This window comes from Malania oleifera, chromosome 9 (genome assembly GCF_029873635.1).
Source record: "Malania oleifera isolate guangnan ecotype guangnan chromosome 9, ASM2987363v1, whole genome shotgun sequence".
Taxonomy (NCBI): Eukaryota; Viridiplantae; Streptophyta; class Magnoliopsida; order Santalales; family Ximeniaceae; genus Malania; species Malania oleifera.
Window position 1 is genome coordinate 21,381,649 of NC_080425.1, and position 72,089 is coordinate 21,453,737.

At 36.6% G+C, this 72,089-nt stretch overlaps 1 protein-coding gene across 1 annotated transcript; it reads left to right on the plus strand.

The window, feature by feature from the left end:
• Window positions 1-23,769: 23,769 nt before the first annotated feature.
• LOC131163383 (uncharacterized) lies at window positions 23,770-24,978 on the plus strand. Its single transcript, XM_058119978.1, has one exon. The coding sequence runs from the start codon at window positions 23,770-23,772 to the stop codon at window positions 24,976-24,978; it is 1,209 nt and encodes a 402-aa protein (XP_057975961.1).
• The last annotated feature ends 47,111 nt before the right edge of the window (window positions 24,979-72,089 follow it).

Consider the following 72,089-nt stretch of genomic DNA (forward strand, 5'->3'; position numbering starts at 1 on the left):
TTATTATTATTATTATTATATTTTGTATTATTAGTGTATATATATATATATATATATATATTTTTAGTATTCTAATATATATGGTATTATTTTGTTTTAGTATCTTTAATATCTTCATATATATAGTATATGGTATTTTATTGCTTATTATATGTATTGTGGTAGTTTAATATCTTAGTTTTTTATCCTATTATCATGTATTGAAATCTCCTAGAGAATTTTAGAAAATATTTTAAATTATTTATGAAAAATCTATAAATTTTGAAAATAAATCTGGGAGCTATTTTTATAAAGTATTTTCTTGATTTTTATAATCCCTATGATTTTATTGCGGGGGTATGAGCCTTTGGACATCACGTACCTTTAAGCTCTGAGGGAATATATATGTGTATATTATCTTTATTTATTTATTTATTTATTTTTCACATATATTTATAAATTCATAAAAAGGAGTAATTTAAAGAATTATTAGATTAACTTAGGGATAATTTCAGATTAATTAGGTACCGTTCGTAAGAACGGGCGCGTAGGGGGTGCTCGTACCTTCCCCTCGCGTAACTGAACTCCCGACCCCAACTCTGGTAATGTAGACCGTTCTACCCCTAACGGGGTAGTAATCATGTGTTCTAACCGCACTAAAGGTTAGTGGCGACTCCGATATTCCATGTTTTTCCTTAAAAATAAAAATTGATTTTCATTTCGCCGCCCGGGGCACACGCGCTCCCGGGACGTCGCGACACTTTGAATGGTTGAAATCATTGAAGTTCCCCGATGGTGTATCGAACATAGCTCAATGCATAAACACGAAGGAAGGGAAGATGCTAGGAATGAAAAGTCATGACTGTCACATCCTTCTACAATGGGTTCTACCCGTTTTCCTTCGTGGACACTTGACCGAAGATGTTCGCTCAATGCTGATTGAGCCGGGATTCTTTTTTTGACAGTTGTGCTAAAAAAAATTGAGCATAAACGTACTTGAATGATTAGAGGATGACATCGTGATCATACTATGCAAGCTGGAGAAAATTTTTCTGCCAGCATTCTTCGATATGATGGTCCACCTAACTGTCCATTTATCATGGGAGGCCATAATTGGAGGACCAGTTCAATATCGTTGGATGTATCCTATTGAGAGGTCAAGTATAAAGTCCTTGTATAATGGTCATATGATTTCCTTGTTTTTATTTTTATTTTCTTTATTGTGTCTAAAAGTCTATAATGCTACATAAAATGCACAAGTTCTTGTCTACTTTGAAGGGGTACGTGCGCAATAAGGCACGACTGGAAGGTTCAATCATTGAGGCATACATTGACAGCAAATGTCTTACATTTTGCTTAATGTATCTACGTGATATTGACACAATGTTCACTCGTGATGAGCGAAATGTAGACGTTCATGCTATTAATGTCGAAGATGAAGAACCTAGGAGCTCTATATTTCGAGAAATGTTCGGCCTCTTAGTGCATGAGTTTACGATTTCATTGATGTGGACGACCTAGAAAAGGCTCATTTTTACGTCCTCAACAATTGTGATGAAACTATTCCATGTATCAAGTACGTAGTTCCAAACTCTTTACTTTGCATTGTATTTACATATGCATAATTATATACTTACTTGACATTAACATATACTACTGTTGCATATAGTGAACATAAAGCTAAACTCTTGGCCCAAAATGAACAGAATGTTGACAAAAGACATAAGAAGGAATTTATCAATTGGTTTAGGAGTCGTGTAAGTAACAAAAACTGCTTGAGTTAGAAGCAATATATGTTTTCACTATTGACAGTTTATTCTTCTAAACTCCTGTTTATTTAATAGATGAAAGTCATGTATTACAATAGGAACCAACGGCAAGTAAGATTTGTACACGTTGGTATGTGGCTCCGATCAACAAGTTAACTGTTATAGCGGTTGCATTGTTAATGGGTTACGATTTCATACAAAGTCCCTTGAACTACATAGAAGAACCCAAAATTGTGGGGTTGCGGTGCTAGGCACAGAAAGAGATGAAGAAATTGACTACTTTGGTGTGTTGGATGACATTATAGAGCTTAGCTATGGAGCAAACAGAGTCATCCACCTGTTCAAGTGTACCTGGTGGGACATCGGCAATAAAAAGACTGGGATAAACACCGATGCCTACTTTATTAGTGTCAAATTTAGTAAAACCTGGTATCAAAATGACCCTTTCGTGCTTGCGACGCAAGCAGAACAAGTATTTTACCTTAAAGACACCAAATTGAAGGGTGAATGACATGTGACCCAAAAGATTCCTCCCCGAAGTTTGTACACTATTGCAAAAGTTGCAAATAGTGAGATGAGTGCCAGTGAGACTGCATTCCAAGAAGATGAGTCATCTGTCCGTGTAGCAGTGTAATCTGCTGTAGAGGTTGTTGAAGAAGGCGCCGATCCTATACCATTGCATAGGGATGGTGCCACGGCAGAACACGTAGGGACTGCTGACATTACAATTGAACCTTTTGTAGACGTTCACTTCATCGACGATGAGGAAACTGATGGGGAAGATGAAACAGGGGTCGAGTACTGTAGTGAAGAGGAAGACACTTTAGAAAGTGAGGATGATATCGATATTGAGGACGTATAGGAGGGGTGAGCATGTTATTTTTGTCACTATGTATCTGACATGTGTAAATAACTTAAAAATAGATGTATGTTGCATCCATCTAATATTCATACTTCTTATATTTACTTATCTATTAATTTGCAGATATGGCACCAGAAGGCCGACGTTGGAGAAATCCTTTCAGGCACACGAGTACATTGCATGAGGATGATCCGACATCCTCCAGACCGGCGGACCCCGTCGGTCCTAATGCAGTGGCACCATTGTCTGAGCCATCGGCACCTCGACCAGACATGGATACCACTTATGCGATTGATATGTAGGGTGAGTTGCCAACTGTGATGAGCAGTGTTGGTATAGATACGATTAATTTATTTACATGTCAACTGTTGATGATAGTTATTCATCTATATAATTATAATGTTGTTCTTAAATTAACTCTACTTTCAGCATCTACGTCCACGGTCAGGTCAGGCTATGGTGCAGCAAAGACTATGTTGCTGAAGAAGCACCTGGATAGGACAAAACAGCAGATTCGAATCGACATTCCTCCAAGATACACCACCCCGCTAAACGATTGGTGCACCACGTGGACGAGGGAGCTTGGCATTATATGCCGACATTATGCTCCAATCACCGCATTCAGTTGGCCGCAGGTGACTCAGAAGCAGCGCATGGTTCTTTACATGTGCATTTTGGTAAGTTCCCAAACCCTATAAAGTTGTTTTTAATTTAAATGTTTTTTTACTTTTGATATACTAGCCAATTAACAACTGTCTAACATTGTAATAATATTACCTATATGTGCAGGAGGAGTTTGATATGGACATCCTCACGGATGACCATGTGAGGAGGGCAGTCAATGTCCAAGTGTGTAGTAAATTTAAGAACTATCGCTAAAAAATGCGCTCCCATTTTCGAGCAATGGGAGATGAAACACAAGCGCGATCGTACGATAAGATATCCCAAGAGGATTGGGAGGTGGTGTGTCGCCATTTTTGCGACCCATGCTATCAGGTGATGTGTTTGTATTATAATCACTAATTTTTCACAATGATGTTGCTAATAAGTCGTCATTACATCTTCTTTGTAGGCCATATGTGAAACAAATGCTACGAACTGTAGCAAACTCCCTACGACGCATTGTGGTGGATCGAGGCTATTCGTAAATCATTACTAGGTAATTACTATATATAAAATTATCTGACCATTACATGACATAATACTAATGATGTCTTATATGATAATGTAGCGTGATCCCGAGACTGGCGCAGAGGAGACGCTGCCGGATTTGTATCAGAGAACACACCAACAACGATTGGGGGAGTGGTGCGAGGGTGCGCAGGACAAACATGTAAGTGAAACAAAAGATTTATTTTATTAATTTATTCAAAACATCAAAGTTATAGTCTTACTTATTCCTTTTTATTATTTTCATGACTAAAATTAGGCACAGATGGTCGAGCTGAGGGATGCACCTATTTCAGAGGGGAGTCAGCACATGACAGATTTCGAGATCACTTCCTAGGTGCTTGGGCAATGAGTAGGGGGCTGGGTGAAAGGTCTTGGAAGTGGATACATCGCCCCAAAAGCATCATCATCCATGGGTGCGGTGGCTCATGTAGAGATGGAACGACAACGTCAAGAGGCCGAGTATGATAAGCAGGAGATGGCTCGACGGATGCAGATGATGGAAATGGAGAAAGCACAATTCTGAGACACGGTCTCCAGATTTCAAGCCCATATGAAAGCCATGATGGATAGGCAAACGCAGTTAGAGGAAATGGTGCGCCAATCTGGACTAAATGATGTGTGTGGCTCCTCTGATTAGAAGGTATGTATGGTACTTATAGCTTAACATAGTACTTGTGCAAAAGTATTTTGTGATTTTGTTTGTGTTATAATATAGTGAAATTTTCAATGATTAAGGAATACATGTATTACTAGCTCCTTTGAAGAGCTTTATACGTTATTCTAACTTGGACACTAAAACCCATTAAGCTGAGTGTTAGGGGGTGACAGTAATGGGGTCCAATTTTATTTTATTTTATTTTTTTACGGATGCAGTTGATGTGTATTGCATATTGATAGTGGATATAGGTTCTCGTGTGCCTTCAACTTCTTATAAATGATCTATTTGAACCTATCAGGTACAGGTTTTATGGGAAAACGTCCAATTTACAGACGACATGTTGCCGAAATTTTGTTAAAATTTTTCCAAACAAAAAGAAAATATAGGCTTAGTTTAATATTAAAATATTTTTGAAAGGATGAGTGAAACTTAGGAATCATAATAAATGAGGCAATGTAAAGTTAGTTCATTTAGAACGGACATTCATTTATATTTTTTTGGTCCAGTAAGCTTAAAGCATTCATTGCCGAGTCGAAATCATTGAAAATATTATAAACACTTGGCTGAGGATTTGAAAAATTGAAAAAGGCATAAGTTGAATATATACATAACTTAAATGGAGCATCATTTTCATAATTATTTAAATTAAATGCTCTCATCATCTCATAACGTTCATGTCCAAATGCCTGGATGAATAACAATACTACACTGAACTCAATACTATCCACTGTTCTTTACTATTTATATTCTGAATTTAATATATGGTTACATGTATTACTATCGTGAATATGCTACATGATTGCATGCTAGTTTAGAATGTCTCCTGCATAGCGGATGCAATTGATGTGTATTGCTCATGCCAATTCATGACCTTTTTCTCCATTAATCTTCCCATTTCCCTCTATTGACCTTATAGGTCACGCCCGATTTTGATAATGACAAATGTTGACTCTACGAGTCCAATCTTGTTTTGATAATGACAAATCACTTGATATTTGATCTGTGCATTGAGTTTGTGAACAGGACTTACACTAAGCATGCACGGAAAGTTAACAAATCTTGGCAAGATCCATGGAACTCAAAGAGTACAGGAATCAAGATGCAAGTGGAAAAGTTCAAGAATATCTTGGGAAAGGGTATTTAGAACTCATGTATTAACATTTTCATATGATTTAATTTGAGACTGATTATAACTTAGAATGGTTTTAGAATTCATGCATTTCATGTACATCATTAGGAAACTCTCATGGACCTTGAAATGTTTTCAAAGTCATGAAAAATATATTTTATGAAAGACCCAAGAAAAGGAGCCAAGTAGATTTTTTTTGTTAGAAATGAAAATTTGAGAAAATGGGGACTTCGGTCGCCTGAAGTCAAACCTCAGTAGCTTGAAGAATTTCTTCAGTTACCTGAAGATTAAATTCAATCGCCTGAAGAATTAAATGGAGAAGACAGAATCTGGCTGAGGCTCTTCGGTCGCCTGACCTTGGAACCTCAGGCGCCTGAAGTTAACACTTCAGGAGCCTGAAGTCGAGTTTGGTTGCCTGAACTCATGGGAAAGCCTAAAAATCATTTCTTTATTAAAAAGACACGCAAAGTATCTTATTGATCCAACGGCTGAGATTAATTCTAAGGGTAATATAATATATATTATGAATATCTAAATCCTAGAACACAAGCTAAGAGACACAACAAGAAAGATATACATCTTATTGCAAGACTTGAACCCTAGAGCCGATTTTCTGCACTTCAATCTTCTTCCATCTTCGTTGGGAAAATCTCTACTTCAATCTTCTTCCATCTTCGTTGGGAAAATCTTTACTGAAATCAAAAGGGCATTCATTCATCCGACTAAACTTTAATCCAGTATTAAGGTTTGATCTGTCAAGTTATTACTTTTCAAGAACCTCTCATCTCTTTACGTGTTTATCATTAGAAAGAGGTTTTGATCTTGAGTGTGTATTCACATATAAAAACTGATTTTTGAGAAGATCATGTTTTAAGAAAAAACTTGTTAGCTTGGTTGATTGATTTGTGATTCAAGAAGTACATAAACACATATTCATATATATTGTTCATTGGGCTTCTTATTGAAAAACCTACTTTGATTAAAATATTGGAACTTGAAGGAAAACTTTGTGATTTTTGATTGAGTTGTATTCAAGTCAAATTTTTGTTAAATAGCTCACTTCAAATATACTTGTGCATCTTTACAAAGTGAATCAAGAACCCTAGTGGACTCCAAAGCATTCCAAATATATTTTCACTTGGGAGTTTTGATTAAATACGAATTTGTGTGTTGACACATATCATACATCAAACGATTGTATCGTTTTTCATACATTCTTGAGCTTCAAGTTATATCATATGTTAATGTACTAGGAAATTGAATTGTACTCACAAGCTTTTGTTAGATGCATTATTTTGAGTGTTATTTTCAGATTTCATTGTAAACACGGTTCGGGTTGTGAACCGGGTGTGAGAAGGAAGCTGTACCTCTTGTGAGCAGCGGATAAGGAGGGAGCTGTACCTCTTGTAAGCAGCGGTTTGTAAGGGAAGTTCCGTCCCACTTTAAGGAGCAGAGTTTTTAGTGAATCCTTGAGTGGTTGCTCAAGGCGAGGACGTAGGCCAAGTTGGTTAAACCTCGTAAAATCGCGTTTGTCTTCTCTCTTCCTTTTACTCTTTATTTTCCACGCTATATTTAAATTGAGTATATTGCATGCATAGATAAGATTGCCACACTCACACATAATTGAGCAACTAGAAGTAGTTGGTAAACTTATAAAAAGTGTGTAAAAGGAAATTAAGTGGATTATTTTTTTTTAATATCCAATTCACCCCCCCTCTTGGGATTACACCTTAATCAACAACAAATACTCATGTATTTAATGAATATCTAGTTCATGTACAGGTCTATATTAGCAGATACATTGATGGCATGTAAAAGCTTAAGACTTGAAGACCAGTTCATGTTTTTCAGTTGTAATATATATTTTCATTAGGGAAATTGGTCTGTAATAGTAATTAAGATATTTGGTTTGTAATAAGCACACACAACACATGTATGATTTATTATGTAAGCTCAAACAAATCGTAAATGAGAAATGACCTTAGAAAGACCTTAGGGTTTGTCGACCAACACCGGAATTTTTTGGTGTCTTAATTTTGGACATAAATGACCCTAGGACACACAGATTTGCATATATGTTTGTTAAGCATTTGAATAGGGTCAGTATGTTTCAAGAAGGGACCGAAATGCACACTTGGTGCACTTTCGGTCGACCGGCCAACACAGTTCATTTTGGCCTGGTCAATCGAACTAGACCTGGGTCAACAGTTGGCCAAAGCCCTGGTTGACCGAACTAGGTAGTTCAAAAAGCCCCGATCGACCGAAACCTCCCTGGGTCAACAATTGACCATTTGGTTGACCGAGCCTTTTTTGTACTCCAACTATCTGGTCGACCGAGGGTCCTCGGGAGAAATCCCAACGTTTTGGTCGACCAAACCCGCTAGTTCAAAATGGCCCGGTCAACCAAAACTCGGAGATTTGAAAAATTGCCTTCTCCTGATCAACCGAGCCTTTAGTTCAAAATCCCCCTAGTTGACCGAACCATATGAGACCTAGTCGACCGAAACACTTCTTGTCGATCGGACCTCTCGGGTTGCCCTGATTTTTACCGTGGTTAAATATTTTTTAAACAGGGTTAAAATGTTTTAAACGTCATTAAACTTTTCTAACAATCCCTAATAGGTCCCTAACGGTCAAAGATTCTGGTATGTCTATATATACCTCTTCATTTGGGAAAATTAAGTGATTGATTAACAAAAACAAAATCCAAATTTCTCTCTCAAGCAAAATACTTCCTACTGCTCATACTATTTCTAAATCCACTCAAACTTACCTTCTTCATCTCTCTGTATTATTTGTAAGTGTATTGAGTGTTATTGCTTAGAGGTTTGCTCTCTCATTTGTTGAGTGTTTGAATCGATTTTATTTGAGAGCATAACCTAAGTATTCTTAGGAGGCTTTTCTAATAAGCCTACCCTAAGAAGACTTGTGTTGAACTTCCGAGTGTTGCATTCTCATTGTAATATCTTAGGAAGTTTGTATTTGTTTTTGGCTTGCAAAAATATTTTCAAACCTACTCAAATATCTTGTGATATTCATATTGACATATTTGTGAAAAGATATTTGTGTGTTATAGTAATCTTTGTGGCAATATCTATTCAAGTTTATATCACTTGCTGAATACAAAGATTACTTAGCTTTTGCAAACCGAGCATATACACTAGTTGAAGTGATTGACATATACTACTATTTGAAATATTTGAGACTTGCATGATATCTTTGTTTTGAGCATCTTGATTGAGAACATATTGAAATACAAAGATTGCTTGCTGGCACTCTCACGTACGTGTTACACTGATAGAAAATACCTTTGAGAGTTGACCCATTTAGACCACACTGAGCTTACATTTTAAATCATCTGTGGTGTATGTGATTGAACGCATTTGGGTACAAATCTTATTTACGTGAAAGCACTTTCATATTGTACCATTTGATTGTAATATCCGAGTGATTCTAGGCGTGGCTTGAGGGGGCGGTAATCCATCCCAATAAGGATTAGTGTAAAGGTTGAGGTCAGTCCTGTGCTAATTGACCTAGTTTGTGAAGGTGCCACTTCACCCGTTTAAGTGAGCAAAGTATTGTGATAATCCTTGTGCTGGTTAGCCACGGTGGGGACGTAGGCAGTTGGCCGAACCTCGATAACATATCTGTGTGTCACCCTCTCTTTACTGCTTTCTGGTGTTTGTGTGATTAATTAAATTACTCTATTTAATTTCTGATATATTTATATTACTTGCACTAGATTGACCATAGGATTGTGAACATACTGCTGTTAGGAGGAATACCTAGGGGTTAAATTTGAAAAATACCAATTCACCCCCCCCTCTTGGGATCACGGTAAAGCTAACACCCTCCTCTGCAAACCCTATAATCACTGTTTAGAGTTTTATTTCAAGTAGAGCAATAATGCTTGTCTACGAAACAGTAAAGCATGCTAATGGACACGTGTCCCCGACTAGATTTATTTGTTGCATCCCCTTCCCCACGCAATGCTAATACCTCATTGAGTCATTGTGTAAATCCCCCATAAACTAATCTCATGCTGCGTTCCAGAGCATGCATTTTACATCTTAAATTTAGATTTAAATAGACTTTAATAAATTTCAATATAATTTTATGCTCCTCATGTTTGGAGACACTTTGGACTTGAATTTACATTGAATTTGAATAAAATGTAATATCAAATTGTATTAAAATATGTCCAAATCCATTCAAAATGTTCGAAATCTATGCTTTCAAACGCAACGTTACATTTTTTATTATTGATATTACTACCGTACAAATTATGTAATATGCACGATTATGAAATTTTTGCGAATTTGTTATATCATATAATTATTTTTCCTGATTATACTTAGCGCCAGCTCTCCTCGATTTGGTATAATAATTTTTTTTTATGACTCTTAATTTGTAGGATTCGCGGCTGTCATAACATCAGCACGATGTCATTCATGCATGCACTATAGTCATCAGATGCAACTTTTGACTATTTCTTTATAATTTTTATTGTTATTTGAACAAATAAAGTTTTTGTATTTTAATTTGAATTTGTACTAGTATTTGTATTTGAATTTTGAATATTTTTAAATAATTTTTGTTATCTAAACATATGTTATTTTTTCATTTTAATTGAATTTGTATTTAAATTTGAAATTTTGAATGATTTACAAATTTTGTAATAATTATGGTTTCAGTTTATGTATTCGAAAATGTATTATAGATTTTTATATAAGAATTCATAACTAAAAAAAATTAGTGTTAAAAGGTTTTTTTATTTTTCTAATTATTAATGAAGGATTCAAATTCATCACTATTACCTTACTATTAGTGACGAATTTGAATCCTTCACAAATAATTTACTTTTAGTAACAAATTTTGGATTCGTTAATAATACCATGCTAGTAGTGACGAATTTTTAATCCGTCACTAATACCACTTCTATTAGTGACAAATTTCTAATTCGTCAATAATATCATACTAGTAGTGACGAATTTCTAATTCGTCACTAATATTGCTTCTATTAGTGAGGAATTTTGGATTCGTCAATAATACTATGCTAGTAGTGACAAATTTCTAATTCGTCACTAATATCCTACTAGTAGTGACGAATTTTTAATTCATCACTAATATTCCTACTATTAGTGACAAATTTCTATTTCGTCACTAATATCCCTACTATTAGTGACAAATTTGAGTTAAGCCGTTCTATACTATATTATGACGGTGTTAGGGTTTTAGTGACGGATTATATTCGTCACTAATACTCCATTATTAGTGACGAAAGTTGAATTCGTTACTAAAAGTTAGTAGTAACGGCACATATAGCAACTATTTTAAAACCGTCACTAATAGTCATGAATTCATCACTAATACACTATTAGTGATGAATTTATGACTATTAGTGACGGATTTGATCCGTCACTAAAACCCTGATTTTTTGTAGTGAAATACCTCCTCCATAACTCAGATTAGTAACTTTAATTAACTCTAAAATTCTCTCTAAAGCTTTGTTAATCAAAGTTCTCTTAAACTAATCTTTATTACTAAAATCATTTCTTTGGGGCAATTTTTTCAAACAAATCTCTCAAACTCTCTTCCATTCTTTTATTTCAAAAATCTTTTTGAAGAGAGTACATTTATTTTTAGGCATTCATATTGTTGATCCATAGTTTTTACTCTCACTTAACTTTTTTTTTGAAAATCATCTTTGAGAGTATTGCTTGAGTTTCTCCTAATTATTTTCATTATAAATATTATTGGGAGAAATTATTTATAGCACAAATATTTTCTTGAACTTAAAATCTTAGATTCTCCAAATATTTTATTTGCAAAAATCTTTGTTGGAGAACATATTTATATTATTCACATATATTTTATTTGTGCATTAACTATTTGAAAAACACTCTTACTCTACTGAGCTTATTTCATATAATAAGAGGGTATATGTATTTGAGCTTTAATGATATACATCTCTGCTTGTATTTAGAAGCATGTTTATATATATGAAAAATATTTTTATTGTATCGGTTGGGTTCAGCCCGTTAATTAAACTGGGGAGTCTTAGCCCTATAAGTGAGACCAATTAGGTTCATCTTAGGAGATTGAACTAGGGAGTTTCTGCCTCGTAAATGAGACAAGTCGGGCTCAGCTTTGTAATTGAGTTGGGATTTACCTCGCCCCATAAGGAGAGGTTGTAACGGCTTCTACTCTGCTCGTTTATGTGAGTAGAGTTAGTGTAATCCTTGGGGGGTATGCCCAAGGTGAGGTCGTAGGATGGTTTGGCCGAACCTCAATAACAAATATCGCGTGTTACTCTCTCTTTATCTAATTTATATTTCCGCACTTAAGTTTCTGTATGTGTATGTTTGTTTATTCACGATTACAATTATTTAAATGCACACATTTAAATTAAATGAGATTTACTACGCACGTGTATGACTAAACTCATTGTTTAATTATTTTGCATACATGCGTGTGCATTGAATGAGATATGATTTGTAGTGAATCGACGAAATATTTAAATTAACCAAAAAAATTTTAAAACCCAATTCATCCCCCCTCTTAGGAGCACACAAATTCCAATACTTTTACTTTTTTGGAAAATTTTTTTAATTTTTTCATAAATTAGTAGTGGTCCATGCAATGCATGAGATACTTAACTATTTAATTTTTAAATATTGTACAAAATATATATATACATATATATATATATATATATATTCTATAACTTTATTAGTGAAACATTATTATAAAATTTTTAATATACAAATAAATATAAATTATAAACATAATTTATTTTTGCTATTTCTTATTATATATCAATAGTTAATTCTTTTGTTGACTTTTTGAGTCCGATCTCTGTTTTGATATTGACAAAATACAATGAACTTATGTGTATTTAGCATGTGAACAGGTTCATAATTGAGATCACACATAAGGGACAGGGAGAATAGAGGTTAAGACGGATAATACACGTACACCTGACATACTCCATAAAGTGAAGAGTAAGAAGATTAAAGACATTTATTTTTATTATAATTGCATTTAGTTTCCGAGTCTATAATAATGGTCTGTAATATTTGCATATCATGCATGATGGGATGTATATGCTCAAGATACTTTAGAATGACCATAGGAATCATCACCCATATAGCCTAAAATGTCTTATGCTTATTCACATTGGGATGATGAAGCGCAGAGACCAAAACAGGAATAAAATGCACATTGTAAGCAATCTCGGTTGACCGAACCCTAAGTAGTATAAAAGCCTCGGTCAACCGAACTGACTAGAAGTCAACATATTGACTTTGCTAGGTCGATCGTTCTGAAATGAACGTGCTTATTACGCTCGACTGAACTTACACATGTTTGACCCCCAACAACTTGGTTGACCGAACCATTAGTTCAAAATTGCCTTGGTCGACCAAACCTTAGAAAATAGTCAAGTGAACTTGCCTTGGTCGACCGAACCTACCAAGGGTTCGAAATCGTCTTGAGATGGTCGACCATATCTTCAGTTCAAAATGGCCACGGTCGACCGAACTCAATAATATGGTTGACCGAACCTTGAATATGGTCGACCGAACTTATCGGGTTGGTAATATTTTTACCACAGTAAATCAGGGTTAATTTTCGTTAAACATAATTAAATAATTTCCAAAATACTTTATATATCCCCAACGGTTATATTAATGTCAACTCTATATATACCCCATCATTTGTCATAATCAGTAAGAGATTAATATATAGATTAGCAAAATTTTCTCTAAAAATTTATTGTGCTAAATATTTCATACTCCCATTTTTTACAAGCATATTGCCAAAATCTCTTTCCCATACTCATTTAGTTGCATATCTTTGAGAGAGATCATTTCATCACATTCATTTTACAAGCTTAAACTCTCCCACACTAGCATTTGATTGTGTATTGATTTTTGAGAGTAAGCTAAAGTTTTTTCATTGTATTTTCATTCATAAATAAAGTTTGTGAAGACTCTTCATTGGCTTTAGAACTTGCATCCTTATTACAAGTTTCATAACCTTGTTTTGTGCTTTGATAAAATCATTTTTACCAAACTTAAACCCTAATATCCATTGTGCTTGATATTTGGAAAATATTTTTGAGACACTTGCTTAGGATTCTAGAGATGCTTTGAATATTCATATTGCAAATACATTATCTTAAAATCAAAGGTCTCACTCTCCCATATACATATTGACACGCGTATTGTTGAGAGTTAACACATTGGTCAACAAAATCTCACTTGAACTTAATATCTTACCATTCGTGAGTGCATTATTACATTGTGCGTATAGTGGTACATATCTGCTTAGTGTAAGAAGCATACTTATTTGTACGAAAAATTGAATATCTGTTGTATTCTCAATGTGTGGTTGAAAGAGGGAGACTTGTCTTGTGAAAAGTCCCGAATTGCTTAAACTCGATTAGGAGAGCACCGGACTAGTTCAAACCTGGTTAGGAGAACTAGGTGTACTATCTAGATAAGGTATTGTATTAGGTGCCGCTCCACTCGTTAAGTGAGTCATAGTGTAATCCTCTTACTTGTGAGCTTGAGGCAGGAATGTAGGTAGTATTGGCCGAACCCCAATAACATATATGGTGTAGCTTTTATTTTTCCGCACTTTCAATTTTAGCACATGTATGTTTTATGTTTGATTTATTATATGCAATACATGTGTTTGATTATTTGAATATTTAATTGAGTTTATGATTATATAAAAACACCCTAAGCTTGTGTAATACTGTTTGTGGAATTTAAATTTGACCTACGAGAAAAGTTTTAAATACCCAATTTTCCCTCCCTCTTGAGAATATACTAATTCCAACATCCTTAATTTGATTTGATTAATTAGTCTATAAACAAATTACCAAAAACATAGTTTAATATCTAAATAAATAACAAAAAATATATCCATATCATGCTGTCAACTACTAATTATAAAGAAAAGTAAAAAAATTAAATTGATTGATTTAAGATATATTTTAAAAAATATATATAATTAATCTATGTGCCTATCAAACTTTATTGAATGTCTTTCGCTTTGAAAAGACTTAAGATATATTTTTTAAAAAATATATAATGAATTTATGTGCCTATCAAACTTTATTGAATGTCTTTCGCTTTGAAAAGATTCCAATATCTTAAATTGTGTGAGATATGAAAGTGAGTGTATTATTTATTTATTTAATTATATGAAAATGTTTTGAATTATTCTTAAATTTTTGTTTTATTTTTAATTTAAAATTACTTAACATTAATATTGAGGTTTTTTTAGACTAAAGGAGCCTCTTATTTTGCTCTTACAAAATATGTGGGTATATATATATATATATATATGTGCCCGTATGTATATATATAGTATAATGATTCAAAATATAAGAATTCGTTATTTATAATTGAAAAATGGACACAAACACACACACACACACACACACACACACACACACACACACACACATATATATATATATATATATATATTGAGTATCTATAGAAAATAAAGAGTGATACAAATCTTGAAATAATTAACATCTTCCTTAAATTTTTTTAAGAGTAAAATCCAACCATACCTTTTGAGTTTTTTGAATATGATATTTCAACTCGTGAATTTTCAAAAACTATCAAAATAATTATTGAGATTTAATTTTATAAAAAAGTCCTTTCCCTAGTCAACAATTAATTCTAGTGAAATAATTAAAAGAAAATGATAAATTTACCTTTTGATTCAGTTAATAAGATAACTTAAAAAAATAATATTATTTTAATAAATTAAGTTAGAAAAATTTGTTAGTGAAGTATAATATATTTTAAAATTGAAACTTATAAGTGAATCACACACCTAGTTTTCAAGTTGACTAGTCTAAGTGGTCTACTTGGTTTGGGTCAACTAGTTGACAAAAACATGACAATATAATTAAATTATTATTTTAAAATATAAAATAAGTAAATAAATCTAATAATTTACAAAAATACTTAGATAGTTATATTGTTCTAAAATATTTGTTATATACAATTTTCATCCAAATTAAATGATTAAATATATCTTTAAAAAATAAAATATAGTTTAAAAATCAGCTTGGATCGACCGGTTGGTTGAGTTGTGGCTCACTTCTGAGTATTATTGAATACCATATTTAATAACATAGCAAGTTGGATAAAATTAAGAAAAAAATCAATAAATTGACTTGAACAATGATCAACCAATAAATATACATATAAATATTTTTTTTATCAATTTAGCATTCATATTTTACACGTAGGAGAACTAACATTCAAATTTATAAATTTAATTTATGAAATATGAATTTTAAAATTTTAGTTCTTTTTTTTAACACTATGTTTGATAGGTTAGTTGAATTAAAAAAAATATTGAATTATGTTTTTTATAATATATTTAGTAATTAAGTTTTTATAAAATTACATTTCACAAATATTTTATAGCATTATAATTACTAAGTATTTTTTATGATTAATTAAAAGTTTTTTCACATATTTTTTTTAAATTGAAATAATCATAAAATTATTTTATCATATGGATGTCAATATTGGTTGATCTAAAGCAATTGAACCAGTTGACTCAAGAATCAGTTACATTTCTAATTTGGTTTTAATTCCTAAGATATTAATACTCATAATTATTCTTAATTTAGTTTATTAAATTGATATTATTTTAAAATATCATTTTATTAAGCGCAAAATTTATTTTTTCATATATACTTAACGCTTGACTAACGATTAATTAACAGAAGGATTATTTTGTCGATAAAATTAAACTTTAAGGGGATTTTTTTTTATAGTTTTAAAAAACTCAAAAGATGGAATGTCATACTCAAAAAATTGAGGGTGATGTTAAAATTTACTCTTTCTTTTATGGGCAAAAGATATTGACCTCTCTTGAGGTATGAGAAAATGACACTAAACATTTTCTGAGATTTCAAAATTTTCAAAAACCTCACTTGGCTTTTCAAAATTTTTACAAATCTCACTTGAGGTTTGCTAAAAAGAAACTAACACCCTTTATATTTTGTAAAAAGAAAAAGTTTTATGGTGTGTATGTATCTCAAAAATTAAATATTTGGGAAAATTTTTGAGAGTAAGACTGTAAATGAGCTGAGCCACTTGTGAGCTACTTGGTGTTCGACTCGATAATGACTTGCTCGAACTAGTTTATTAAGTTAAAAAAGCCGAACTTGAGCTCAAATTTTGAACTTGTCAACTAAACAAGTTGAGTTCAAGTTGGTTCATATTCTATTTGTTAGGCTCATGATTCGGCTCGTTTATTAACTCGTTTACTAGTTCATTAGTAACTCGTGAACTAACTCGATATTAGAGTCTTGAACTAACTCGTTGTCAAACTCAGTATTAATTATATTAAATATTTGATTTCAACTTTTTTACTTTAAAATACAATTTTCTCAAATAATATTTATTATTTATTAATTAATTTAATTAGTTTATTGACTTAGTTCGTTTATTAGTTTGAAACAAGTTTCAATCGAGCCAAGTTTGATTTTGAGCTTGAGCTTTAGCACAGCTCGTTTATATGTGAAATAACCTTTAGTTGAGTTGAGCTTGAGCCAACCTCATGTTATATATATATATATATATATATTGTAAACTGTTAGGAACCTGTTAAGCATCCTGATCAAAGTGACACCAAAATTTTAGTGTGGTTTGGTCAATAACAACCTACGTCCACGGAGGACATACTAAATATTCACTATCGTAGGAAAAATTACAACTCTCACACACACACACACTCTCTCTCTCTCTTCCTCCCTTCTTCCTCTCTGTTCTTTCTGAGCTTCTCTCTGCTCTCTCTGCACTATATTTTACATCTTCCACAGCCCTCTATTTATAGGGCTTGGAATTTAAATCACAATTAAGATAAAATTAATCATGAATGGAAGTTATAATGGAGAGGTTTAATAGTGGTTAAATACACTGCGTTTCTGACTCAGCTCCTAACTTGTAACGCGTCTCCAGCTGTGTCTCCTGGCTCCAGCTCTAACAATCTCCCACTTGGAGATAGAGATGCCTCCTCAACCAGTATCATGAATAAATGATGTGCTCAAAATATGTCTTCAGACATGAAGACCAACTGAAGTTGAACACAATTTCAGCTTCTCTGTAGTCACCACCTTAGTTAACATATCTGCCGAATTTTTGTTACTTTGGATTTTTTCAAGTATCAACACACCGTCCTCTATCAGAGATCTGACGAAGTGGTAACGCAATCCAATATGCTTAGTTTTGGAATGAAATGTTGAGTTCTTCGCCAGATGTATCGCACTCTAACTATCACTGTACAAAACATTCCTTTCCTGCTTTAATCCAAGCTCTATTAACAAACCCTGAAGCCAAATCATCTCTTTACTGACTTCTGTCACTACTACATATTCAGCTTCTGTAGTGGATAAAACAACAATCTTCTGTATCTATGACATCCAACTAACAACTGTTGAGCCAACAGTGAATATGTACCCGGTGGTGCTTCTGCAATGATCAATCTCACCTGCAAAATTAGCATCTACGAATCCTCGGATTTTCAGATCACTTTTGTCGAAACATAGACACTTATCAATAGTGCCACGAAGATATCTCAAAATTCACTTTACTGCTTCCTAGTGTGTCTTCCCTGGATTTGACATATACCTGCTGATAGCTCCCACTGCTTGGCCAATATCTGGTCTGGTACCAACCATAGCATACATTAGACTTCCAACGGCTGAGGCATATGGAACCTTAGTCATGAAGTCATTCTCTTCATTTTTCTGGGGATACTGATTCTTTGAGAGTCATAAATGACCTGCCAATGGTGTATTTACAACCTTGGCGTTGCTCATGTTGAACCTCTATAAAACACGATCAATGTACTCTGACTGAGATAACTGCAACATGCCTTGTTCCTTATCTCTAGAGATCCGTATCCCAAGAATTTATTTTGCAGGACCCAAGTCTTTCATATCAAATTCCTCTGACAGTTGCTTCTTCAATTTCCTGATCTCTTCTATATCTAATCCTGCGACTAGGATATCATCAACATATAATAGTAGAATAATATAACTAGCATGATACCTTTTGAAGTAGCTGCAGTGGTCGACATTGCATTTCTGAAAATTGTTCCTCTGCATACAGCTGTCGAATTTCTTGTACCACTGTCTAGGAGCTTGTTTGAGACCAAACAAACTCTTTTTCGATTTGCATACAAGATTCTCTTTGCCTTTTTCTAAGAACCCTTCTGGTTATTGCATATAGATTTCCTCATCAAGATCACTGTGAAGAAATGTTGTCTTCACGTCTAACTGTTCAAGATGTAAACCCTCTGAGACAACAATACTCAGAACAGATCTGATGGTTGTTAGCTTCACAACTGGTACAAAAATGTCAGTGTAGTCAATTCCTTCCTTCTGCTCGAAGTCTTTAACTACCAACCGAGTCTTGTACCTCCTGGAGCTGTCATGCTCCTCTTTGATTCTATAAACCCATTTGTTGTGAAGAGCCTTCTTACCATTGGGTAACTTAGCTAGTTCCCATGTTTTTTTGGAGTTAAGAGACTTCATCTCATCTTTCATTGCAAGCTCTCACTTGCTCGCATCTCCTGCCTGACATGCTTCAACATGACATTTAGGTTCTCCTCCATCTGTAAGAAGTAAATGGTTCACATACCTTCTGTTTGGTACGTGCTGCTGAGAAGATCTCCTAAGCTCTGGTGTTGGAGTAGGAGGTGGTGGTGTAATAATCTGCCCTACAAGTTCCTCTACTTGAGGAATCTCGGTAGTCTTCTGAGGATTCTCTGTGTTCTGCTGACGTGTCCTTACACCTTCTAAAACATCATCCACATCTACAAAGGTTGTTTTAGACTCCATAGACTCGGTTGCGTGTCTATCCTTGTACATCATCTTTTCATCAAAAATCACGTCTTTGCTTCTGATCACCTTTTTGTTTTCATCATCCCAAATGCGATATCCAAATTCAACTCCACCATAACCGATGAAAGTGCATTCCCGGGATTTTAGATCCAACTTATTCCTGACATGATCATGTACATATACGACACAATCAAAAACTTTCAAATGTGAAAGTCTTACCTCTTTATTACTCCAAACTTCTTCAGGTAGACTGTAGTCCAATGGTACTGAAGGACTTCTATTGATCAAATAAGCTGCTGTGTTAACTGCTTTTGCCTAAAACATTTTTGGCAGGCCTGATTGCATACGCATGCTTCTGGCTTTCTCTGTCAACGTTTTGTTCATCCGCTCTGCTACGCCGTTGTGTTGAAGCGTACCTGGCACAGTTCTTTCCATTCTAATACCATACTCGTAGCATAATTTCTTGAACTCGGTGTCAACATACTCTCCACTGTTATCTGTTCTCAGCTTTTTGATTTTCAAACCAGTTTCGTTTTCTACCATCGCTTTCCAAATTCTAAAAGCATCAAAACACATTAGATTTATACTTCAGGAAGTAAACCCATACCTTCCGTGAATGATCATCGACAAACGTGACGAAGTAATGCTTTCCTCCTATAGACGAAATGGTTGTTGGTCCCCATACATCTGAATGGACTAGCTCAAGTCTCTCTTTCTTTGGGGTACTGATATTTGTCTAGAAACTGACTCTCTTCTGTTTCCCAAATATGCAATCCTCACATGTGTCAATTTGCACCGACTGTAAATCACTCAACTTACCCTTTGAGTGCATTACCTTGAGTCCTCTCTCATTCAAGTGTCCGAGTCGTTGATGCCATAAGTTGCTATCATCATTTCCTATAGCAACTGTAATAGACATACATGTATCAGGAGTTACATAAAGAGTACCACTTTTCTTACCTCGAGCAATTGTCAATGCACCCTTCGAAATCTTCCATTCATCACCCATGAAAGATGTGTTTTAGCCTTCATCTGCCAATTGACCGACTGAGATCAAATTCTTCCTCAGGTCTGGAATATACCTAACATCTCTCAGTTTCCATACTAACCCATTAATTTTGATCTTTATTATCCCCTTACTGGCAATGTCGCATGGTTGATCATTGCCCAAATAAACTTTATCGAAATTACCTGATGTATATCCCTCCAAGCAATCTCTGCTACAAGTGGCATGGAATGAAACTCCAGAGTCTAACACCCAAAACTCCTGCTTGCTCTCCAAAGAGCAGATCAACATCTCATCATTTTCGGAAGCAATATTTGCTTCTATCTTGGCCCTCGTCTCATACTCTTTCTTTTGACTTCTGCACTAGTCCTTGTAATGACCAGTCTTTTCACAGTTCCAGCACTCAATAACTTCTGTACTTTGGGAACCTGTGTCCTGCGTATCTCTGAGATTTCTGGATTTAGACCGTCTGGCCCTAGATCTGCCGCAGTTGTTTGATCATCCAAGCCTGTTTCCTCTACCTCAACTCTCCACGTTCAAGGCTGAACTCGAAGTGGAGCCATGGTTCGACTGCATTCTTATTTCTTCCGTCAAAATCATGCTAACGACTTCATCGTATACAAGCTTCGATTTTCCCGAGGAGCTACTGATGGCAGTAACGACACCATTCCAACTTTCAGGCAACTGATTGAGAATCAGTAGGGCCCGAATCTCATTATCAAACGTTATCCCGACTAAGGTGAGTTGATCAGACAACTCATTAAAGTTATTCAAATGCCTACTGAAACTTTTACTAGCAGATATATTCATCATAAATAGTCTTTTCATGAGATGTACCTTATTTGCAGCTGAAGGCTGCTCGTACATATTAGAGAGCACATCCATCAAAGACTTGGTGGATGTTATATGCTTGATATTGAACGCCACAGATTTCGATAACGTCATTCTGATGGCTCCGAGGGCTTTTCGATCAAGCAACTCCCACTCGTCCTCATTCATGGATGTTGGCTTACCCTTCAACTATAAGTGCAATTTCTTTCCAAACAAATAGTCTTTAATCTGCATCTTCCAAAATCTAAAATTGTCTCCATTGAACATTTTAATTTTTGAGCTCTTTTCATTCTACACTTTGATTCGCTAATCTAGAGATGGAATTAGCTCAAATGGATAGCGCGGTTGGATCCGAAATGATAAAAAACCTTAGAAACTATTCAAGTCGCTTGAAAAACGGACCCAAAACGACTCCGAAAAGCTCAGTCAAAGTTTGGTCAAATCTAGTTAAATTTGGTCAACTATGCTGACGTGGCAAGGGTGGGACCCACATGATGACGTGGTAGAGTGGGGCCCACTTGCTAACATGGCAGTGGGGTCCGCTTGTTGACGTGGTATCTCCAGCTGACGTGGCACTCACCTCGCTGACTTGGCCTTCGTTGACGTGGTGCTGAGGCGGAGGGTCAGACCCAAGTTAGGAACCGAACTTGGGTTGATCCGGTATGAGTTAGATTCCAGGTCGGGTCGAGGTGGATCGAGCGAGGAAGATGCGTGCAACGCGTGCAGCGCGTGAGGGACTAGTCACCAGCACGTGGCAAAGCGTTCTGCTCCGGCGGGGGATGTTATGGCGCGTGAGCCTTTGTTTGAACTTCGTTGGAGCTCCAGCTTGCACCCTTCTCTTTGTCTCAGCGAGCTGAATGCGATGGTGGCCTCAAAACGCATTTTTGATCAATTGGACAGAGCTTTAAATTTTAGGATCACTTCCGATTATACTTTTCTGCTCCAACCGGATTTTGATACCACTTGTTAGGAACTTGTTGAGCATCCAGATCAAAGTGATACCAAAATTTTAACGTGGTTCGATTAATAACGATTTACGTCCACGGAGCACACACCAAATATTCACTATCGCTGGAAAAATTACAACTCTCACACACTCTCTCTCTCTCTTCCTCCCTTCTTCCTCTCTGCTCTCTCTGCACTATATTTTACATCTTCCACAACCCTCTATTTATAGGGCTTGGAATTTAAATCACAATTAAGATAAAATTAATCATGAATAGAAGTTACAATGGAGAGGTTTAATGGTGGATAAATACACCGTGTTTCTGACTAAGCTCCTAACTTGCAACGCGTCTCCAGCTATATTTCCTGGCTGTCTTCTGGCTCCAGCTCTAACATAAACGAATCTAACTCAAACAAAAAACTTTAAACCCGAGGCGAGCTCGAGTTCACCTAGATGAGTTGAGCTTGAGCTTGCCATAATTTGGTTCTTTTGACTCATTTGCAATGTTATTTAGGAGTAAATAAATGAATTAACCTCAAACTATACAGGTAGACTCAATTGTGGCTTTATTTGAGAATTTTAAATTTTTTTTTAAAAAATCTCATCAAATTTTTAAAAATTTAAGGAAGATTAGTATTTTATGTGAAACCTCAACACGCTACTTCGATTCTCGGCTTAATGTAAAATTTTTTTTTTTTTACCGCACGAGCCAAGAACGTTAAATTCAATCACATCACAACATGTAATCTCGTGGGACCAACTATACCAATCAATACCAAAAAATAGGGTGGGCTATGCAACATATTCACGTGCCCACTCTGACGCCCCATATTAGCATCCTCTCTCTCTCTCTCTCTCTCTCATTATACAAACAGCCAAGTTGCATCGCATGCAAGGCAAAACTCCCAAGCAAAGGCTTAAATAAAGCAAGCCCCCACCTACATGATCGGACAACGTCCACCTCACATCGCTCTCCGCTCCGTCGATTCCATGGCATGCCCCCCATCCCTTTCTCAATAAACCCCATCCCTTCTCTCATTCTCACTCCAGCATCCCTCTCCTTCTCCGACCCCTTTCTCCTTTTCCCCAACACCCCCATCCCATTCTCTCCTCCCCCTTTCTCTCCTTCTCCGCCTCTGGTCTTTGGTGGTTGAGTTTCAGATGATCCGCTTCAGAACAACTTCTGGGTAATCCTCAAACGCCACTGATCTGGGTTGGTGAGGGAGATAACCGAAATCAAAGCCATGGAGGCTCAGCGCTTGAGGCAGTTGATGCTCCTCTGGTGTAGAATCCGAAGCACCCGAGTTGCCCTGGTGGGTGGAAACCACACCGCCGCCAGATTTTGCACTCGCTAAGCCGCTTCTTCCAACCTCCCTCGGTTGTTTTTTCGCTATCAGAATTCTCAATTTCCCTAGATTCTGCATCTGAGTTCTGCCCCGATCTTCGAATTGTTGATTTGATCTCTCGCTCATCGAGGAAAAATTGCGAATTTTATTTTGAATTCGCTGGTGGGTTTCAAGCCATGCATCGAAACAAGATTAAACCCCTGAGCCTGAACGGCGACGCCGTCGGGTTAAATTCCGATACCCTTTTGATCATTAAGTTTTCTGATTTCAAGATTTTGCGAGTGGTGTCGCGCTCTTTGTTCTTGACATTGGTTATTCTGGCATTGCCCTCGATCGGGTTCATTGCCAGTGGGCTCTCGGGTTCCTATTCCATTGTGTCCAATTATGGCTCTGCATCTGATTCGATCGATTTAGAGTTTCTGCAGGTGCTGTTTCGAAATGTGGCCGACGAAGGCCTTCTCAAAAGGGACGATAGTGCTCTATTTGTGAGCTCTGGCAGTGGGGATCTGGTGCGCAATCTGCAGATGCCCAACTTTAACGAAATTGACGTGGTTACGGAATCCGATTTGGAGCAGCAGAGCTCGATCCCAGATGAGACCTTCGATTTCGTGTTCACCTCGAGCTTCAGAGCTACAAAATTTGTAGATCGTGTTACTAAAATTGGCGGCGTTGTGGCCGTCCAATTAACCGACAATGCTTTGAATGCTTTCCAAGATCTATCCAATTACAAAATTGTCTATCTCCGGCGATTCAATTCCACCGTTGTAGCAATGAAGAAAACCGGCTCGTTACCGGAATTTATGGACTCCGCGGTCGGGCGACGGCTCTGCGGGGTTCCGCCGGAGGCAAAGAAAGAGGCGCTGAAGGCTTTGGAAGGCGCATTGTTCGAGCCGCCGAGACGGGCCTTGGCGAGCACAAACAAACACTTGGTGGGGAAAACCAAGTTCCTTGCCGACTTGTTGGGGAATTCCCTGGAAGGTTACCGGCGTCGAATTTTCGTGACCGTGGGCTCGCTGGAGGAAAACCGTGGCAGTTTGGAATGGTTTCAACAGAACTACCCAAAAGGGAATCAAGATTTTGAGCTGCATAATCTGAAGATAATGGTGGAAGAATGGAAGGCAGAAAGTGGAGTTTCAGATTGGTTGAGGAAGAATGTGAGAGAAGAGGAGTTTGTGGTGATGAAGGCAGAAGCAGAAGCGGTGGAGGAGATGATAGAGGGGAAGACAATTTGTCTAGTGGATGAATTGTTCTTGGAGTGTGTGAACCAGTGGGATGGCAGGGTGAATAAGAAGACGAAGAAGAGCAAGAGGGCTTACTGGGAGTGCTTGGCTTTGTATGGGAGGCTGAGGGATGAGGGGGTTGCTGTGCATCAATGGTGGGGATGAGACTCGAGAAGGGAGGCGTAATATATACATGGTTGGTCTATATTTCTATTTTTAATTCTGTTCAAGAAGAGTATGATGTGTGGAAGGTTATTCATGTGTTTAGTTGCCTTGTTGGGTCTTATATCTGTAATGAAGCGCAGTGTGTTTGTGTGTGATGCAAAGAGGGATTGGCTGTGTTCTGCCCTCTGATATTTTTTTCCGTGTCTTGGAGTGTCTGTGAGAGTCTGTTCCTTAAGTTTTAAAATAAAGCTAGGAGATGGAAAGATTGAGCGTATGAAGAGATTTTTCTCCTCTCCTAGTGATGATGGTATTGTAATTTGTGTTATGGTCTAAATACACAATGGTGTATTGGGAATGCGATGATGTTTTTTTAACTTTTGTGATATTATCAGAGGCATGTTCTTGGCCCTTTCTTTTTAATCAATGACAGGGATCTTGCTTAACTGGATATTATTATTGTTATTATGATGCTGATGATGTAGGCTAAGCTGTGGCATTAGAGCTATTCAGAATAGAAGAGCAGAGCACCTTGAGAATATAAAGTGCCAAATGATGACGTTGAAGATTCCTGCCAATTATAAAATTATAAAAGCAAAGGGTTGTTAGAATTATGGAGTATGGCATTATTTACAATTTTATATTGATTGCATGACTACGAGTAGGAGAAAAGGGTAAAATTTTGATTACATCACTGGTGGCTCCCATTAAATTTCTTCTTCTTCGGCAATGTTTGGAAAGAAAAATATGAAAGATTTTTTTTTAAATATTTGGTTGTAAGAAAGATTAATTTTTCTTAATTTTTATCAGTATTAGAATAAATTTATTTTTAACAGTACTTGGTATCGAGAGAAAATATAGTTGAAAATGAGTTTTCTTTTTATTTTTCTTTTTTTCTCTTTTTCCCAACTAAAATTCTTGATCCAAATGGACCGTTAAGGAACTGTGATAAACAGTGGTGAGTTAGGACCTGAAGTTAGTAGGGGTTCAGTCATTTGTGTCATGAACGAGTCAACTCTTTAAAATTTTTCTTATTTATTTTATCGGATTGAAGATTTTAAAGTTATTCATTCATAATCATGAACTTTATATTACGTTTTCTTTGCAAAATGCCTTTTCTTGGGAATTGATTAATTATAATTAGTTATATAAAAAAATGTTGTTAGCATAAAAAAATAATAATATTAAACTTTTTTTTATGAATCTATAACATGTAATAAATAAAGAATAATAATTCCCAAATTTCACCATGTGTATTTCTTTTTTATTACATGTTGAATAAAATAATAAGGAATATAAAAAGAATAATTATTCTTTCTACTCCCATTAAATTTTATTTTTATTAGAAGGAATTGTTATTCTGCAAACCAAATCAAGTATAACTTCAGTTTTTTACTTTAGGAGGAATTGGGAAGTGTTAACAAAAAAAAAAAAATGTCAAACTTTTCACTACATTTATTTCAAAAAATGGTATACTTAACAATTACCTTCAACCAGTTTTCATGTTTAGGAATCCCTTCATAATTGTTAGCATATCTCTCTCATACATCTCCCCAAAATACCTTTGTATATCTCCCTATAAAAGGATGACCTTGTACAATTTTTTTGTGTACAAAAAGATTAATAAAGCTTGTATTAATGATACTTCTGGTATTCATGAGCTTAAGCAATTTCTGTGTCAGTAGTTTGAAATGAAAGACCTCGGTTCTCTTCGCTACTTCCTTGGCTTAGAAGTGTCCCCTACCTCTGATGGATACTCCTTGACCCAAACCAAATATGCCTCTGATCTTCTCACACGTGCTGGTCTCACCGAATGTAAGATAACTGATAGTCTGCTGGAACCCAACATCAAACTTCATCCTACTGATGGGGAACTCCTTTCCGATGCCACTCGTTATCGGTAGCTTGTTGGGCGCTTGATTTATCTCACTGTCACAAGACCACACATTGCCTATGCGGTGCACCTTGTTAGCTAGTTTATGTCGGCTTCTCGTTCCGTTCACTATGCGGTTGTTCTTCACATCTTACGTTATGTGAATGGCACTTTATGTCATGGCCTTTTTTTTTTCCTCTTGCTCATCCTTGACTTTACAAGTTTATTCAGATGCTGATTGGGCAGGAGACCCTATTGATCGTTGGTCTACCACTGGTTTTCTTTTTTTACTCGGTGACTCTCTTATCTCTTAGCGGAGCAAAAAGCAAACTATTGTTGCTTGCTCTAGCACTGAGGTTGAATATCGGGCCCTCGCTGACACTACTTCTGAGCTTCTTTGAGTTCGTTGGCTTCTCCAAGATATGGGAGTTCCTCAACATTCGAGCACTCTGCTTTGTTATGACAATCATAGTGCTGTCCAGATCGCTCACAATGATGTCTTTCATGAACGCACCAAATATATTGAGATCGACTGTCATTTTGTGCGTCATCATCTTTAGGACGAGACACTTTGCCTCTTGTCCGTTCTTTCGGCTGATCAATTGGCTGATATCTTCACGAAAGCTCATCCACCTGGTCGTCATCGTGTTTTAGTTTGCAAACTCCAGATGACATCTTCGATGCCACCTTGAGTTTGAGGGGATAACAATAATAAACTTATTTGTGAAAATTTTTCCCTCTATATTAGTGACTAAACAATCATCATTTATTCAAGAATTCACGATTCAATATGGAAAAAGAAACAATTTACCTTGCGTTTGGCTTGAGAAATTGTCTATTCTTAAGAATAAATTAGTTAAAAATAGGTTAGCTATAAATACTTATGCAAAAAATTATGTTGATACTATAAATCAAATAACAATGCATGTGAACTTTTTATAGGTCCATAACAAAGAATAAAGGAATACTACTAGAAACTGAGTGGAGAGACATGATGTAACCCTAGTTGCTGTTGCGCCCTTGTCCCCGTGTTGTTCCCGTCGCCCTCATGCTGTTCCTGTCACGTTTTAGCGGCCAGAGGTGGCATCGGAACTAGTCTTGAGCGAGGACTTCGGCGAGAGATGATGGCGGTGTTGGGAGGTTGTTTATTGCTGTTTTCACTGGTTATGTTGCTGAGTTGCATTGTTGGGTTTTACCTTAAGATTTGTATGAGCATTTTTGCTTCGACTTTTTGATTTTGGATTTGGATCGATTGACGACATTGGGTTTTTTGAGATCTGCACTGGAAAACGTTTTGATTATCAAAATTGCATAGGGTTTTGCACCAAATCTATTTGCTGTAGGAAGTATATACAAGTTCCAAGGAGGAAAGGAGGAGTTGTGTAGTGTCTTCGTACAAAGCATCCTAGGGGTCGCAAAAAAACCCTAGCGTCTTCACCAGCGCCGCCATCTTCGCTGCGTTGAAGAACATGTCTGCCTCAGCGTCTTCGCTAGTGCCGCCATCTCTGCCACAACACGAGGAGGAGGAGGAGTCGAGAGTCGCTAAAACTCAAGCGTTGCAGCAGCGTTCTTAGTCTCTAGCATTGCAGCGGTTCTCGTCGGAGAGCAGTAGTGATGTTTTGTCTTCGGCATTGGCAGCGATTGTCTCCAGCATTACAGTGAGGAGGGTTAGGGCTGTGAGAAACTGAGATGGTGACAACAACAAAGTGGTGATGGCGAACTTGTGTTGGCGACATACGGTGACGGCAGACGTAGGTCTATAGGAAGGGACACCGCAGGTTGGTTTTTATTTATTTATTTATTTATTTTTTGGTGTTCAATATGGAAAACAGGTAGCCGCTAGACATGACTACGCTGTCTACAGTAGTTGTTACCGGAGGGTTGAGGGGAGGTGTCGACGCTAGTTTACGGGTTGCGGGGAGTGGTTTAGGGGATGATAAGGTCGAAAAGGGGGGAGGTTTCACTGGGGGAAAATCATTTGCAGAAGCCTTGAAGAGGCAAATTCCATATTAAAAATTCAAAATCCTATTGAGGAAACCAGAACTGATTAATGGGGAATTAGGTTTTGTTTTCTCGGATGTGGAGATGGAAAAGGCTGCTAAGGATTTGAAGTTTGCGTTGGTGCTTAAATTTCTTTCTGCAAGGCCGTTTATTGATGTCCTTCGGAGGCATATTATCCTCTCTGAAGTTCCAATGATAAGCTTTATAGACAACTATCATGCTCTGTTACATTTGGTAAATGAAAAGGACTACATTCATGCATGGGCACGAGAAGGAAGATGGGTGGCAGGGTGCCAATTTCGGCTATTTAACTGGTCCGTGAATTTTGACGTCAACAAGGAGCCATCAATCGCACCTCAGTGGATTTTCTTACTAGGTCTGCCTTTACATTTATATAGAATGAACTGTTTACAGAGTTTGGCCACTAGATTTGGTAGACTTTTGGGGACGGATAATGTCACATTATATAGAACACGAGCCACTGGTGCACGATTATGTGTTGAAGTGGATTTATAGAAGGATCCTGTGGAGGGTTTTCTGTTGGTGGTAGGACAAAAGCAGAATTGACAAAGAGTAATATATGAGAAGAGGGGTTTCCATTGTAATAAATGTTGTAGGTAAGGTCACACTGAAGTAGTATGCTGGTTTGGAGTTAAGCCTAAGGATAAAAGGATGGCAGGTATGAGGAATGAGGGAGATGGGATCGTTTGGAAAGAAGTGGGTAGAAAAGAAAATATGATAGTTGAAAAGAAAAGTCCTGGTTTGAAGATTCAGGATCTGAGGGTGGAGGAGAAGAAGGATGGAAACGTGAGTGGTCCGTCGAATGTGATTGAGAAAAATAAAGAAGTTGTGAATGAAGTTAATAATGTGGGTACTCAAAAAGTGGATGAAGTTAATTTGGTAGAGAAGAATAGTGGAGAGAAAGCCGAACGTTGTCAAGATCAGAAGTCAGGGGTGGTAGGGTTGCAGGTAGAATTGGGAGGTTGTTTTAGGACTACTTAGTAAATCAGAGTTGTTTATGGATGGGGAGGTGATTTTGGTGGAGGAGGTGGATGAAAGAGAGAGGGATGTGTAGGGTGTAGTGTGTAGGGATAATTATGATGTGTTATCCGAGGGAGATATAGAGGTTTGCATTGATACTAAAAAAGAATATTACTCTGATCTAGGTAATGTGACAATGGGTGAATCGGAAGGAAAAAATAAGGATGATGGGCAAGTGAGAAAGTCTAAGAGGGCTAAGGCAATGCCTCAAAAGTTGAACTTATGATTGAAAAAGTTATGCTTTGGAATATAAGAGGTTTGGGCACGTCAAAGAAAAGATTGAAACAAATTGTGAAAGATAAGAAAGTTTCGATTTTGACTGTTTTGGAACCTTTTTAAGATATTAAAAAGATACGAAGGTGGGAGGTGTATTTGCAATTTACGAACTTTTGCTCTTATGTAAAGTAAGGTGGGAAGATTTGACTTTTCTTGAAAGATGATTTTCAATTAAATTGGGTGGGTGCTTCAAATCAATGTCTGACAGTTTTGTTAACAGAGGATAGAGGCTCTCTGCTTTTTATTTTTGTATATGCTAAATGTTATCATATTGAGAGAAGAGATTTATGGGAACAGTTTCAAGGGATGTCGAGTTTTGATGTGGCTTAGGTTGTTATGGGAGATTTTAATATAATTCGGTCAAATGAGGAAAGGGTGGGAGGTCGACCTCGCTTGGATTATTGGACCTCAAATTCGAAGGAAGTCAATTTTAATGGTGTAACGGTCAACAAGGTTTGATGAGAAGTTGGGCGAAACTGGATAGGGTGCTGATTAATAATGGTTTTTTTTTTTTTTGTAACATACGGTGAAGCTAAGACATCTTTGTTGAAAGGAAATACTTCAGATCATTCTCCTATTATATTACAAATGTATGCGAGTATGGAGAGGTATGGGCCAGCACCTTTTAGATTTTGGAACATGTGGACGTCGCATGAGGATTTTTTGAAAATGGTTGAATCATCTTGGAGAGAACACATTGTGGCGGATTCAGGATTGTGTAAATTGGTGGGTAAATTGAAAAGGCTAAAACAAAGGCTTAGGGTGTGGAATAAATAGAATTTCGGTCGTGTTGGTGGTTTTATTCAAGAGTTGGAGGAAAGGGTGGAAAAATATGAGAATTTACTACAGATAGAGTACTTAGAATCAGTTGAAGAAGAGTTCCTTATTTCTAAGTTGAATTGGAGGTATGGTAAAGAAGGGAAGAGGCTAGGTTGGTGTGGCAAGCAAAGATGAAATGGTTGACTGATGGTGATCATAATTCAAAGTTTTTTCATGCGGTGATTACGAAAAGAAGGTGTAACTTTTATGTGAACTCAATGGTACTTCCTGAGGGTTCGGTGTTGGAAAATATGCAGATGATCCATGATGAGGCTGTGAATTATTTTGAACAATTCTTGAGGCAAAATAGTTCAGTGCAGAGGTCGAATCTGGACGGTATTATCCATTCAGTGGTTTCTGAGGAGTCTATAGGCCAGCTAAGGGAAGAATCGACTGAGGAGGAGGTTTATGCAGCTATTTCTTCTATTTCTATGAATAGTAGCCCGAGACCGGATGAGTTTGGGTCTTCTTTCTATATTACCTGTTGGAAGATTATTAAAAATGATGTGATGGATGTGGTAAGAGAGTTCTTCAAAGGAAATCTGTTGCCTCGGTATTTTTGTTCCTCTTACATAGTACTTATTCCAAAAGTAAAGGATCCTCAGTCTTTAGATAAATTTCGGCCGATAAGCCTTTGTAACGTAATCTATAAAATTTTCTCCAAAATCCTGTTGGTAAGCTTTCGTTGGTGATAGGTGATTTAATATCTTTAGAAAAAGGTGCTTTTGTGAAAGGGAGCAGTATTTTTGAAAATATAACACTTGTTCAAGAGATGACAAAATTATTACCTAGGCGGGTGAGAGGAGGTAATATAATGCTAAAGCGTGATATGAGCAAAGCGTATGATCGAATGGAGTGGCAGGTGGCAGATCAGATTTTCCATGCTTTTGGTTTTCTAGATTGGTTTTGTAAGTTGATTCTGAATTGTATTTCTACTCCATGGTTTTCCGTCATGATGCATGACACTTACAGAGATTTTTTCAAGTCAAAAAGGGGCTTAAGGCAAGGGGATTTGTTCTCGCCGTATATTTTCATCATCATGGAAGAAGTTCTTTCTAAATTAATCCAAAAAAAGTTGACTGAGAAGCGATTTACCATTTGCACATCCAAGTGGTGCATCTATTATATCGCATTCAATGTGCGCGGATGATGTTGTTATATTTGCTAATGCTGAAAAAAAATCTGTTAGACAGTTAATGGAGGTGATTAAGGAGTATGAAAACTGGACTGACCAAAAGGTGAATAAAGATAAATCAGCTATTTTTTTCTCAAAGAAGTTGGGTGTTCAGAGGAAGGGAGAAATTCTTCAAGAGACTGGTTTTATTGAAGGTAAGTTTCCTTTTACGTATTTGGATGTGCCGATAGTGGATGGTAAATTGAAGGGTTGTCATTTTGACCCTTTAATTCAAAAAATCAATAAGAGAGTTGAGGGTTGGAAAGGTAGACTGTTGTCTCAAGGAGGTCGTCTAGTTTTGTTGAGACATGTGCTTTCAAGTATGTTATTGCATTTGTTAGCTGTTCTAAATGTCCCGAAACTGGTGATAAAAAAGATACAAGGTATGTCTGCTTCTTTTTTTTTTTTGGGGATTTAAGGATGGAAAAGAAAAAATGAAATGGAAGGCTTGGTAGAAATTGTGTGTTCCTGTGGAGGAGGGGGGCATAAGAGTAAGGGACATTTCAGAAATGCAATGGTCTTTGTTCATAAAGTTTGGTTGACATTTATTAACACAAAATTCTTTATGGGCTAGATTTTTTAGAGTTAAATATGTGAAAGGAGGACATATTGCTCTTTGCGGACCACATAAATCGGATTCTTCTTTTTGGAGGAAAGTTCTGCAGGGTATGCTTGAGCTGTTAAGTAAATCTAAGGGGAAGGTTAGAGAAGGAGATGTATAATTATGGTATGATAAGTTTTTGGATTCGGGACCTTTGTTTTTAGATTGTCTAGATGGTGCACATTCACATATCAGATTAAAAGATTTGGTTATCAATAATGAGTGAGATGTGGAAATTTTGCAGAGGATTCTGAGGTTTAATAAAGCGGAAGAAGTGGTGGAAAAAGTGGGAAAACTTAGAAAATCTTCGAACATACTGTTATGGCTCCCGAAAAAGGATGGTTGCTTTAATACAAAGTCCGCATGGGATGTTATCAGAGTTAGAGCTCCAAAATTTGATTGAGCAAAGTGGGTTTGAAATAAATGGTTACTGAAGAAAATTGCTATCTGTATGTGTAAGGCCACTTTTGAGTGCTTAAGCATTGATGAAAAGGTGAGAAGGGTGGGGGTATCACTTGCTTCGGCGTGTAATTTTTGTGAGATGAGGCAACCAGAAGATATGAAGCATGTGTTAAATAAGTGAGACCTTGGTGCTGATGTATGGAGGAAGGTTTCGGTGGAGGTAGGTGTACCTTTCCTTAGGCAACAAAGTTGGAAATAAAGAGTCCAAATGTGCTTTAATCAGGCTTCGAGATACTCTGAATTGGGTTCATCAATGGGTTTGATTCCTTGTTTAGTAGTTTGGAGGCTGTGGAGAAGGAGATGTGCGGCTAGAATGAAGAGGAAATTGGAGAGTAGTACAGATGTGTGGCTGTCCATTAAGTATTGGATGGAGGTTTTGAGCAAGAACATGACAAGAATGACTTAGTTAAAGGATGTTGATGTTTGGATATTGCAGAATCTGGAAGTACAAATTGTGAATAAAAGAATTAAAACTATGTAATGTGTGAGATGGCTAAAACCAAGGCAAGAGAGGTTGAAACTAAATTTGGACGGGAGTAGCTTGGGGAACTCAGGGCCGACGGGTGGTGGTGGCATCCTTAGAGACCATACAGGTTCTTTTGTTTTTGATTTCTCAAAATATTTTGGATCTTGTTCACATAACAAAGCTGAATTGAGAGCTGTGTTGGAAGGAATAAAGATTTGCAAACATTTGGGCCATACCAGTATTGATACTGAATGTGATTTGAATATTGTAGTAAATTGGATAAGATCCAGTAAGTGCTCCTTGTGGTATTTGTGGAATTTTGGGAGCAACTTATTGGTTTATTGGAGGGAGTAGACTTTTCGATAAATCATTGGTATAGAGAAGGGAACAAAGTGGCAGATGCTTTGACTCGACAAGGTGCTATAGGGAGGAATAGTTTGTTTACAAATTGTAGTCAATTTCCTAGATTTATCAATGGTTTGTATAAACTGGAAAAGATGGGTACGACTTATATGAGATATGTTTAGCTGATTTCCTGTTGGTATTGATTTATGCTTATATGAGGTTTTTTTATTTTGTTTGTTTTGTTGCGTGGGGTGTTTTATTGGTTTGTAGGTCCTTGTTTTGTTTTGTTTGGACTTGTAGCCCTGTTTTTGCTGGATGTTGGTGTTGTTTTTTGGGAGGCCTTTAAAGGTTTTTTTTTTTTCTATTATAATCTCCTATTGCTTGTCTTGTAACCATGGTATTCCTTCGCCAAAAAGTGAGAATTTATCAATAAATAAATGGAGGAGCCGCCCTTCTTTGAAAAAAAAAAACAAAAACAAAGAATAGAGAAGGAATAAATATTTTCAAATTTCACTGTTGGAATGTTTATTTTGTGAATCAAACGAGTCTTAGGATTCACCTCAAATTAGGACTCATGATAAAATAACTTAATATTTTAAGATATTTTATGAAATGTTTAGAAGACGTTGATGGGAATTTAAGAATATAATAAAGCGGAATTAGTCCTCAAATCTTATTTATTCAAACTCAAATTCTCTATTAAGTGGATGCAATTATTAAAAAATCTTGCTTATCTCAAATTCATATATAAATATTACGAGGAAATATTAAGTGTAATTGTACAAAATAGTTTTTGCATTTTTTTACTTGTTAAAATAATTACAAGCAGCACATCATATTCTTTTTCTATTTTTCAAAATTTATTCAAAAAGTCTAAAAAATAAATTTTAAAATTAGTTTTCAAGCTTTTCATATAAATATTGAAAATTTTCAAAGAAGGATGTCTTCTTTATTTGGTAATTCTTTGAAAAGTTAGAAATGAAAAAAAGAAATATGTTTTCCATAACTAAACAAATTCCAAATGTTATTAATTGGAGTGTCCAATCAATTTAATATTTACAAATTATCAATAATTTTACATTCTATTAATTGAAAACATACAATATGAACAAATGTAACAACACTTACGCTTGATTCATGAGCAAATATATTGTTGACTTTTTGAGTCCGATCCTTATTTTGATGCTGACAAAGCACTTGGAACTAATGTGTGTGCCTAGTACTTGAACATATCATTAATTCATAACACACACATGAGAGAGGTTTGATGGAGGCCAGAAAAGACTTAAAGCACATACTCCTAATGTACCCCATGCCGATCAAGAGTAAAAGAGGAAGACATTTGTTTTATGTTGTAATAGCATTTAGTTTTATATTTTGGTATCTAATAATGCATGACATGCATAATATGAATGGAAAGCTCAAATAACTATAGTTTGACCATAGGGAAACCAAAGGTCGACCGACGCCAGGTTTTTGGGCTTAATTAAGAAGCTTAGGCCATAGACCGACCTTAGGTCCTCAAGCACCACATGAAATATCCCCTTAAACTCAAAAGTCATATCTATGTAAATAGAGGTGAAATTTAAGCAAAAATCAGTACCTATCCTTATTTTTGAATCGGCCTTGGGCGACCGAACTCAACGCATTAAAAATGCCTTAGTCGACCGAATAGGTCAAAAGGTCAACGGTTGATCAAGCCTCGGGCGACCGAACTTAAAATGAACACATTATTTATAGTAGACCGAACATATGAACTGTCACTTTTTACCTTTCTCGGATGCCTGAACTGTAAGTTCAAATATACACCGAGGTGGTCGAAATATGAAGTTCGGCAGACCGAACTAACCACCGGGCGACTGAACCTCAAGCGTTTGGAAAATCGCCTTGGCCCAGCCACCCAAACCTTCACTCGGGCACCCGAAGTCAAAAAGTGAACTTTTCTTATAGTGTCTGTTCAGGCAACCGATCCTAAGGGCCGAGCAACCGAAACTCTCGGGTTATCACATTTTTATTGTGGGTAATTAAGGGTAATTTGGGTTAAATTCTTAATTAAATTTTTCTAAAATTCCTAATGTGTCCCTAACGGTCATATTTTGACCCGTGTCTATAAATACCCCCTCATTACTCAATTTTAAAACTAATGCTTAGATTTTAATTTCTCCCAAAAACTCTTTGTGCTAAAATTTTTAACTCCCTTATACTCCTTTTTGAAAATCATTGATTACACGCTTAAATTGCGTAATTAGGTGTTTTAATTCATACATTGAGACGTATATTTTTAATTAAATATCTAATTACTCTCAATAATTTAACATTGTGTCTAATTTATAATATTTGGATTTTATTGAGTAGTTTATGAATTTTTGGTATTTTTTATCGCAGGGCAATTATTGAAAGCTAAAAGCAACACTATTTCGTATTATGAGCATAACTTTCTCATCCGAGCCCCGATCGAGACGATTCAAAATTTTTGGGAAAGCTGAGGAAGAGCTCTACGACTTTTGTGTTTCAAGATTTGAGAGATATGAGCTTTAGGATGGTCAAAATCAGGCTTGTACGCTAGGAAACAAAAAAAAAAAAAAAAGAAAAAAAAAAAGAAGAAACAAGAAAAGAAAAGAATAAAATATATATATGATTTGACCTGGCCATGCAGCCAGTCCTCTTGGGTGTGTAAGGTCCTTCTCCTTTTGTTTTGTGCGGTGATAGAGCTTCCAAGAAATGGGGAGGGGCTATATATATATATATATATATATATTTTCTTTCTTTTTGGCAGCTGGCCTCTCTTCTCTTCCTCTGTTTCTCTTCTTTGTTCTTTTCCCTTCTTTCCTTCTCGAGCCTCATTCTTCTCTTTTATTATTTTTTATTTCCTCTTTTTTTTCTCCTCTTTCCCTTTCTCCTTGTTGTCTCTTCCCTACGTGCTGGTGCTTCAACCCTCCTTGCTGCTGCTCCAAGGTGTTATCCGAGGAGTCCTCCTGAACTATTGCTCGTGAACTTCCTGCTCTGCCTCCCTCACTGTTGTGCTTGTGTGCTACTGCTACTGAGGGACCCGAAGGTGTTGCCAACCCAAACCTTGCTTCTGTAGTTATTGCTCATCACAGCTTTTGCTCCCTTGACCTGAGAAGCCCCTTCCTCCTGTAGGTTCTCACTGTGCTGTTGCTGCTACTGCTGCCCTCCTCCTGTGCTGCCGCCATCCATGGCTGCTGCTGCCTCAACCCCTTGCTACTGCCCTTCAATCTCCTTTAACCTGTTCCCGTGAAGACCTGAAGGTTCCTCCACGACTGCTGTTGCCTCAACCCATACGACTGGCCAACCATCTTCTAATCTCTTTCTTTTCTTTTTCTTTAGTTTTTTTTGGGTTCTTTCCTTCAAATAATTGAATAATTATTATTTTATTTTGGTAGAATTTTAATTAAAGTCTTAAACTTTTGAATTTTTGTTGGGTGATTATTATTGAAATTTATTTATTTTCTTCCTCATCTCAATTAATATTAGCATTAGATTTAATTTTTGCTTAAGTTATTTTTTTTATTATTGATTAAAGTTGAGTTTGGTTTCTTGAAAAAAAAAAAAAAAAAAAAAATACAAAAAGACAAAAAGAATCTTCTTAGGGATTTAAATTTGTTAAGTTCTATTTATTTTAAATTCAGTTTGATTAAAGTTTGAATTTTTATTGTGTTTTAGTTTATTGCTTAAGTTCTTAAGGAGTTAAATTTTTGTTCTTGATTGCGTTACATTTTTTTTTTTTTGGAGTTTGTGTTTGATCGAAGTTGTTAGAATTGCTTGTTTTAATTACGTAGGAAAGTGATCATCTTTAGTGTTTTTGTCCGAAGTTCAAATGTGTGTTTTAATTCTTACTTGACTAATTAAACATAAGATCATGTCTCATTGGTAATTTAGTTGTTAATTTAGTGTGTGTTAAGATTCATAATTTAAATTGCGCGTTGTTTTAATTCGTCAAAAGAAAATCTCAAATATCCCGAAAAATCCGAATCTGAACTGTGTTCAGTGATATTTTTGTTTCTTATTTTCGGTTGGAATTACGTAAAATTTGAAATTAAACGACATTCCCTGAGGAGATGATCTGACACTAGGTATTACACGACTGAACTCTTATACTTGGGATAGCTTCCGAACTATTCATTTTCTGAGTGAGTCAAGTTTTTGGTGCCGTTGCTAGGGAGTGCCAGATTTAGTTTCAAATTTGTGTTTTTCCAATTATTTTTAATTTTTTTTTCATTAAATAAAAAAGAAAAAAAGAAAAAAATTAAAAAAATTGAAAAAAAAATTGATCTTGTTTGCTGCCGTGTTGGTGAATTTCTGCTATTTGAATTGATGTTTGATGCCTTGAGTCTGAGATATTTCGAATAGACTATCTAAAATTTTAATTGGCACCAGTATTGACACATAGAGCACAGAATCTGATTGTTCTCCTATTACTTTTACGAGTGATTTTGAAATTGATTTGAGTAATCTGTTTGAAGAAATTTTTGAGGAAGTTATGGCTGCACCTGCACCATGTATACTTCAGGATTTTCTACAACCTACATGCACATCTACACCTTCTTGTTTTGTGTTACCACAATATGCACCGAACTTCACAATTAAGCATGATATGTTATCTGTGATACCTCAGTTTCAATGGATGGATTTTGAGAATCCATACCAGCATTTGATAGATTTTGAGTTGGTCTGTACCACTTTCATTAATAGGGTTGGAACCGATTAGTATATCAAACTTCGTTTGTTTCCCTTTTCTTTGAAAGATAAGGCAAAAGTATGGTTTAATTCTTTGTGACCTAACTCTATTACTAGCTGGACTGAAATGCAATGTGAGTTCTTACATAAGTTATTTCCTTTTCAGAGAACTTAGTACCTGCAGGAGTAGATCAGTAAGTTCATGCAAAAAGGTGACGAGACGTTCCAAACTTGCTGGGAGAGATTCAAGGACCTAATGAATATATGTCCACATCACGAATTCGAATCTTGGAGGTTAGTGAATTATTTTTATATTGCACTTACCCCTGAATGTAAATAGTTTGTCCAGACTATATGCAACGGGGAGTTCTTTAGCAAGGAACCAGATGATGCTCTATAATTCTTTGATTATTTACCTGAAAGTTTCGAGCAATGGAACACATGGTATGAACAGACACCAATGGCGACACAACCTCTTAGAGCAATCGGTGGTGGAGGTAAATATGAGGTCAAAGAGGAAACTAATTTATAGGCTCTTGTTGCTGCTTCGTCTAAAAAATAGAGGTCATGGAGTCAGAGAAAGTGAAAGCTGCGAAATCAGTGGAGGATTATCCGCTTTTACCAGTATTGTCGGAGAATGGATCTGATCAAATGTAGGTAGTAAATTGGATCAACAAATCTCAAAATTAGCCATTCTCAAACACTTATAATCCGAAAAGGAGGAAATTCCCTGAACTTGTCATGGAGGAACGATCAGTCTGGTCCATCTTCCTCACAGTTTCAGTAATTTCCTTAATCTTATGCACCACCTCCGCAGCCGCTATATCACTCGGTTACAGCTCCTCAACAGTAGTATCAGCCGCAACAGGTGTCTGAGAACTACGCACTCCGGGATTTCAACCAAATTTAGCTCCTATTCCATCAAAGAAATCTTCTGATGATAGCATGACGTAGATGGCGAATATGTTTTAGCAATTCATGTAGATTCATGTCATGACCAACAGTCAGAATACTCAAGCCATTAGTGAACTAAGAGACACCATGAATAAAATAAGTACACAACTGAATACCTTAGAAAATTGGAAATTTCCTGCACAACCTCAGCCTAATCACCAAGTATATCGGCAACAAAAGCAACAATTGCATACTGTTTCAAGCGATTCTATTGAAACGACGAAGGTAGTTATTACCTTGAGAAGTGGAAAATAAGTTTCCCATCCTAAAATGCCCGTTGATTAACAAATAGTTGCTCCAACACCTGAAAAGGCAACTGAGATAGATGAGGGAAATGAAAAATCAGACAAAGCAGGCTCAGATTCAAAGAAGTCAAATAATAAGGAGGATGAGACTGTTAAGGAGTATCAACCTGTGGTACCCTATCCTCAGAGGTTGACATTTGGTCATAAGAATAAGTATCACACTGAGATTTAAGAAATATTCAAACAGGTGAAGATCAACATTCCACTTCTAGATGCCATACAACAAGTTCCTACATACGCACAATTTCTGAAGGATTTGTGCACAGTAAAAAGGAAATTGAACGCGAAAAAGAAAGCTTTCTTGACCGAGCAAGTTAGTGCATTGATATTGAGTCAGACTCCTCAGAAGCTCAGAGATCCTGGTTCCACCACTATTTCTATCATGATTGGTAAATATCGTATTGGGAGAGCCTTACTTGATTTGGGGAGTAGTGTGAACTTGCTCCCATTTTCAATATACGAGCAGTTGAGTTTAGGCGAGCTAAAGAAAACACCCATGATGCTACAATTGGCAGATAGATCACTAAAAGTCCCACGAGGTGTTATTGAAGATGTGTTAGTACAAGTTGACAAATTTTATTATCTAGTGGACTTTTTGTGGTTTTGGATATGCAGTAGCCTGTCTCCAACATCTACCAGGCACCTGTTATTCTTGGGCGATCATTCCTTGCTACTTCTAATGCCTTGATTAATTGTAGAAGTAGAGTACTTAAACTCATGTTTAGAAATATGACACTGGAGATGAACGTGTTTAATAAAACGCCGACTGGGTGTGATGATTTAGAGGTACACGTAGTAGATGTGGTACATGACTTGGATATGTTAGAACTGTTGTCGGCATTTGGTTTTGATGGTGCATTTGAGAATGAAGCTCCTGAGTAACCTGAAGTATTTGATAAAAAAGTTCCCTTGATTAGAGAGTTACTTGAATCAGAGGGGCAGTCCATAGAGATAAAAGCAATACTAGTCTGTGATGCGCGATGGAGACTGAACCCAACCATGACAGAGGTGGTAAAAGAAGAAGTGCTGAAGATGTTAGATGCTAACATCATCTACCCTATCAGAGACATGTCATGCAGCCCTTTGTTTGATGATATTGTGAATTACCTTTCCACCAATCGAACTCCAGAACGTGGGGTAACACAGGATAAGTGTCAATTCTTTGCAGAGATCAAGATCATACTTGAGAAGACGGGTTGTCCTAATCGAAAGGCCTGGTTTGAGAAACTAGTTGATGCACTCTGTGCCTACCAAACTGCATTCAAGAAGAATTTGGGGACATCTCCCTACAGGTTGATTTATGGTAAGGCATGTCATGTACCTATTGAGATTCAACATTCTGCATTATGGGTTATAAAACAGATTAAATTTTCACTTGATATTGACATAGGTTTGAGAAAGTTGCAGGTGTGTGAGCTTAAAGAACCCAATAGGAAAGTTTATGACAAGGCTTGCTTAGTGAAGAAGTGGATGAAGCTGCTGCATAAAATCAAGGACAAGCACCTTTTCCCGAATCAGCAAGTTCTTCTCTACGACTTTCGCTTACATCTGTTTCCTAGGAAGCTGAAGTCCCGATGGGGTGGCCCGTACATCGTTAAACATGTTCATCCTCACGGAGCAGTAGAAATAAGAGCATTATAATAAATGTTAATAATTTGGCTTATGTTAGCTTCGGTGCAATCCCAAGAGGTGGGGTGAATTGGTATTTAAAAATTTTATCCCCTAGGTCAATTCACTAACAACAGTATTACACAAGCCTAAGGTCAATCTAGTGCATGTAAAATAAATCAATGTAAATATACAATGGAATTTAAACAGCAATAGAAATTTAACCAAGCATGCACAATAAAGCAATAAAGGAGACGACACCCAGAAATGTTATCAAGGTTCGGTCAAATTGCCTACGTCCCTGCCTTGGCTAACAAGCACAAGGATTACCACTATAGGCTCACTTAATGGGTAGAGTGGCACCTAAACAACCAGATCAATTAGCACAGGGCTGACCTCAACCTTTACAACCAGGTTAATTAACACAGGGCTGACCTCAACCTACACAATCCTTACCGGGTTGGATTACAGCCCCCTCAAGCCACGCCTGGAAATACAACAGTAAGTTCACAATAAAATGGTACAATGATTATGCTTTTATGTAAAGCAGATATGTACCCAATACGCATAGTATAACCAATACACACCAAACATGTAGGAACTGTAAGCTCAGTGGTGTATGTGTGCAATCTACACTCAATATAATGTTTTTATCTAATCAAGCATAAGAGTGTTCAAGCAAGCTAATCTTTGAAAGTAAAGTATATGAAATCTCAATATTAGTTTAGTGTTTCAAAGATGCTAGCAATATTTATTCAAACGAACTCAAAAATATTTTCTCAAAATGTATTTAGCGCAAGAGTTATTTGAAATCTAACTTTGTAAAATATTTTGCAAACACAAAGAAAATAAAGCTTTAAGGAATCTTGCAATGACAATGCTAAGATCCTTAAGCTAATGAGTTTTTCCCAGCACAAGATTTATCAAATAAAATTTGTGGGATAACTCTTTGCTTAACTCCCCAAAATCAATATCAAATAAACAACCAAGCAAATGGGAGTATGAGCAAACTATATTAATCAATAATACAATATAACACTCTCATAAGGATATGATGTATCAAGGGAATGAAGGTTTGAGAGTATATGGAGTGGAATAGGCAAAAATAGGATTTTGAGATTGAGAAAATTTTTCACTAATTGTATTGCTAATCTCATGCTAATTATTCCAAATGAGGGGGTATATATAGACTTCCCTAAAAATATGACCGCTAAGGACACAAATAGAATAATTATAAAAGTTTTAATATTATTTAAATAAATTAACCCCGTTTAAAAATATTAACTGTTGTAAAAAACATGGGGCAACCTGAGAGCACCGGTCGACCGAGATGAGTTCGGTTGATCAAAGTGCTTGAAGTTCGATCGATTGGGCATTAAATGAACTATGAGTTTGGTCGACTGGACTTGTAAGTCCAAGGGTGATTTTTCCCTTTTTGCAAGGTTCGGTTGACCAAGGGCATTTTGAACTAACTCTGTAGGTCGACCAGAACGTTGAGTTCCTGCACGTGGGAACTCGGTCGACCAGGGCGTTGTAATGTATAAATATAAATTACAACACAAAACAATCTTTAGGGTCGTTGTCTTCTTCAAGCCCATGTGTGTGTACCATAAGATACTCATGATTAGTCCTGCACACAAACTCATTTACCTTTAAATATTAGAGTATTTTTCATAATCAAAACAGGATATGACCAATAAGGTCAACAGGTTATAAAGTTAAAATACAATTGTTATTTCTTCTACGACCTTAACTTGCTTTGGTGCTATCTTTCGAATATGAAATTGATCTTTGCCAAAATTTATTAAATCATTTGATTACTACTTTAGGATGTTGTTGGTTTGGGGGTGGCCAACTTTGGTTGACATACACATGACTTAGAGTTTGCAAAGTCTAATTGATTTGCACTTTTTCTTGAGCTCCTTGCTTGATTATTTATTTATTTATTTATTGATAGCCTTTCTTTTTCGTTATGGTGTTTAGTACAATTTTAAAAGAGTTTTCTTGAAAAATTTTAAATGATTACTGAGAAAACCCTTATAAGATTATCTTCATTTATCTTTTTCTTTTAAAAAATATCCCACCATTCATTTTATGAATCTAACATGGGTTAAAAAATTCTAAAATTTTTTAGTACAATTTTTATTGTTGAGTTCGTTTTCAAATATTTTTTAATTTTTTAAATTTGGAATTTTCCTAAATCTAACTATCATCAATTTTTCAAATTTTTGTTTTTTGTTCTTTCATAATTTGAAGATTTTTTTTTTCCTTCTTGCAATGCTTATGGTAAAATCGTTAGAATTGATGTTCAAAACAAAACAATCAGGCTACATAGCATGAGAGTACTTCACAGGAGGCAACAAGGGTGTGGGCTAGCTAGGTGTGAGCCAGCTAGTTTGACTTTGAGTCTATATATATATATATTTCTCCAAGTTAGGTCATGGTCTCTTTTTTTTGCCTCCCTTCTTAACTTTCCTATTTAGTCTCTATTGTGTCCCTTTAACTGCCGTCACACTCCGTTAGGGGTGACAAAATGAGTCGAAACCTGATGGATGACTCGTGACCTATCCCTTTAAGCTGAGTTTGAGTTCATGCTAGTTGACCCATTTATAAATAGGTCAACCTGAACTTGACCCATTTATTAAATAGGTTATGTTGGGGATGTAACTCATATTTGAGTGAAACACATGCACCGCGAAAATATCGTGAAGCGAGGAACAAGTAAGAGGTTTGTAGGATGGTAGGATTGAGGGCAAACCATCAATGGTTTTAGGCAGTGCTTCAGGGTATTCTTCTCGGCTTCAAACCTTCGATGGTTTGGCCTAAATCATCAACGGTTACAATCGCGGATGTCATAGATTTTTGAATTGAAGATCAATAAATTAGGAGCTTTTGGAGGATTTTCCTCCGAGGGATTGCTTCAGAAGTATTTTAGATTTACTAGAAGTATTCTATACGCATAATATTAATATTTAATCATTATTATATAACCCTAGTTTGATAAGCTTGATGCAAGCTTCACAGAGCTTTGTAAGCTTCACATTATTTATAGTGAAAAACAGCCACTACTCCCATGGATGTAGGAAAATTGCCAAACCACGTAAATTATTGTGTCTTTAATTGTTGCTTTCATTTATTCTCATTTTTGAGTGATTGCCTTTTTAGTATAGTTCATTATTGAGTGTTTGCTTGGCTTGTTCAATTGATTGTTTAGTGAGTTTGTGTGAGGTCTTCCGCTACGCACACTTGACATTAAACAATTGGTATCAGAGCGCCGATTGTTTGCTTTGGCATACAACAATTGGTATCAAAGCGCCAATTGTTTGTTTTGTGTATACAACAATTGGTATCATATCTATTGGTTTGCAATGGCTGGCATTTCTTCTGCGAGGTTTGAGGTTGGTAAGTTTGATGGAACGGGGAACTTCGAGATTTGGAAGAGGAGGGTGAAGGACATACTAGTGCAGCAAGGTATGGTGAATGGTCTATATAGTAAGAAGTCGAAAGGCATGGACGACGCAAGTTGGATGGAGTTGGAAGCGAGAGTTATGTTCATTATCAAGTTATGTTTGGTTGATGACTTGTTATATCACGTCATGGATAAGGAATCGCCGGAAGCGGTTTGGTTTACACTGGAGTTCCGATACATATCCAAGTCTTTGACAAAGAAGTTGTATCTTAAGCAAAAATTATATTGGCATAAGATGGTAGAGGGTTCAGACTTGACTTAGCACATCAACACATTTAATCAGATCATTAGTGATTAGAGGCAAGTTGATGTGAAGTTCGAGGAAGAGGACAAAGCGTTGATGCTTCTGAATTCCCTACCTACGTCACCCACATACGAGAATCTGATTACGATGTTGATTTAGGGGAAAGAAACCCTAGATTCGGAGGACATCACAAGTGCATTGCTGGGGTTCCATTAGAGGAAGAAGGCCAGTGATGAGGGTTCACATGCTGAAGGACTCGTGGTAAAGGGTAATTAGGATAGTGGGAGAGGCAAGTCCTGAAGCGGATTGAGTGGTAATAAGACTCAATCGTAGTCCAGGAGGAGGACGAGCGTTTACTATTTTAAATGCAGGAAAATAATGCATATAAAATCGGAGTGTCTGGAGTGGGAGTAGGGGAAAGCAAAAACTCAAGAGGGTTCATCAAAATCTGCGCATGTAGCGGAATAAGGAGACTTAGGGAGCAATGATTGTGAGATGCCTTATGTTTTATCAAATTCAAAACACCTCATCGTGTAGTAACCCAAAAAAAATAAAAAAAATAAATAAAAATAAAAATAAAATAATAAACAAATATAATAATTAATATCTTGGAGGAGATATTTTTAGATATTTATATATAAATATCTTGGAGGAGATATTTTAGTTACTTAAGAGCTAAGTTATGTATTTTTTGTATATAACTCTCTCTCTCTCTCTCTCTCTCTCTCTCTCTCTCTCTCTCTCTCTCTCTCTCTCTCTCTCTCTTCGATCTTTCGCCGATCGTTTCCCGTTTCAACGATCGGAGTTACCACGAGGATCAGGGAGTGAATATCTACAAGTCTAGCGGAGCGGATTCTCGAACTCGAAAAAAAGCTAGGATTCGATTTTCGAGCATCTCGGGTTGTTTTTCAGGAAATAGGTAAGGGGATCTGGTTAAGTCAACTTTTTAATGATTTTGAACTGTAAGAAATGTTTATGGAGTAAATGTATTTATGTTTTCAGTTGAGGTTTCAAAAATTGACCGTTTAAAAGGTCATTTTTCAAACTTAGGATATATGGTATCCTACTTTAAGTACAATGAACAGTGGGAAGGTTAGTTTTATGTTTTTAAACTATAAGTACTATGTTTTCATGGTTGCCTACGGGTTATGTTTAAAGTACAGGAGATTGTGTGGCAAGTGAATAGTATGTATGTATTATGTAATAATCGAAATGATGAATGTTTGTGAAATACTGAACTATTTACGAAATATACTGAAACTGCTTGTGAAAATACAGGATGATATTTACGGCCGTGAGGGCGAGGTATATGTTTAATTGTTGTGAGTCGGGTATGATATGATGGTTGAGGGCCAGAAGTTACATGTTAAGTTTTATATGAAATGATTATGAAATATGATTTTATTACTTAAATTACACGATATGCTTTAGAAACCTTGATGGACCATTATATCAGGAGCACGGTACCATTGTTAGGATTTATATATGTGACCATGTGCACCATACTGTACTATGAGAGTGGTGTGGTGGTCTATGTCGATTAGCCTTGGTAGAAGGTGTACCATACCTAGAAGGCTGGACTTTTAGGACACGGTAGGGCAATCAAGGCATGCAAGTATGTTGTGGATGCCTGCGTAGTCGAAGTTATGACGCGGATGAATGTTGACTTTGTCTGGGTTGATCACCCTGGCTTAGTCCAGCCTTTGGGTAGCACAACTCTGACCACGTGGGTTTATACATGGGGTTAGTCCCAGGAGGTGTCTTTTATGCATATCTGTACATTTATGTAAATGATGATGTTATGAAATGAATGAAGTGTTTATGTCAGGAAAACAAAACGAGTATTTCCAACTGTATATGTATGTATGATGTTATGACAACTATTTTCGGTTATATAGAGAATGAATGCTTTTTGTAAGCACTAAAAGCATGCTGCCCACACATTGATATTAACTTGATCACCCTTACTGAGAAGTGTCTCACCCCAATATACAAATCATCTTTTCAAGAAACTGTAAGTATCGTGCTTAGTAGGATCAGGGGGTGAAAGTTAGATTAGTTCCTTTTTGAGAGTGTCTGTAAGAACTCTGGTGTATGTAAGTTATGTTGTCAAGCTCAGGGCTTGTATTATGGTCGTATGGAGCAAACTAGTTGTCCAGTTTTGGTCGGATTGTAATATGGATGCATGGAAACCTTTATATAAGAACGAACTTAGAACTCTAGTAATGTATGTATGGATAATGTTTCATAACTTCCACTGCATTATTGTTAAATAATTGTGGTATCTAGTACACAAACATCACTTTAGTAGCACCCTAGGCCCACGTGGTGGGTCGAGGCATTATAGGTGGTATCAGAGCCTAGGTTTTCTAGGTTCTATAGACTTTGTCAGTGATAATTACCAGAGTATAGGTTGAGATTAGTTAAGGATAAGAATGGGTAAGTTAGGTTGGGCTTTAGTCTAGCAGTTTGGGACGATGATCTTTTGATGGTCTTCTGTGCTTTTCTTCGAATGACGATAGGAAAGCCATGGTAAATCCATCGATGGTTTTGGTTCTAAATTGAAGGACTGGGGCTCAGAAGTTTAGGTTGGGAACGATAGGATGGAAAGGTATGTAGCGTTATGATTAGGGACCCGTACCTTGGCAATTCTGTAGTTGAAGTGCATAAATGATTTCCTTTAACTGTAAACTCATATGTTATGTTATTTAGTCATTCCATATTTGCATTGACCAGGATAAATGTGGAATTTCTAAGTCGAGTTCTATTCTATCTTCAGGATGAATCTTAGGGGAAAGAAAGTTATGACAGGAGGGTACAATCATGTAGATACCTTCAGCGATGATGATGTTGAGGCCTTGGCCGTGCTGCATAGTAAAGTACATCAGGCTAGGAAAGATTCTTGGAGGGGTTGTTGGGAATAGAGTCAGCCAATGGCTGATAGAGGCTGCATATTCCAATAGTTTTCTCGAACGAATCCACCGACATTCTAGGGAGGACCAAACCCGATTACGACGGAAGACTGGATTCTGGAGTTGGAGGAATTATTAGATGTGCTAGAATGCACAGAGGACTAGAAGGTCCGATTTGCCACCTTCAAACTGTTGGGGGATGCAAAGAGATGGCGGAGATTGGCTAGGCTAGTGGAGGAGCAGCGTGCAAGGTATGTATCTGTTACCTGGAGCTATTTCTGGGAGATATTCTTCAGCAGATATTTACCTATTGCCACTCGGGAGATAAACGTAGAGGAGTTCTTACACCTAACCCAGGGTTCCATGACCGTTCAATAGTATGTGGCCCGATTTGTGGAGCTATCCTGATTCACTCCACATATAGTCCCAAATGAGTTGAAAAAGGCTTGGATGCTTGAGAGAGGGTTGAGACAGGCGATATGTGTGTAGGTGGTAGCGTTATTCATCCAAGGCTTTACTAAGTTAGTGGACAGGGCTATGGTGGCAGAGGCCAGTATTCAGGAAGGGGAGAGAGAGGCGAACTAGAAGAGGAGGCCCTTATCTTATGGGTATTAGTTTAGCTTCAGTCAAAGTACGTGGAAGCGGCCCAGTAATTTTACAGGTCAACGACAGGAGTAAGGATCTCGAGCTTCTCAGGGGAGCTCTCTGAGTGCCACTTGTCCCAATTACCATAAGAATCATCTGGGCGAGTGCAGGGCTGGAACAACTGTCTGCTACTGGTGTGGAGTAGTAGGGCATCAAGTGCGGGACTATCACACAATGTTGAAGTACCCACCTCAGTTATAGTAGTATGGGCGAGGGGACCAGGCACCTCAAGGGGGTCACCTAGGAATATAGCTTAGGCATGGGTGTATACTATGACGACGGGTGATGCCAAGTGCGCAGGAGATGTTGTTACAGGTATTATTTATGTGCTTGCCCATAAAGCTGTTATGCTTGTTGATTAAGGTGCAACCCACTTATTTGTATCTAGAAGGTTTGTTAAAGTATGTGAAATTAAGACTCAACCATTAGAATTTGAGTTAAGTGTGGCCACGTTGACAAGGTCATTTGTTGTATGCCGTAAAGTGGCTAGGGACTATCCAGTGGAGATTTAGGGGGGAAAAATGCCTACTAGTCTAATCATATTCGATATGCATGGATTTGATGTTATTCTAGGGATGGAATGGCTAGCATCTAGCTATGCAAGCATAGACTATTATAGGAAGGAGGTAGTATTCAGACCTCCAAGGGAGCAGAAGTTTAGATTTATAGGGTCGTGTGTGCGCTCTACACCACAGATCCTTTCGATGATTTAGGCAAGGAGATTTCTCTAAAAGGGTTTCCAGGTTTACCTTGCATATGTGAAAGAAGTTCTAAAGAAATGATTGAAACTGGAGGATATCCAGTGATAAGGGAGTTCTTGGATGTGTTTCCGAAGGACTTAACGGGATTACCTCTTAACCGTGAAGTAGAGTTCTCCATTGAGTTGATTTTGGGGACGACACCAGTAACCAAGGTTCCATACCGAATGGCTCCGACTGAACTAAAAGAGCTAAAGGAGCAACTACAGGAACTTGTGAATAATGGTTTTATCAGACCGAGCGTATCACCTTGGGGAGTGTTTGCATTGTTTGTGAAGAAGAAAGATGGATCGATGAGGATGAGCATTGACTACATAGAGATTAACAAGGTAACCGCAAAGAATAAATACCCATTACCACGTATTGACGACCTGTTTGACCAGCTAAAGGGTACTCAGGTTTTCTCTAAGATTGATCTGCAATCCGGGTATCATCAGTTGAAAGAGAAGTTAAAGGACATGTCGAAGACAGTATTTTGAACACGGTATGACCATTATGAATTTTTGGTTATGCCGTTTGGTTTGACGAATGCACCTGCAACATTCATGGACTTGATTAATAGGGTGTTCCATGCATACTTAGACCAGTTCGTGGTAGTGTTCATTGATGACATCTTGATTTGTTCGAGGAGTTCTATAGAGCATGAGGCTCATTTGAGGTTGGTACTTTAGGTACTCAGAGAGAAGAGGTTATTTGCTAAATTCAAGAAATACGAATTCTGGCTAAAATAGGTTGCATTTTTAGGACATGTGGTGTCCAAGGAAGGATTATCAGTAGACCTAAGAAAAGTAGAGGCAGTAGTAAACTGGGCAAGACTAAAGAACATACATGAGATTATAAGTTTCTTAAGTCTGGCAAGGTACTATCGTTGATTTATCGAGGGTTTTTCTAGGCTGCCAGGTCCTTTAACATAGTTTACGAAAAAGAACAACAGGTTTGACTGGACTAGTGAGTGTGAGTAGAGTTTTCAGGAGTTGAAGCAACGTCTAGTCACAACCCCAGTGTTAACCATTCCATCAGGGGATGGTGATTATGTGATTTATAGTAACACATCCCAGAAAGGGCTCTGGTGTGTTTTGATGCAACAGGGTAAAGTTATTACTTATTCTTCTCTCCAACTCAAGGAGTATGAGAAGAACTACCCTACACATGACTTAGAGTTAGAAGCTATGGTTTTTGTATTAAATATCTAGCGGCACTACCTATATGGTGAAAGGTGCGAGATCTTTATAGATCATAAGAGCCTTAAATACTTCTTCTCCTAGAAGGAGTTGAATGTGAGGCAACACAGATGGCTTGAGTTGATTAAAGACTATGACTGCACCATTAGTTACCACCCAGGAAAAGCTAATGTGGTAGTTGATGCATTGAATTAGAAGTCTGTGAGGGGTGGTGCTCGTCTACAAACCTCCTTCTTGGACTCGTTGATGAGGTGCCGTGGCTCGTCGACAAGGCCACGTGGACAACACTCTATATAAGGCCAAAAATCACATTTTCCTGTGAGAATCCTGCATGCAACCTCACACTCTCTATTTCTCTCTAAATCTCGTCTCTCTATCCTTCTCTCTAGATTTTCGGCTTCATCTTTCACCGGTTCGACCATCGGAAGCTGCCACGCTACTCTTAGGAAGATTCTCTTCAAGTTTGTTGGAGTAGTTCATTGGTGAGGCCAACTTGGGCACCATCCCAAAATCTAGGTAAGTTGGTTATTTTAAGTTTTATAAGGTATTTGGCTTTTCTGGACTGAGGAAAATGCTTTAGGTAAAATAACACTAAAGTTTTGTTGGGGAAAAATGTATTTTCAGGGTGTTGAGATGAGAACACCACAGGAGTAGGTTTTTTTAATTTTGTAAGCTTTTAAGTAAGTCAGGTAAGAGGATAAATGAAGTTAGTATTTTTCATGGAATTATTTATTATTGTACAACATTTATTTTCAAGAAAATATGTATGTTATAGAACTATGTTTGGGAATATTGCTGTTGAACAGGGAAATGATTTTAACACATTTTATAAGAAAATATGATTTTAGAACAAATTATGAGTTTATGAGGCTACTTACAGTTGCAAGGCATGAGTATAATATTTCCATGAAAATTATGTTATATTGAAATATTAAGATTTTTCCAAGATAAGCATGTTATAGTAGTTTTCAAGAAAACCATAAAAACTGTACAAAAACTATGGTTTTAAGAATATCATGTTAACAAGTGCAAGATTTTCATGTATAAGTACATCATGTTATGTTGGTGCCGATGTCATGATTTTTACGTTATGATATGACGAAATAAAATGTCGTAATTATGTATGTTATGTCGAGTTTAAAGAAAATATTACCATGTCATGTTTTACTCTGAAATATGAAATTGCTATGTTCAATATCATGAAATGTATTATATGTTATCACAACCTGGATAGCTTAGTTTTGTTTCACGAAACACGGTATCGTAGCTGTATGTTCATGTTTAAGTTAGTGCTACCACATATCTTATGTAGAGTGTGGGAGATGGTAGTCAATGTGGCTTTATGAGAGTGTCGTAGTTCCCTTGGTTGCCCGGTAGAGGTGGAACAGGCCCATTGTACTTACACACCTATGTTTGACTTAGCATGGTCAGCCAGCCATTGCTAGGTCCCGCTTTCAGGCCGCAAAACCCTGTCATGTGGGGGAGGGGGTAAGATATGACGATAGCTAACTATCTATCTATCCTGGGTAATAATTTAAGTATGATATGTTTATATAAGATGATTTTTCAGTACAAGAATTTAGTATATTAAACTATGTAATGTTAAATCATGTTTTATTCAAATATGATACAACTGTTTATACCAGATATGAATTATGTACTGTTTTTGTGTATATCACGAAAAATACTCATGTTGCCACACACTGATATTAGTTTATCTCCCTTACCGAGAGGTGTCTCATCCTAGCATTACAAACATTTCAGGAAATCCAGATAGGCAGGCAGACCGTGCTCCATAGCAGTAGAGATCGAAGGAACTACCCTATTTGAAGGGTAAGTAGGTGAACTAGGGTCAGATTATTTTTGGGTTATGATCCTAGGTTGACTTTTTTTATCCTTTTTGAGATGTTTGTACATATATGGCAGATTTAGTAACTTTGGTATTATGATTGGTTGGATGGTATATATGTGATTTATGTTTTTCACTACGTAGGTATTAGAGATGTATGACGGGTATTTCCTTGATACCCATAGGTCTGGGTTGATCATGATTAGTCTAGTTTATAAGTAGGTTTACAGGGTTATTATGTATGTGGTTATATATAAAAAAGTAAATATGGAAAAATAGGAAGGTTGTTACTGTCGGTCTCCGTTATACTGGGATGAGGTGGGCGAGCGGCAGATTTTGGGACCGGAACTGATTCAACAGACCTCAGGGAGACGATCAGAGCAGCTCTCAGTAGAAGAGTTGTGCAGATACACGCCGAAGAGAGCTAGAGTTTGAGGCAGGTGATGTTATATTCTTGAGAATTGCTCCAATGAAAAGAGTGAGGAGGTTTGGTAGGAAGGGCAAGCTGAGCCCTTGGTATGTCGGGCCATTCGTGATTTTGGAAAGAGTCGGTTCAGTGGCGTACAAGATAGCATTACCTTCCGCATTGTATAGGATTCACAACATGTTCCACATATCCATGCTTAAGAGGTATATACCAGATCCTTCACATGTGATAAGTTATGAGTCGTTGGAACTCGGGGACATGTTAGTATATGAGGAGATACCAGTTCAAATCCTAGATCAAAGAGAGTAGGAGTTACGTACAAAAAATATTCCTTTAGTAAAAGTAATATGGCGTAATCACGTAGTAGAGGAGGCCTCATAGGAGTTAGAGTTAGAGATACTTCAGAAATATCCTAATATTTTTAGAGATGCTGAGAGCTAGTCATATAAGTAGAGCAATAGGTAAGTGGTTTTATGTATGTATGTTTTGTTCATGTTTAGAGTATGTATGGTCTCCGGGAGAGTTTTGTATGAATATTATAATCTCCTGAGACATGGTATGTAATCACGGTATTCCTCCGCTATAAGTGAGGGTAGGTAATAAACTTGGGACTGGCTACTATGTGGGTAGCCACAGGCTTTTACTAAAGTCGGCCCAGAAGATCAGTAGTAATCCAGTGTATGTAATGGGAGTCAGTCAGCAAATTCCGAGGATGAAATTTTTATAAGGAGGGGAGAATGTAGTAAAAAAAAAAAAAAAAAAAAATAACATAATAAATAAATGAATATAATAATAAATATCTTGGAAGAGATATTATAAGATATTTTTAGGTATTTATATATAAATATCTTGGAGGAGATATTTTAGTTATTTAAGAGCTAAGATATGTATTTTTTTTAATATAATTCTCTCTCTCTCTCTCTCTCTCTCTCTCTCTCTCTAGAACCCACACCCACTCTATCTCTCTCACTTAGATATTTCACCAATTGTTGCCCATTTCAACGATCGGAAGTTACCACGAGGATTAGGGAGTAAATATCTACAAGTCTAGTGGAGCGAATTTTTGAACTCGAGAAAAAGCTACAGTTCGGTTTTCGAGCGTCTCGGGTTGTTTTTCAGGAAATAGGTAAGGGGATCTAGTTAAGTCAACTTTTTAATGATTTTTAATTGTACAAAATGTTTATGGAGTAAGTGTATTTATGTTTTTAGTTGAAGTTTCAAAAACCAACCGTTTAAAAGATCATTTTTCAAACATAGGATATATGGTATCCTACTTTAAGTACAAATGAAAAAGGCCAGTTTTATGTTTTTAAACCATAAATACTATGTTTTCATGGTTGCCTACGGGTTATGTTTAAAGCACAGGAGATTGTGTGGCAGGTGAATAGTATGTATGTATTATGTTATAACCGAAATGATGAATGTTTGTGAAATACTGAACTATTTGCGAAATATATTGAAACTGCTTGTGAAAATACAGGATGAAGTTTACGATCGTGAGGGCTAGGTATATGTTTAAGGGTTATAAGCCGGGTATGATATGACGGCTGAGGGCCAGAAGTTACACGTCAGGTTTAATATGAAATGATTATGAAATATGGTTTTATTACTTAAATTACACGATATGCTTTAGGAACCCTGATGGACCATTATGTCAAGAGCACAGTACCATTGCTAGGATTTATATATGTGACCATGTGCACCACACTGTACTGCGAGAGTGGTGTGGTGGTCTATGCCGATTAGCCTTGGTAGAGGGTGTACCATACCTGGAAGGCCATACTTTCAGGACACGGTAGGGTAATCGGGGCATGCAAGTACGTTGTGAATTCCTGCATAGTCAGAGTTATGATGCGGATGAATGTTGAATTTGCCTGGGTTGATCACCACAGACTTAGTCCAGCCTTTGGGCAGCACAATCCTAACCACGGGGGTTTATACATGGCATTAGTCTCAGGAGGTGTCTTTTATACGTATCTAGACATTTATGTGAATGATGATGTTATGAAATGAATGAAGTGTTTATGTTAGGAAAACAAAATGAGTATTTCCAACTGAATATGTATGTATGATGTTAAGACAACTATTTTCGGTTATATGAATAATGAATGTTTTTTGTAAGCACTAAAAGCATGCTGCCCACACACTGATATTAACTTGATCACCCTTACTGAGAAGTGTCTCACCGCAATATACAAATTATCTTTTCAGGAAACAATAGGTATCGTGCTTGGTAGGATCAGGGGGTGAAAGTTAGATTAGTTCCTTTTTAAGAGTGTCTATAAGAAATCTGGCGTATGTAAGTTATGGTGTTAGGCTCAAGGCTTGTATTATGGTCATATAGACTAAATTAGTTGTCCAGTTTTGGTCGGATTGTAATATGGATGCATGGAAACCTTTATGTATGAACGAACTTAGAACTCTAGTAATGTATGTATGGAGAATGTTTCATTACTTCTGTTGCATTATTGTTAAATGATTATGCTATCAGGTACGCAAACGTCACTTTAGTAGCACCCCGGGCCCACGTGGTGGGTCGGGGCGTTACAAGTGGTATCAGAGCCTAGGTTTGCTAGGTTCTGTAGACTTTGTCAGTGATAATTACCAGAGTATAGGTTGAGATAATTTAAGGATAAGAATGGGTAAGTTAGGTCAGACTTTAGTCTGAGATTTTGGGACGATGATCTTTCGACGGTCTTCTTTGCTTTTCCTGGAATGACGATTTTAGGAAAACCATGGTAAATCCATTTATGGTTTTGGTTATAAATTAAAGGAGTGGGGCTCAAAAATTTAGGTTGGAAGCGATAGGATGGAAAAGTATGTATGTAGTGTCAGCGTTATGATTAGGGACTCGTACCTTGGCAGTTTTGCAGTTGAAGTGCATAAATGATTTCCTTTAGCTGCAAACTCATATGTTATGTTATTTAGTCATTCCATATTGCATTGGCCAGGATAAATGTGGAATTTATAAGTCTAGTTCTATCCTATCTTCAGGATGAATCCTAGGGGAAAGGAAGTTATGACAGGAGGGGACAATCATGTAGATACCTCCAGCTAGCGGTTGATAGAGGCTGCACGTTCCAATAGTTTTCTCAGACAAATTCGTCGGCATTGTCGGGAGGACCAAACTCGATTGCGGTGGAAGACTAGATTCAGGAGATGGAGGAACTGTTGGATGTGCTGAAGTGCATAGAGGACCATAAGGTACTATTTTCCACCTTCAAACTATTAGGGGAGGCAAAGAGGTGGTGGAGATCAGCTAGGCTAGTGGAGGAGCAGCGTTCAGGGTATGTATCTGTTACCTGGAGCTATTTCAAGGAGATCTTCTTCAGCATATATTTCCCTATTGCCACTCAGGATATAAATGTAGAGGAGTTCTTACGCCTAACCCAGGGATCCATGACCGTTCAGCATATGCCCTGATTTGTGGAGCTATCCTGATTCGCTCCACATACGGTCCCGAATGAGCCAAAGAAGGCTTGGATGTTTAAGAGAGGGTTGAGATAGGCGATACATGCGCAGGTGGTGGCGTTATTGGTACAGAGCTTTACTGAGCTGGTGGACAGGGCTATGGTGGTAGAGGCCAGTATTCAGAAAGGGGAGAGAAAGGCAAACCAGAAGAAGAGGCCCTTATCTCATGGGTCTTAGTTTAGCTATAGTCAGAGTACGTGGAAGGGGCCCAGTAATTTTATGGGTCAACGACAGGAGTAAGGATCTCGAGCATCTCAAGGGAGCTCTCCGAGTGCCACTTGTCCTAGATGCCATAAGAATCATCTAGGCGAGTGTATGGCTGGAACAACTGTCTGCTACCAGTGTGGGGTAGCAAGGCATCAAGTGTGGGATTGTCGCGCAACGCTGAAGTACCCACCTCAGTTACAGAAGTATGGAAGAGGGAACCAGGCACCTCAAGGGGGTCACTTTGGGAATATAGCCCAGGCACAGGTGTATTCTTTGACACCGGGTGACGCCGAGCACGCAGGAGATGTTGTTATAGGTATTATTTATGTGCTTTCCCATAAAGCTATTATGCTTGTTGATTTAGGTGCAACCCACTCATTTGTATCTAGGAGGTTTGTTAAAGTATGTGAAATGGAGACTTAACCATGAGAAGTTGAGTTAAGTGTGGCCACACCGACATGGTCAATTGTTGTATGCAGTAAAGTGGTTAGGAACTATCCAGTGGAGATTCAAGGGAGAAAGCTGCCTACTAGTCTAATCGTATTCGATATGCATGGATTTGACGTTATTCTAGGGATGGATCGGCTAGCATCAGGCTACGCAAGCATAAACTGTTACTTGAAGGAGGTAGTATTTAGACTTCCAAGGGAGCAAGAGTTTAGATTTATAGGGTCGAAGACAACCTTTCAATCCCGGTATGGCCATTATGAATTTTTGGTTATGCTGTTTGGTTTGATTAATGCACCTGCAGCATTTATGGACCTGATGAATAGGGTGTTCCACACATACTTAGATCAATTCGTGATGGTGTTCATCGATGACATCTGGTTTTATTTGAGGAGTTCTGTAGAGCATGAGGCTCATTTGAGGCTAGTAATTTAGGTACTTAGAGAGAAGAGGTTATTTTCTAAATTCAAGAAATGCAAATTCTGACTAAAATAGGTTGCATTTCTAGGACATGAGGTGTCCAAGGAAGGAATATCAGTAGATCAGGGCAAAGTTGAGGCAACAGTAAACTAGGTGAGACCGAAGAACATACATGAGATTAGAAGTTTCTTAGGTCTGGCAGGGTACTATCGCCAATTTATCATGGGTTTTTCTAGGCTGTTAGGTCTTTTGACACATCTTATGAAAAATAACAGTAGGTTTGACTAGACTAGTGAGCGTGAGCAGAGTTTTCAAGAGTTGAAGCAATGTCTAGTCACAGCCCCAGTATTGACCATTCCATCAGGGGATGGTGATTACGTGATTTATAGTGATGCATCCAAGAAAGGGCTCGGGTATGTTTTGATGCAACAGGGTAAAGTTATTGCTTATTCTTCTCTCCAAATCAAGGAGTACGAGAAGAACTACCTTATGCATGACTTAGAGTTAGAAGTTGTGGTTTTCGTATAAAAGATCTGACAACACTACCTATACGGTGAAAGGTGCGAGATCTTTACGGATTATAAGAGCCTCAAATACTTATTCTCCTAGAATGAGTTGAATATGAGGCAGTGTAGAGGGTTTGCGTTGATTAAAGACTATGACTGCACCATTAGTTACCACCTAGGAAAAGCTAATGTGGTAATTGATGCATTGAGTAGGAAGTCAGTGAGTATGCTGATTTCAGCAATTGTGGTGCAACATCAGATCATGATGGATCTAGAGAGGCTAGGAGTTGAGTTGGTGGACAAGGATCCACGGGTGTTCATTGTCAGCTTAGTTATTCAGCCAACTTTGTAGGAGAGAATCAAAGTTTCTTAGAAGGAATACGCAGAACTGGTAGAGGTTATGGAAGGGGTTCAAAAAGGTTAAAGCCAGATTTCAATATCTCAAATGATGGGGTATTGAGATTCCACACCAGGATTTGCGTATCGAATGACGCCGAGATTAAGAGGGTCATTCTAGAGGAGGCACATCGTTAGTTCTACATAGTACATCTGGGGAGTACAAAGATGTACAGGGATCGCTAGGAATCTTTCTGGTGGTCTAATATAAAAAGAGAGATTATGCGTTTCGTAGAGCAGTGCCTAACATATTAGTAGGTTAAGGCAGAACACCAGAGGCCAGCAGGACTGTTGCAACCACTCCTTATTCCTAAATGGAAGTGGGAGCACATTTTATGGATTTTGTCATGGGGTTGCAATAAGCACTTCATGGATAAAATTCAATTTGGGTTGTGGTTGAGAGATTGACAAAGACAACCTATTTCATCCCAGTGAAAGTCAGTTATTCTAGGAATAGGCTGACAGAGCTATATGTACAGAAGATTTTACGACTCCATGGCATCCCAGTTTCTATCATTTCAGATCGAGACCCATGATTTACCTTTCGTTTTTGGAAGATTTTACAAGATGCTTTAGGATCGCAACTCACATTCAGTACTGTATTCCACCCATAGATGGATGGTCAGTCATAGAGGATTATCTAGATATTAGAAGATATGTTACGGGCGTGCATGCTGGATTTTGGTAGTAGTTGGATTAGATATTTATCATTGGTTGAGTTCGCCCGCAATAACAGTTATCAGGCCAGTATAGAGATGGCACCATATGAGGCTTTGTATGGTCACCGGTTTCGGTCTCTTTTATATTGAGATGAGGTGGGCGAGCGGTAGATTTTGGGACTGAAATTGATTCAACTGACCTCTGCAAAGGTTGAGCTTATTAGGGCGAGGATCAGAGCAGCTCAGAATCGGAAGAAGAGTTACGCAGATGCATGCCGATGGGAGGTAGAGTTCGAGGTAGGTGATTCTATATTCTTGAGAATTGCTCCAATGAAAGGAGTGAGGAGGTTTGGTAGGAAGGGAAAGCTGAGCCCTAGGTATGTCGGGCCATTCGAGATTCTGGAAAGAGTCGGTTTAGTGACGTACAGGATAGCATTACTCCCGCATTGTCTAGGATTCACAACGTGTTCCACATGTCCATGCTTAGGAGGTATATACCAAATCCTTTGCATGTGATTAGTTATGATTCATTGGAACTCAAGGACACACTAGTATATGAGGAGATACTAGTTCAAATCCTAGATCATAGAGAGTAGGAGTTATATACAAAAAATATTCCTCTAGTAAAAGTACTGTGGTGTAATCACGCAGTAGAGGAGGCCTCATGGGAGTTAGATTCAGAGATACATTAGAATTATCCTCATATTTTTAGAGATGCTCAGAGCTAGTCAGATAAGTAGAGCAATAGGTAACTGGTTTTATGTATGTATGTTTTGTTCATGTTTAGAGTTTGTATGGTCTCCGGGAGAGTTTTGTATGAATATTATAATCTCCTAAGACATGGTATGTAACCACGGTATTCATCCGCCATAAGTTAGGGTAGGTAATAAACTTGGGACGTGGCTACTATCTGGGTGGCCACCGACTTTTAGTAAAGTTGGTCCAGCAGATTAGTAGTAATCCAGTGTATGTAATGGGAGTGAGTTAGCAAATTCCGAGGACGAAATTTTTATGAGGGGAGAATATAGTAACCAAAAAAAAGAAAAAGAAAATAAATAAATAAATAAATAAATAAATATAATAATAAATATCTTAGAGGAGATATATTTAGATATTTATATATAAAATGCTAGCAGGAAATGTTATTGTGTGTGAATCCCTACATTATTCAATCACAGTCAAAGCAACTAAATAGGAAGGGGTTCATGGAAATTTTGAAAATAAAATAAACTTTACAAAATAAAAAAATGGCATTAATGAGGAGTGTCACTTATAGACATGGCATGAAGCTTACGTGCAAAACACGTAAAAGACCAAGAGCATGAGGACTTAAGGTGTGAACAGAAAGGAAATCATGAATTATAAAAGATTAAATCGCTTTCAGATGCAATTATTGTGGATCTAGAGGAGATATTTTAGTTACTTAAGAGTTAAGTTATGTATTTTTTTATATATAACTCTCTCTCTCTCTCTCTCTCTCTCTCTCTCTCTCTCTCTCTCTCACTTCGATCTTTTGCCGATCATTGCCCGTTTCAACAATCGGTTGTTACCACGAGGATCACAGAGTAAATATCTACAAGTCTAGTGGTGTGGATTCTCGAACTCAGGAAAAAACTAGGGTTCGGTTTTAGAGCATCTCAGGTTATTTTTTAGGAAATAGGTAAGTGGATCTAGTTAAGTCAGCTTTTTAATGATTTTGAACTGTTGACTCTTTGAGTCAAATCCTATTTTGAAAATGACAAATCACTTGGTATTTGACCTGTGCATTGAGATTGTGAGCAGGAACATTATTTAGCATGCATAGAAGGTGAGGAAGTCATGGAAGCCATGAGGATTAAAGCATATACAACCTAGCACAATCCATGGAACTAAAAGAGTAGAAGAATGAAGATGCAAGCATTAAGTACAAGATCGTCATGGGAATGGGTATTTAGAATTGATTGTATTTGCATATTTTATATGATATGGCTAGAAGTTCAAAATATACCTTAGATTGACCTTAGGACACATACATCTCATTAAAATCTTCTAGGGTTAGACATGGACTTAGAGACCTTATTTCAAAACCCGGAAAATATTTTATAAGACATCAAAGTAAGAGAGCAAAAATCGTCAAGATTCGGGCCTTGAAAACACCCCTCTCGGTAACTTCACGTCGAAGAGACACGCGTCCCTGTCGACGAGCCCAAGGCCCTGCTCGTCAACGAGCACTTCTTCCCTTGTCAACGAGACCCTGCTGAAACCCCTTTTAAAAATTCCTTTTCTCTCCTATATTTTATTATTTAATTACTATAATTCTTTGGGTCTCTACACAAAGTGCTCAATGATACAACAATCTTCCGTAGATCAGGGTCATGCCTTACACCACATAACGTCCTGATATCCCTCATTTTGATAACTTTGCAGACCGCATTGTTTCCCATTAGAATGGAACCAAAACTCACCAATCTGTAAGTGGTGAACTAGGCTTTGTTGGGTGTCATGTGAAAAGGACATTGAGATTCTAGGAACCAAGAATCCGTATGTAATGCCCCGACCCGCCACGTGGGCCCAGGGTGCTACTAAAGTGACGTCTGCATACCTGATACCATAATCATTTAACAATAATGCAGCGGAAGTAATGAAATATTCTCCATTATACATTACTAGAGTTCTAAGTTTGTTCATACATAAAGGTTTCCATGATCCATATTACAATCCGACCACAATTGGACAACTAGTTCGGTCCATACGACCATAATACAAGCCTTTAGTCTGACAACATAACTTACATATGCCAGAGTTCTTATAGACACTCTCAAAAAGGAACTAATCTAACTTTCACCCCCTAATCCTGCTAAGCACGATACCTATAGTTTTCTGAAAAGATGATTTGTATATTGTGGTGAGACACTTCTCAATAAGGGTGATCAAGTTAATATCAGTGTGTGGGTAGCATGCTTTTAGTGCTTACAGAAAACATTCATTCTTCATATAACCGAAAATAACTGTCTTAACATCATACATACATATACAGTTGGAAATACTTGTTTCGTTTTCCTAATATAAACACTTCATTCATTTCACAACAACATCATTTACATAAATGTACAGATATGCATAAAAGACACCTCTTGGGACTAACGCAATGTATAAACCCTTGTGGTCAGGGTTGTGTTGCCCGAAGGTTGGACTAAGTCTGGGGTGATCAACCTAGACAAAGTCAACATTCATTCGCGTTATAGCTCCAACTATGCAGGCATCTGCAAAGTACTTGCGTGCCCCAATTGCCTTATCGTGTCCTGAAAGTCCGGCCTTCTAGGTATGTTACACCCTCTACAGAGGTTAATTGGCATAGAGCACCACACCACTCTCGCAGTATAGCGTGGTACACATGGTCACATATATAAATCCTAGCAACGGTACCATGCTCCTGACATAATGGTCCATTAGGGTTCCTAAAGCATATCATGTAAATTAAGTAATAAAACCATATTTCATATAAAACTTGACATGCAACTTCTGGCCCTCGGTAGTCATATCATACCCGGCTCACAGCCGTTAAACATATACCTAGCCCTCATGGCCGTAAACATCATCTTGTATTTTCACAAGCAGTTTCAGTATATTTTGCAAACAGTTCAGTATTTCAAAAACATTCATTATTTTGGTTATAACATAATACATACATACTATTCACCTGCCACACAATCTCCTGTACTTTAAACATAACTCGTAAGAAACCATGAAAACATAGTATTTATGGTTTTAAAACATAAAACTAGCCTTCCCACCATTTATTTGTACTTAAAGAAGGATACCATATATCCTAGGTTTGAAAAATGACCTTTTGAACGGTCAGTTTTTGAAATATCAATTGAAAACATAAATACACTTACTCCATAAACACTTTGTACAGTTCATGTGAATTACGGTGTTATCCCAAGAGGGGGGTGAATTGGGTATTTTTAAAAGATTATGACCTTTAAGATCTAATTTCAAAAAACCTTCAATTACAAACTTTCAAGTTACCTAACAATGAGGTTAATGTTTCACAATTAATCAATCTAATATGTGTCTTTGTCAAGCATACACTATAACGACCTTATTTCCATGCCATTTTTTTCCCTATATATATAAACTGTAAAATTTCACTGCTCTGATATATCTTCTAATATAAACCAAACCATCATCACGAAGCAGATAGGGACCGTGGAATCTGGAACTCAATAAACTACCTATGCAGCAGAAAGCAGGATACATATAACCATGTCAATATATACAATACCAGAGTGTCATAATTTTCTAGAATATGCATACATAGTCATTCCCAAAATGCCCTTACCTGAACCTAGGGGCTACTCAAAAAGTGACTTCCCAAAAATACTCACCCTATAGACAGGGCAGTACTATAGTCTCCTCTATCCGCGAGTCTGATCTCCTCGCTTAGCTGGATCACTTGAAAAATATTAAATCAATGGGATGAGACAACACTCAGTAAGACGAAATGTGCTATTACTAGTGTGTGGTAGATGAGTTTACATAATTGTAAAATCTGATTTAAAAGTGCTACAAATAATTGAGTCTAAGGAAACATGTATAAATAGTACACAATATAGCTCATACCTAAGTTGTTTAACATAAACTGTTTTTCTAAATATTCTATTCATAATAATTCTAATATTCATAGGTATGTCTACAGTTTCTATAAATCTGGATACATATATAATAACTGAGAAAATTTCCTGGACGGATAACTAAAAGTCATAATTTAACCCCTCATGATAGGGTTGTGCGGCCCACAGCCGGGACTTATCACTGGCTAGCCGATCAGGATAAGTCAACTAGGGAGTCTGTCCACAACATAGGCACGTCGATTGTTGAAAATCCATATACTATATGAGTTATATAGTTGCACTCTGAACTGAAAATAGCTACGGTACCGTGCTCTGCTGACTGATACTAACTGAATAGTTCATCAGGGTCTGATACTACATAATACTGATATTTATAATTATCTTACTAATTTGCAATGATTTTGAAATAACCATAACATTATAAAACTTATCTAAATAACTGACTGAATATCTAAATATCGGTATATCTGAATATCTAACTGATTATCTAAATATCTTAGTGTTATGGTTCTAAAATCATGGTATTATGAAAATACTATAAATCATGTTTCTGAATATTCTTAAAAATGTCTATCTGTACGTAAACTGGAAATCCATAATTCTACAAAACATGTATTTTTCATGATACTCTGAAAATTGTATAAATTCTGAACTGAATAATCACAAACTCATGCCACACACTGATTAAAACACGTATAATAAAATTTGTATAAATCTATTTTCTAGCATATTCAAAATCACACTTTGTACTCATAATCAAATATCATAACGGATACTAATAAAAAATTCCTAATTTTGCTAGCATAGCATATTTCCCTTACCTAACTAGCTAGGAGGCTCGCCTCCCACATATCCCCACACTCAGGGCGCATTATTCCCTAAATCCTGAAATAATACATATTTCCAATAAATCAACTATAATTCACCGAACTAAATACTCGTAATTTACTAAATTATAATTTACCTAGCTCCTGGAACTATTCTTTGGGGTCCTTACCCCATGCCTGCAGGGTCCCAAAAATACCCTAACCCTAAAAACATTACACCCTAATTTTATTCCACAAAACACTAGTATGTCCTTATATAATACAAAATCTAGGCTCCAATAAACTTGGTAATACTAACAATACCCAAATAATCTACTTACCCTGGTTTTGAGATGGTTCCCAAACTTCTCAAATCAACATTTTGCTCCGACTATATTGTAGAGAATCTCCCCAGGATCACCGTGGTACCTTCTAATCATTGAACCGGGGAGAGACAGAGTTGGAAACCTAGAGAGAGTGAGAGAAACCGTGTAGAGAGAGAAAGAGAGAAAAAAAAGTGATAAAATAAAATTTCCTTGCTAAAAATCTGTTTTGGGCTATAAATAGAGTGTTGTCCACGTGGCTTCCTCGACGAGCCATGTTACTTCGTCAACGAGTTCATGAGGAGATTCATCGATGAGCACTTAATCCTCATCGACGAGTTTCAGACCCCCGAAACAGGCCTCTCGGTAAATTCTCGTCGACGAGTCACACATCCCCATCAACGAACCCAAAAGCCCTACTCATTGATGAGCATATCTACACTCATCGACGAGACACTGCTGAAACCCTTTTTAAAATTCATTTTCTCTTTTTTTTTTATTATTTTAATTACTATAATTCTTTGGGTCTCTACTGTATTTTACCCAATTACTCACAGATGTAACAAGTGTTCAAAACATACAAAATGCACAAGTAATTTAAATACAATGCATAAATTAAAACGGAGTTAAGGGTAAGAGAGATGCAAACAAGATTTTACGAGGTTCAGCCAACCTGGCCTACGTCCTTGCCTTGAGCAACCCACTCAAGGATTCCACTAAATCCTTGCTCCTTTAACCGGGACGGAGCTTCCTTTACAATCCACTACTTAAAAGAGGTAAAACTTCCTCCTACTCCGCTACTTACAAGAGATACAGTTTTCTCCTCAAACCCGGTTCACAGCTCGAATCGTGATTATAATATAGAATTACAATTCTACAAAACTCAATATTGCTTCTAACCAAGCTAGTGAGTACAATAAAAAATCCAAACACATATTCATATGATAAAATTTGAAGCTCAGTATGTATGTAACGATGTAATCGTTATATGAATGATATGCTTCAAAAAATTACCTGTAATCAATATCTCCCAAAATTTGATTTTTAAAAATAACACCTTTGAAGATCTTAGGATTTAATTTCAAAAGACTTTATGCAAGAATTGAAAATAAGATCCTTTAAAATAATATTAAATAGTGCTCACATATATGTTCTTGCTATCCAGTAATTTGTAAGATTAAATCTTTGACTAAAATAAGTGACTTTGAATAATGCAAAGATTTAAACAAAACTTTTCATAAGATATTTCTCACGAATATATATTTAGAACCTTTAGACTTTTCAATTAAGTAAATTTCGCAATAACAAAATATCAAGTCTTTGAATGAAAATAGGAACTTGAAAATCAACAAATATTCAATGTTTAGAAAATCCTTTGACAAATAAATTTTAATGTAACAACACAAGGATTTTTCTTCCCAATAAGAATAATAGATGTATGAGTATGAGATATGAAAAATCTTCAAGATATCTATATATTGAAAACACAAACCAATCCCTTGTTTACCAAACCTCAATCACCAAAGCTTGCTTTCAAGATGTATAAATGAAACCCCTTTAAAAGCTGAGATGATTTGCCCAAAGAGTATGAAATCAGTAGAATATTGGCAAAGTCTTGGTATGGAGGCACACGTAGCACAAGATGTGTGAATATCTCTCTAAAACTCTTGCTTCTTGTGTTTTTAGGGTTTTGGGTGTTTTTAGAGTGATTTTCCTTGTTGCCCTAGATACTTGGAATATCCCCCAAGTTTTTATAACATTTAAATTTGAAAAACTCATTTTTGGAAGTTTCCCATTGTAGCTCAAAATTTAAAATCTCCGTAGCGTCAGTCGATTGAACTATCGGGTTCAGTCTTCTGATATTCCTTAAAGCACTAAAAATTATAGTCTAAACACAAGGTCGGACGACTGAACTATAGGTTCAGTCTTCTGAAGTCCTAGCTCAAACGATGGAGCATGCATCTTCATACTTCTGAGGGTACACCTCAGTCGTCTGGGAAGACCAACTTTATAATTTTCATTTTGGTTTTCAAAATCTATTTTGCTCTCTTGTTTTGATGTCTTATAAAACATTTTTCAGGTTTTGAAATAGGGTCTCTAAGCCCATGTTTAACCATAGAATATTTTCATAAGACGCATGTGTTCTAAGGTCAGTCTAGGGTATATTTTGAGCTTCTAGCTATATCATATAAAATATGCAAATATAATCAATTCTAAATACCCATTCCCATGACGATCTTGAACTTGACACTTACATCTTCATTCTTCTACTCTTTTAGTTCCATGGATTATGTCAGGTTATATATGCTTTAATCCTCGTGGCTTCCTTGATGTCCTCACCTTTCGTGCATGCTAAATAATATTCCTACTCACAATCTCAATGCACATGTCAAATACCAAATGATTTGTCATTATCAAAACAAGATTGAACTCATAGAATCAACAATCTCCCCATTTTTTATGATGACAAATACACGAGCGAAAATGGAAAATGGGTTACACCTAACCTAACAAGGCTCCCCCTCAAATAATGCACAATCTAAAATTTAGCAATATGAAATATGCTTATACACAATGTAAAATAGGCAATAGTTTTGCACGTATAACTCATGTACTTATGTACTTTTCTCCCCTTGCATTCAAAAACTTTTGCAAATTATTTTTGTTTTAAACTTATATTCTTCTCCCCCTTTTGGCATCAACAAAAAAAAAAGTGTAGATATAACAATATCGTTCTACCATAACTTTATCGCATCTTTTAACATAAATATATTTCTCCCTATGTCACTCACCTTACTACTCTCATGTTATTAAGAAACAAGCAAACTCTCGCCCTTTCTAAGATATATCTGTATTGTTTAATCAAATTTCAATGAGAATACACAACATTTTAATTTTTCTTGCATAGTTTAATGAATTGTTCACACACTTCATCTTTGTGACCTAAAAATAGCACCCCATGTATACATAGAATAATCATCAACTATAACGAATGCGTATGATTTTTCTCCTAAACTCTGATTTGGGTTTGGACCAAATAAATCTAAGTGTAACATTTGAAGTGGCCTAGTAGTAGAGATTACTTTCTTCTTCTTAAAACTAGATCTTGTTTGTTTTCCTAGTTGACATGCATCACAGATTTTATCTTTCACGAATTTAGGCTTAGGCAGTCCCTTAACTAGTTTAGATATTAAGTCCATGTTTGCATGTTCTAGTCTCCTATGCCAAATCCAACTAATCTCATTCATAGTAGAAAAACAAGTTACAAGTTAAGAAGCAATATTGTCAAAGCTAATGGTGTAGACATTTTCATGATGATCACCAGTAAACAATATTTTGTTTTTAGATTTGCTCTCTACAGTGCATTCGTCATGTTCAAATGAGACTTAATAACCTTTATCACATAGTTGACTTATACTCAATAGATTATGCTTTAATCCATTAACTAATAACACATTATCAATGACAAGGGAAGATTCCTTACCAACCTTATCAACTCCAATGATTTTACCTTTTGAGTTATCCCTAAATGTAACGAATCCTCCATATTTGGATATGATATATGCGAATTTAGCTTTATCTCCTGCCATATGTCACGAGCATCCGCTATCCATATACCACTTGTCCTTTGAAGTGGACAATCTCAAACACATCTGAAAAGCTTAATCAGATAACTACTTTTGGTACCCAGATATTCTTGGGTCCATGGGGATTATTGCTAGACTCTCCTTTAACTTTCTAGAGCTTTTAAATTTTAACATTTTTGTTCTTAAAATTACAGTCAAATTTTATGTTATTTGACCTCTTACATTTAAAACATGTAATATATCTATAAGAAGCTTCTATTGGAACATAAGATTTTGACTCTCTTACAAAGTAACCCATGTAAAGATGTCTCTGTTTTAGGTTACCCTTTCCATTAAAACCAAGACCTTCCTTTTCTAGGGAGTTTCTTTTTTTTCGAAATTAGTTTGACCTTCTGTAAATTTACAAATAATCTTAGATTTATCTTTCAAATTCTTTTCTAACTCCTTAATTTTCAAATCCTTGTCTCTCATTAAGGATGCCTAAGATTCATTTTGACTTTCTACTAACTTTGAAAGTTACTTCAATTTTAACTTCAAATCAAAATTTTTCTTATTCATTTTCTCAAGCATTTTAAGTGTATACAAATATTCCTATTGCAGTTCATCATAAGAGAGCATGCTATTTTCATTTTCTGAATCACTAGAATAGTAAGATAAAGCAAAACAAAAAGATTGTACCTCATGGTCTTCGTGAGCCATCAGACACAGATTTTCAATCTCGTCATCACTGGATTTAGATTTTGAATTACTGGTACTATGAGTATCCCAACCAATCTTTAGTGCCTTCTTCTTCTTCTTCTTAGACACTTTTTTTAGCTGGGGATAATCTGGCTTGACATGCCCAACTTCTCTACAGTTATAGCACGTAGGAAGATCATCCTTTTTCTTCCTTCTACTTGACTCTCCCTTTTCTGTTTTTGAGCCCTTGAATTTTCTAGTGTATTTCTTGTTCTTTCTTATGAACTTTCCAAACTTCTTAGTGAGAAGAGTCATGTTATCATTTGATTCTAAATCACTTCCTTCACTGGAGCTATTAGATGATGCCTTAAATGTTGTAACTTTATTTACTTTATTATGCTCATTCTTCCTTTCATTTATTTCTAGTTCATAAGTAATGAGTGATCCGATCAGTTTATCAACTGACATCTCCTTCAAATTCCTTCCTTCTACTATTGTAGTAGCCTTAGCTTCCCAAACTGGTGGTAGTCTCCTAAGTATTTTCCTGATCAACTCATGAGTAGGGTAAGATTTACCAAGAGCATTTAAAGAATTCGTGATGTGTGTGAATCTAGTGTACATGGATTGAATTGATTCATCAGCAGTCATTTTAAATGTCTCATATTCACTAGTAAGCATGTCTATCCTACTATCTTTTACTTCCTTAGTACCTTCATATGTGACTTCTAATTTTTCTCAAATCTCTTTAGCAGTGTTACAGGCCATCACCCTATTAAACTCATTTACATCTAGTGCATAGAATAGTAAGTTCATTGCAGTAGCATTTATTTGCACAGATTTCCAGTCTTCCTCTGTATACTCATCTTCAGTCTTAGGAACATTTACCTTGTCAACTACTTTCATAGGAACATGATTTCCTTTAGATACAATTTTCCACACTTTCCAATCAACATTTGAAAGATATATACTCATTCTTCTTTTCTAGTAGGTGTAATTTACACCACAAAAAATAGGTGGTCTAGTGGACGAGTGTCCCTCACCGAATGGGGTTACACCGATGTGTGTCATGTGATCTTTTTACAAAAAATACGGTCAAGTCTATGTAACCTTGCTCTGATACCAAATGTGAATTACAGTGTTATCCCAAGAGGGCGTGAATTGGGTATTTTTAAAAGATTATGAGCTTTAAGATCTAATTTCAAAAAAACTTCAATTACAAACTTTCAAGTTACATAACAACGAGGTTAATGTTTCACAATTAATCAATCTAATATGTGTCTTTGTCAAGCATACACTTTTACCCAATTACTCACAGATGTAACAAGTGTTCAACACATACACAATGCATAAGTAATTTAAATACAATGCGAAAATTAAAAGGGAGTTAAGGGTAAGAGAGATGCAAACACGATTTTACAAGGTTCAGCCAACCCAACCTACAACCTCGCCAGAGCAACCCACTCAAGGATTCCACTAAATCCCTGCTCCTTTAACCAAAACGAAGCTTCCCTTACAATCCGTTGCTTACAAGAAGTACAACTTCCTCCTACTCCGCTGCTTACAAGAGATACAACTTTCTCCTCAAACTTAGTTCACAGCCCGAACCGTGATTACAATATAGAATTATAATTATGCAAAACTTAATATTGCTTCTAACCAAGCTAGTGAGTACAATAGAAAATCCTAACACATATTCATATGATAAAACTTGAAGTTCAGTATGTATGTAATGATGTAATCGTTATAAGAATGATATGCATCAAAAAATTACCCTTTAATCAATATCTCCCAAAAATTGATTTTTTTCAAAATCAGAACTTTGGAGATCTTAGGGTTTAATTTCAAAAGACTTTATGCAAGAACAAAAAATAAGATCCTTTAAAATAATATTAAATAGTGCTTACATATATGTTCTTGCTATCCAATAATTTGTAAGATTAAATATTTGACTCAAATAAGTGACTTTGAAAAAGGCAAAGATCTAAACAAAATTTTTCATAAGATATTGCTCACAAATATATTTAGAACCTTTAGACTTTTCAATCAAGTAGATTTCGCAATAACAAAATAATGAGTCTTTGAATGAAAATAGGAACTTGAAAATCAGCAAATATTCAATGTTTAGAAAATCCTACAAAAAAATTTTTATGCAACAACACAAGGATTTTCTTCTCAATAAGAATAATAGATGTATGAGTATAAGATATGAAAAATCTTCAAGATATATATATATATTGAAAACACAAACCAATCCCTTGTTTACCAAACCTCAATCACCAAAGCTTGCTTTCAAGATGTATAAATGAAATCCCTTTGAAAAGCTGAGATGATTTGCCCAAAGAGTATGAAATCAGTAGAATATTGGCAAAGTCTTGGTATGGAGGCACATGTAGCACAAGATGTGTGAATATCTCTCTAAAACTCTTGCTTCTTGTGTTTTTAGGGTTTTGGGAGTTTTTAGAGTGATTTTCCTTGTTGCCCTAGATACTTGGAATATCCCCCAAGTTTTTATAACATTTAAATTTGAAAAACTCATTTTTGGAAGTTTCTCGTTGAAGTTCAAAATCTAAAATCTCTGTAGGGTCACTCAATTGAGCAATCGGGTTCAGTCTTCTGATGTTCCTTAAAGTACCAAAAATTGTAGTCTGGACATAGGGTTAGATGACTGAACTGTAGGTTCAATCTTCTAAAGTCCCAGTTCAAACGACTGAACTGAAGGTTCAGTCTTCTGAGGGTGTTCTTTCTGTTCTATGTTTCAACAAATAAATCTTCAATAGACTGAACTAATTCTTCGCTTTTCTAAAGAAATACTTCAGACATCTGAAGTAAACTTTAGTCGTCTAAGCATGCATCTTCAGACTTGTCGACGAGGAGACGTGGCTCGTTGTCG

Coding starts and splice junctions, on each gene's coding strand:
- LOC131163383 (XM_058119978.1), top strand. CDS start 23,770: ATGCATCGAAACAAGATTAAACCCCTGAGCCTGAACGGCGACGCCGTC.